General features: G+C 46.5%; 2 protein-coding genes across 2 annotated transcripts; one reads left to right on the forward strand and one right to left on the reverse strand.

Moving 5' to 3' along the window:
- Positions 1 to 38,486: 38,486 nt before the first annotated feature.
- Positions 38,487 to 47,739, reverse strand: MRPL46 (mitochondrial ribosomal protein L46). The gene is made up of 4 exons (XM_027572602.2): positions 47,481 to 47,739; positions 45,781 to 45,970; positions 44,845 to 45,018; positions 38,487 to 38,869 (listed from the first exon to the last, which is right to left on the reverse strand). Exons 1-4 carry the CDS (start codon positions 47,706 to 47,708, stop codon positions 38,622 to 38,624), a joined length of 840 nt encoding a protein of 279 aa, XP_027428403.1. The 5' UTR covers positions 47,709 to 47,739; the 3' UTR covers positions 38,487 to 38,621.
- A 111-nt stretch (positions 47,740 to 47,850) lies between these two features.
- On the forward strand, positions 47,851 to 58,387 carry MRPS11 (mitochondrial ribosomal protein S11). The gene is made up of 6 exons (XM_027572797.2): positions 47,851 to 48,161; positions 48,325 to 48,447; positions 53,790 to 53,888; positions 55,975 to 56,104; positions 57,076 to 57,141; positions 57,839 to 58,387. The coding sequence occupies exons 1-6, from the start codon at positions 48,097 to 48,099 to the stop codon at positions 57,944 to 57,946; spliced, it is 591 nt and encodes a 196-aa protein (XP_027428598.1). The 5' UTR covers positions 47,851 to 48,096; the 3' UTR covers positions 57,947 to 58,387.
- Positions 58,388 to 69,640: the final 11,253 nt, after the last annotated feature.

Genomic DNA, 69,640 nt, shown 5'->3' on the forward strand with positions numbered 1-69,640 from the left:
TATTATCATTTTGTCCCAATATTGACAATCAGTATTCTGTTAGCTGCAAGCGGTAAGAACCCAGCCCACACTGACTTCACGAATCTGCCAGCTCCAGGGGAGAGGGCTCGCTTCAGGCCCAGCTTGGCTGCAAGGGCCTGAACAATGTCACCAGAGCTTGGGTGACTCCATTGCTTCGCCTAGCTCTCTCTGTTCTCCTCCACGGTTGTCTTGATTCTCAGACAGGCTCCCCCTCATGGTCACCAGGGGGCTGGGGCAGCTCTAGACCTCAGACCCTCTCACCTTCACACCCAGCGGAGAGTAGCCCCTGTGCCAGAAAGTCACTGAAAGCTCGCTACCCCTTATGGCTCTGGAGGTGGGGCTGAGTCCCTATGTCCATTGCTACAGCAATCCTGTGACCCGGCTTGTGAGCTTCAACCACCCTGCGGGCCCAGCATGGGCTCAGCGTTTTCAGAAACATTAATATTGAGGATGGGAAGGAGGTGGTTCCCCCAAAGCATAAGAAGTTATCCCCCCAAAAATGAGATCTGATGCTGAGTGAGAAACAACAGATACCCACCTGAGGCATGCCTCTCGAACTTTCCATAGAATCCTGGACTTCCCTCTTAAATAACTCCATTCACACTCTTAAAAACAAAAAATAAATAAACAAAAAAGCCCTCTAGACTAAGTTCCTAGAGCACAGAGACTTCCTTGTATTCCCAATCCCTAGGAAGTACCTGGCGTTCTGTACTTGCTCCGTACTTGTTTGGAGAGGGCACATATGATCAGAAGTGCTCAGTAAGAATGCCTTGCCTATGGCCATTAATCCAAAAGGCTGATGGGACAGTGCTTCCTAGTTGCCTTTGGAGCTCTGAATACAGACTTGAGTGGACCTAGGAACTGCCTGGGCAGTTTCTTCAAACACAAACTTCTGGGCCCCAGTCCCCAAGACTCTGATTCGAGAGGTCTGGGGTGAGTTTGAGATTCCGCATCTCCAGCAAGCTCCCACAAGGTGCTGCTGCCGGCCAGGACTACACTTTGAGGAGCACTGCTCCAGACCTGCAAGGGAGGCCCGGAGCATCAAGGAAAGAGCATTGTTCTGGCTAAGAGCTGGATTACCCTTTGTGATGAAAAACAATATATTCAAGATGGTGCTCCAGTGACGGCTATATTAACTGAGCAATTTCAAATGGTTTTGCTCCATGGGTCTTCTAATGAAAGGACTAGAATTTTCAAAACTATCTGGTAAAAGATTTATTCAATTAAAGTGATTCAATTTTTAAAGGTATCTGTCCCTTCGTGGAGGCAAAGCCATGCTTTTCTAATTAAAAGCTAATTACTGGCTAATATGCTGGTCTCACTGCTTTCAGCAAAATGAAGCAGAGGGAGCTGGAGGGCCTGGAGGCGACGCTAGAAACCCCAAGAGTAAAGAAAGAGGGGCACTTCTCCCCCATCTCCCAGAGGCCCTGCATAATGAATCTTACACTTACTGTCTTCATTCATTCAATAAACATCTTAAGCCTTTTTTTTTTTAAAGAGAGATTTTTAAGTGCCTATGTAACCCACATCATGTCACTCCCCTACTTAAGGCCCTTCAAAGTCTCCCGACTGCACAGGACAGGTACAAAAGCTTTCACATGGCCCATGAGGACTAATCAGGCCCCTCTGCATCTTTCCAGCCTCATCTTGTACCACTTGCTTCTTGTCTTGAGGACCAGCCGCACCAGGCTTCTGTCTTCTGGTTCCTCCAGCGTACCAAGTCTTTTCCTGCCTCAGAGCCCTTCCATATGCTGTTCCTCCACCTGCTGGCCTATGCTGAACTGTCACAGCTTGCATAGACTTTCCCCAATCCCCCCTCCCTTAGTCTATTCTTTTTTTTTTTTTTTAAGATTTTATTTATTCGTTTGAGACACAGAGATACAGAGAGAGAGAGCATGAGCCAGGAGAGAGGCAGAGGGAGAGGGAGAAGCAGGCTCCTCACTGAGCCAGGAGCCCGATGTGGGGCTCGATCCCAGGACCCTGGGATCATGACCTGAGGCGAAGGCAGACGCTTAGCCATCTAAGCCACCCAGGTGCCCACCTCAGTCTATTTTTTTAGAGAATCCATCAATGAAACGGATTTCAGATTCCAGAAACATACCCAAATCCAGGTGAAAATATAGCCCACAGTCAACATGGCATTTTGAATCAGTAGAAAAAAAGACGTGGTTTTCAAGAAGTGATGTTGGGATAAACTGTGTCTCTAGCTGGAGAAGAAAAGTTTGATCTCAACCTTATTTTTTATACCAAAATAAATTCCTGATGAAAGAAAAGTTCAAATGTGCAAAATAAAATCACAAGAGTACAAGAAGAACTTTTACACTCTTGGAGTGAGAAAGACCTTTTTCAAAGTATAATACAAACCTAGAAACTATGAAGAAAAGGTTATTATGCTAACTTCACAAAAATAAAAATTTTCTTTTTGAGAAAGAGTCTTAAGAAAAGTAAAACTGAGGGAAATATTTGCAACATGTATCACAGACAAACAGCCAATTCCCTTAATATATAAAGAACTTCTACAAATCAATAAGAACAATAATCCAATAGGAAAATGTGGACAAGATAAAACAATTAACTGAAATAGAATGAATTTTAAACATATAAAAAGATGTGAAAATTTAAATGAGATACATTTTTACCTATCGGGTTGGCCAAGTTGACAATGCTTAATAGCAGATTGTTGGCAAGGGTAACAAGAAACTAACACTCTCATTCTATGCATGTGACCTTTCTGGAGGCAGTAACCATAATATTTAAAATGTGCAGAGTCATTAATCCAGCAGTTGCAATTCTAGAAAATTATCCTACGGATATGCTTGCACATGTGTGAAATAGCATATATATAAGAGTATTCATTGCAGCATTGTTAAAAATTCAAAACACTGTAAACAAACTAAATCTGATCCTTCAATATCAGACTCGTTAAATAAATCATGAAACAATCCATATAATGAATATTATACAGCCTTTAAAATGAATGACGCAGCTCCCATGAACTGCTGTGGAGCCTTCTCTAAGATATACTATTATGTGGAAGAGCAAGCTATTGAAGAGGGTGTGTACCATGCAAGAATGTGTTTTAAAAATAGAATACTATGCATGCATATACTTATGTATACATTGATTAACTTTGGAAGGAAACACAAGGGGCTGGTAACTGAGGCTGCCTTCCAGGAAGGGAACTAGGCGGAGGTGGGAGGGGGGAGAATTCTTCTTCACTGCATACACTCTGTAACTTTTGAATTTTGTATATACTATGTATCAGAATGAATTTTTGATTAAGAATAAATGAATTAAAAGCCATTTCACAGTAGGAAAGTACCAAAAAGGAAAAAAGCAGAAACAAAATGTTACCAATGATTGTGTGGTGAAACCAGGAGTGCCTTTTACTTTTCTTTGTATTTCTCTATATTTAACCCTATTTCTTTAATGAGCATGTACTGATTTAAAATGGGGGAAAGAATCATTTTTAAAAAGCATTGGCAGAGTCAGTAATCACCATCTTTCCTGTTGAGCCGCATGTGTTCCCAGCTGGATATGGCATGAAATCCCCCAGCCACATCTGTTAATCCTGAGCCATCCTTGTAAAGACCCTCTGAGCCTCTGCATGTGGCTTTGGGGAAACAGGTCATCCCAGCTGCTATTCTGGTCTCACTCCAAGCAGGTTGGGGGCGGGCTCTGTGTGTAAATGACAGCAGAGCTCTACCTCCAAGATCCACTGTGGGCCCCAAAACTTGGAAAGACCACAAAAAAAAAAAAAAAAGCACAGTTACAGTTAATATTTGAACAGTGCCCTGGAGTTTGCCAAAAGCATCTTATATGACATCTTATTTGATTCTCACAACTGCAGTGAAAGACAGCTTGAATTATTTTCCCCTTTGGAAAGCCGGTAGAACCGGTGTTCAGAGAGGGAAAGTGACTGGTCCAGGCTCACACAGCTCTGTGTCCTAGGGTTAGGAGTTCAATACGTGTCTTCTATTCCAAACCAGAAGCTCTTTCCACTTAATTAAGTTGCTGTGGTAAACACTAAATGTGCTTACCAAAATTGATCTCTTTTCCCTGGGCAAACAGCTAGATTACATTTCCCTGCCTTTCTTACAATTAACTGTGTCATTGAATTAAGCATGTCTTCTTATTCTGATGTTCCCACATTTGGAGCCTTAACTGACCCGGGGGACACTGCCCTCTCAGAGTTAGCAGATTTTTAGAGATAGTCAACTCTCCCAAGAGCAGGTCTGTTACCTGAAAACTAAGCAGTCCAAACCCAAACCCCCAATCTCCTGCTTTCTTGGTTCTTAAGACTGCATGACACTATTTCTCTGCCCTAATCACCCTAGGGTCAGGCATCGGACAACTAGAGGCAGCCCCTACACCTTGAGCCCCTAAAATTATCCAAACTGGCCAATCCTAAAGCAGCTTAACCCGCCTCACCCATCCCTCCCCATGAAAAATACAATAAAGGCTTTTCACTCTCCCTCTGCCTCCTAACTGACCCTGCTTCTTCCCTGTGTGGTCCCCATGGGTTTGGCGTGTCCCCTCCTCTTGGTAACTGTGGGTAATAAACTCTTTTCGATGGCAGATAGCTCCTTATCTGTTGGCCTCGCCAATGGAATGTGATCAGCAGTGAAAGACAACACCTTCCAGGGCTGGTCCATAGGAGCCCGCCACTCAAGCCTCTCACTCTGTCTGTCCCTCCCTGACTCCCTCTCCTTCTCGCTCCTTGTCTATGAGCTGGATGTAGAGCATCCCACCCAGCAGAGTACTTTGAGGCCCTAGGGGGATGGTGGGCTATAAAATGAAAGGAGGCTGCATGCTTGAATATACCACATGGGAGGCCACCTGTCAGACACACATCAATACTGTGATCTGAGCAGACACTAAACCTCTATTGTGTTAAGACATTGCAATCTTGAGCTTCTTTGCTACAGCAGTTGGACTATCCTGACGAATTCAGTTGCAAAAACATGTCTTTGGTTGCTTCTACCTCCTACCACATCCCTGCCTCCCGAATTTCTGCCCCCTCACCTCCAATCCCCCAAGGCCTTGGAGTTCCCCAGCTCTGCTCAGATTGCCTAAATCTCCCTAGAAAAGCATCCAATTATATCAAGTATATTCCCCCAAATTCAATTCCACAAATGTTGCCTAAGCACCGGTCATGTGCTGGGCACAGAGCAGGATGTGAGACCAACGTCACAGCCCTACAAGAGGGCTTGGTACCAGCTACTGGAGATCAGGAGGAAGACTGTGCCCCAAGGACATGAGGCTGAAGCAGAGAGTATCTGCCACCTTGTATTACACTCTTTGACTGCTGGGCATACAGTTTTCAACATCAAAAGAAAAGGAGAAGGAGGAAGAAGAAGAGGAAGAGAGAGAATGATACTGCAGTTGACTGAGATTCGAAGAACAAGACGGAGTAGAAGCCAAGGGGGGTTGGGGAGCAACTTGAGAAACTCGGGTCACAGGAAAGGGGAGGTGTAGAGGCTCTAAAAGCATAGGTAAGAACACTGCAGACCAGCAACACCCTGGACACATGCGGTTCTGGAGACGATGCTAGAGATATTTGCTTTCTGTCCCTGAAACCAAGCCTCCCTGAGGAAATTCCTGGAAACATCCAGCAGCTCACCCCTCCCCAGCAACCCTCGCCTAGTTAAGAAGCAACAGTGCCTTCCCCCTGGTCTCTGCCTTGGGCCCGCCAGACTGCTGATGCTCCCCCACCACAGCACCACAGCACTCAGAGGTGCACATTTGCATTTGGCAAAAAGGCAGGGTTTGCTGCGGGGAGCTGGGGATGCAGGAGGTGTAAGATACTGTCCTAATTAGGGAGCATTTGGCTGCAAGGAACAGAAATGCCTCAAATGAGCTCAACTACTAGAGGGTTTTAATGAAGGATTATCAGGAACACTCAAGGAAGTACTGAGAAGGAAGTGAAAGTCATGCTCACAGGAGCTGGAAAATCGTTCCCCCCACCCCTGTGCAGAGCTTCTCCCTCCTTCTATCATGTTTCTGGTGTCATGACTATGTGTCCCATTCTCTATAGAATGGCCTCATCTAGCTACCATGGTTCTGGCTCACCCATAACGCAGGCTTTCCATGGGTATCTGCATGCCAGGCAACTTGATCTCTGACTCCACAGGACTCCCAGCTCAGTGCCCCACAGCTCATCGACTCAGCCCCTCTGAGTCTTGATTTCAAATTCTGGAGAGCAGACCTGATCATATTAAGTCATATGTCCACCCCCTGTCTAGTCAGCTCAGGTCAAGAGAGAGAGACAACATGGAACAAAGTGCTGTCCCTTCCAACGACTAGGAATCCACAAGATGAATAAGTAGATTATAGAGGCAGAGACACAAACTCACTCACATGTGCACTGCAGACTGGCTCTGGCTCTCAAGAACCTCACCATCTCCCGGGAGAGCTTGACCTCAAGTAGACGCTCCTTCAAGGAGATGAGAGGGAGGCATCAGTCCCATTTCCCAGAGAGGAACAAATCCAAAGCAGAAAGTCCCTATGGCAGGTAAGGAATTCAGCTGGAGCCCTACAGGAGCAATCTCCCACATTTTACACAGACCCAAACCTTGTCCCCCAGTGACCAGCCTGACGTTTGGTCCACCTGGGCCTATAACCCCAAATAACCCCTCCATCCTCAACCTATCATCAGAAACTCCTACCGTACTGTTATGTGAGCAGAATGCCAAATTAGAGGCGGCTTTATGACCCAACCAAACAATACCATTCCTGCTCCCTAGGAACATAAATGTCAATACACACCACACTGATCTAAAAGCAGCTAAGATGTCGTGATGCAAAAATACAGAATGTAAAGGAAAAAAAGTTAGTCACAATGGTGGCAGGAGGGCTGAACGAGAAATGCAGAGACCTGGTTGCTTGTCCTGACACTGAAACTAGCTCACCAAGTGAAGGTGGGCAAGCCACTTCCTGGCTTTGTACCTAGATGACGTCTATGGTCTGTCTTCCCACCTTGTTTGGTTGAGGGTCATCTTGGACAGGGTTAGTGGGGTGGTATGTAAAAGGGAAGATGATTCATACCTTCCCCCACTTAGAAAAGATGCCCTGCATGAGGTCAGGTCCCAGAATTGATGAAAAGAGGGAGGGAAGAGGACAGCAAACCAGAAAGAGTTTTCAGGCCAGGTGCCACCTGGGAGAAGGGGCTGTGTCACTCTCATGGGGCAGGTATCTGTGGCTGAACAGGGGACTGGTATCCTGCTGTTGAAAGATATGGTCAGCCATGAAAAGGAAGGAAATCCTGTCATTTGCAACAGCAGGGAGGGCTCTTGAGGGTGTTCTGATAAGTGAAATAAGTCAGACAGAGAAAGACAAATACTGCATAATCTCACTTATATGTGGAATCTTAAAAAACCGAACCCATAGAAACAGAGAGTAGAGTGGTGGTTGCCAAGGGCTACAGAGTAGGGGGAAATGGGGAGATGCTGGTCAAAGGGTACATATTTCCCACTATAAGATGAAGAAGTTCTGGGATCTAACATAGAGCATGGTGACTGTCATCAACAATACTGTATTGTATGCTTGAAAGCTGAAAGAGTAGATCTTAAGTGATGTCACCACTACAACAAAATGATAGTAAGTATGTGAGGCGAAGGATGGATTAACTAATCTTGTGGTGATCAAATCATCACATTGTACACCTTAAACTTACACAGCGTTTTATACCAATTATATCTCAATAAAGGTAGAAAAAAAAGGTCCTGATGTTGCCTCAAATCTTCAGTGGGTGTGGGTACACATAGGGAGGAGCTGTAATAGTAGGGGGCAGATAGCAAGTGAAACATTTGGTGTGCACGGTCTTCTCTACAAGGCCTCCAGGAGGCCTACTGGGGAATCTTCATGGTATCCTGGTGTGAGTTAGGGACATTTCTGTCACTAGGCACAGAAACCCCACCCAAATGGTCTTAAGCCAAAAGAGAATTTAGCATACACGTAACTGAAAAGTTCAGAGGTAAGGCTAGCTTCTGGCACAGCTGGGTACAGGTGCTCAAAGAGCGTCACCAAAACTTGGTTCTTCATCTCCAAGTTCTACTTTCTCTGGATAGGATCTATTCTCAGCAGGGCTCTTCTGACAGAACCATGGATGACTACAGTGGCTCCAACACCACATACTTCTAGGGTCAAGGCCTACAAGAAAGTGAGAGTCCCCTTCCCCAGTCCTGAAACAAATAAAAATCCTAGGGGGCACCTGGGTGGCTCAGTCGTTAAGCGTCTGCCTTCGGCTCAGGTCATGATCCCAGGGTCCTGGGATCAAGCCCCGCATCGGGCTCCCTGCTCCAAGGGGAACCTGCTTCTCCCTCTCCCACTCCCCCTGCTTGTGTTCCCTCTCTTGCTGTCTCTCTCTGTCAAATAAATAAATAAAATCTTTAAAAAAATAAACAAATAAAAATCCCAGAGGTCAATCTCAATGGTAGTTTCCCAAAGCAATCACTGTCAGCAGGCGAATGAAACGCACCCATTATATAAGCCTGAGCCTTATGCACCCATCCTGGGGCTGGGGATGGAGTCTACTCAAAGCAGAAAGAGAGGGAGAAGTAGACCCTCAGATGAAAATGGGAAAGTGCTATTACAAGAAAAATGGGGAATGGATGCTTGAGAAGCAAATAACTTGTGGCCACTACAGCAAACTATCCTAAACTGGACATATTGCCAACAATGCATTTCCACTGCAGATGTAAATCCACACGGAAAAGATCCCATCACAGCTACTTTGGACATATCGTATTCTCCTCCCAAGGGCTGATTCTTATTCATCATTCTAACACCTGAAGTGCATAATATAGGACCCGTCTGGTAAACAGTAATGCTTACTACCTGCTTCTTGAATTGAACTGAGCATCTGCAGTGGACCTTGTCACAATTAGCACTGCATGCAGCCTTTATATAATTTACCAAGCTCTCTTGTATCCATTTATCTAATTTCATCCTCCCAAAAACCCAGTAAAAATGGGCATTATTGGCCTCATTTTATAGATGAGTAAACTGGAGATCAGTGAAGCTAAGCAACTTGTCAACTCTAAGTGACTTGCCCAACTGGTGATTATTGGGGCAGAATCTCAACCCAGGATTCTCAATTTAAAGTACGGGCTCTTTCCTCTCCACGGTGTGGTTGCCCAGTGGGGGGGGGGGGGGCAAGGAAAGGACACAAGCACCAGAGTTTGGGTCCCTGCTAGCCCAGACAGACTCAGATGCAATAAACCACTCTCCCCAACCCCCACCAAGCTAGCCACCAGGGTCTCCTTCCCTCTGGATCTGGAGAAGGTCCTGCTGCCATGTCATGTGGCCTGGGGACAGCAATAAATAGTCAGCTGAACTCTGTGATGCTAGGCGACCTGATTGATCCTCTCTTAGTGCCCCCACCTCCTGCCACCCTTCAGGCCTCTACTGAGACTGGGGCCAGGGCAAGGCTGAGTTATGAACCTCATTTATTGACATATAAAATCCAAAGGTTTGTTTCCTTAAGATTCCGCTGAGCACACATTTTTAAAATATGAGTCCAGCCACTGGAAAACATGCCTCTCCATTTGGTGACTGCCTTTGAAAGACTGGTATGCTTCTGAACATTTGTTTACTTAATATTTACAAATTAAATTTAGAATTTTTACAGCATTGATATTAAATATGTGTCACCTATTTTGAACTGTATATAAACTGCTTATAAGAACTGTATGCATTTCTGAGTATTTACTTAATCTCCTAAATTAACCTTTGAATTTCTGCAAAGTGCCTCACTGAGCATGTCACTTCTTTTTCTCTTAATGTAGTACATAAAAATATGCACAAGGATTGCATTGTTTTTGAGCATTTATCTGCTTAATCAAAATTTGTGTGTTTGTGCATTCATTTAATTAATTGACGGTTTTTAATTTTCAAGAAGGGTAAAGATGGCTAGCCAAATATATGAACTCTGAGCAACCACAAAGTAACTGCTTTTACAGCTTTGGAGAAGCAGTGAAATAAAGGGTAATGCTGGGGAAGGGGAGCAGAGGTCTGAGGGTGGAGAGAAAAAAAGCTAGAAACAGAAGAGAAAATGATGCAGAACTGCTAGACAAAGAGATGTTCCAGATATAAATCATCAATCAGTGTCATGGGCTGAACAGAGTGTTTGTGTCCTCCCAAAATCTACATGTTGAATACCCAATGTGATGGTATTAGGAGGTGAGGCCTTTGGGAGATAATTAGGTTTAGATGAGGTCAGGAGGATAGAGCCACCATGATGGAACTGGTGCCCTTAAAGAGGACAAACAGCCACCAGAGCTTCTTCTTTCCACCCTATGAGGATACAGCGAGAAGGAAGACATCTGCAAGCCAGGAAGAGGGCCCTCCACCAAGAACCAAATCTGCCTGCTCCTTGAACTTGGACTTCCCAGCCTCCAGAACTGTGAGAAATAAATGTCTATTGTTTAAGCTACCCAGTCTATGGTATTTTGTATTTTGTATTTTATAGCCCAAGCTATAATAAGCATGGCTAGGTCCAAGATAGGAAGTATGTAACAAATAATGAGTACCACAGTGAACTCAGACACTATTCACCTCTGACTTCCCCTGTTGCCCTACATATTCAAAAGGACAGGTTCCTGGTTTACTCAATGATCACAAGCTCAAAAGAAAAACTTCTGGTAGAACTTCAAATCATGGAGAATAATTGGCTCTTTCAAGACCTTGGTTATTGAACTCATTAAGAGTTATATTTGAGAAGAATAAGATTAAATTTTCACAATGAGACAGATAAAAAATATGATTTTATTAATAGCAGGTGAGATCTGCTAGAATGAAGTCTGTTTGTTACACTGGGTATGGTTCACTTCCCATCAGCCCCTGACCCTGGAGCCATTTTCTACCTTTTGGGTTCTTCTGATAGACTTCCTAATCCAAGCCTTTGGCCTTTACTGGACTTGTAGAAAGGCCCACCTTGCATTCTGTCCAGGTACATGGGATTATACACCACATTGGACTTGGTGATTTGGATAGTCCCACCCAGCTAATTTGTTTCTCCAATTGCCAGTTGCTCCCTGCCACCACACCTGCACATGCATGCGTGCGCGCACGCACACACACACACACACACACACACACACACACACACACAACCCTAGCAACCTCAGTTCCTTCTCTTCTCCACTCCAGGAGATCCCATCCTGTTTGCACTCAAGGTAGGGCTTGTTGTGATCCAAGGATTTAAGTGACTGAAGGACTATCAACCATGAGCACCAATAGCAAAAGTAGATTTAGCAAGGAAATTCTTAACATTTTTCACCATCATAACACTTGTTTTTTTTTAAGATTTTATTTATTTGAGAGAAAGAATGAGATAGAGAGAGAGAGCATGAGAGGGGGGAGGGTCAGAGGGAGAAGCAGACTCCCCGCCGAGCAGGGAGCCCGACGCGGGACTCGATCCCCGGACTCCAGGATCATGACCTGAGCCGAAGGCAGCTGCTTAACCAACTGAGCCACCCAGGCACCCACCATCATAACACTTGTGAAAGATGTGAAGAACTTAAGCATGATAGATTTTAACAAAAGTCTCAAACCATTTTTCAGGGAAATAAGTAGGATATTATAGTAATTTATAATTATTCCATCAATAATAATTTATTAATCAATTTTAGATCAGAGCTATAAACATGGGCTAAAAGCAGTCTAGCTCACAGAAGTATTTCCCTCAGCCTTCATAACATTTTTTAAATATTGGGGTTTTTTTGCTACCTTGAAAATGAGATGATTTCACACTAAAGGAACAATCATCTGGGCTTCCAGTCAATATGGAGAAGGTCATGAAAGATAATCACTTGAGAAAACATCAGATAAAACCATAAAGTCATATTTTGTAATCCCAACAAAGAGCTAAGGATGCAAAGAAATCTAAATGAATTAAATTCTAAAGAGAGATGAGCCTTTAATAATGAATAGAGACTAGGGGCTGCTTTTATTCTTGGGGACATGCAGAGAAGCAAATCTGCAATAGATAGGGGTACTTTGCTGAATTAAGAGGAAATCGGATTAACTCATGATGACCATAAGGGCTGACATGATGGATTGGATTCTGATTGAGCCCTCATGTAGAGATGCCACCCACTGCCCACCAATTCTCCCCCAGAGGATGTTTATCAAGTACACAGCAGCATGTGGACCTGGGATGGACAGCAGAGCAAAATTCTCCCACAGGATGAAAATGTGAAAGCAGGAAAGGAAATTAGAGAGAGATCTTATAATCATTTAACATTTAGATCCCAAAGAGAAGCCTCATCCCATCCTTAAGGCATTTGAAACCAATGGTGATGAAACCATTATTTTATTGCTGAGAGAAGAAAGGACATCATGTTTCTGGGGATAAATATTACCTACTTCGGTTTCTTCTGTCCTTTTACACAGAACATCTAGTTTGTGATCCAAAATGACAATGAATGCAAAAGAAGGACAACTCTAACCAAGAGGAAAATGGTCAATAGAAGCAGACCTATAGATGACCTAGATAATGAAATTAACAGACAAGAACTCTGAAATGACAATTATAAATATTTTAAGAAATAAGTGTAGAGTATAAACATAATGGGTAAGAAGATGGAGAATTTCATCGGAGAAACAGAAACTCTAAATAAGAATCAAATGGAAATTTCAGATCTAAAAAATATATATATATGAAATGAAGAAATCACTTCATAATTGACTGGATAAAGTAGAGGAAAGGATCAGTACACTCAAAATTAAGTCAGTAAGAAAAATTACAAAACTGAAGCACAAAGAAAAAGAATTTGAAAAACAGAATGCAGCATCAGAGAGCTGTGGGGAAAAGAAACAAAAACAAAATAAACAGTGTATGTAAATGCAATTATCCAAAAGGAAGAGGAAAGAGAGAACTGGAGCAAAAGACGTATTTGAAGCAACAATGACCAGAATTTTCTAAATTTCATGATACATACCAACCCACAGATCCAAGAAGCTCAATGAATCCCAAAGAGAATAAATACAAATAGCACAACTAAGCAAGTTATGGTAAAACCACTGAAAAACAAAGATGAGAGAAAATTTTAAAGCAGCCATAGAAAAGAGGGACATTAAATTTATTTTTTTAATAATTTTTATTGTTATGTTAATCACCATACATTACATCATTAGTTTTTGATGTAGTGTTCCATGATTCATTGTTTGTGCATAACACCCAGTGCTCCACGCAGAATGTGCCCTCTTTAATACCCATCACCAGGCTAACCCATTCCCCCACCCTCCTCCCCTCTGGGGGGGACATTAAATTTAAAGGAATAACCATAAGATTTATAGCAAACATCTCAACAATGTAAACATTGTTTATAGCAAACAATGGATTTTAGACAACAATGGGATGACATTGTTTAGATGCTACAAGAAAAAAATGGTCAATCTATAATTCTATATGCTTTGAAAACATTATGCAAAAATGAAAGCAAAATAAAGACATTTTCAGAAAAACAAAAGAGAATATTCATCACCAGCAGACTGCACTAAAAAAATACTAAAGGAAGCTCTTCAGGCTGAGGAACAGATGGAGGCCCAGATCTTTAGGAAGGAATAAAGAGTACAAAAAAGGATAAATATTGGCAATCATACATATATATATATACATATATGACTATTAAAAGCAAAAAAAAAAATAATATCATTGAATTGTGGGGTTTATATCATGTCCAGATGTGAAATACATGAAAAATAGCAGAAATGGTAGGAGAGGAAGGAAACAGAATCATATTTTCTAAGATTCTCACATTGTTAAATGCAATAATACTGATCAATATTAATTTTATGATTTATTAAATGTGAAAAAAGTATGATTATTGTAATTTCTACAATAGACATTTAAAATAATACAAGAAGGTACAGTTTAAAAGCCAACAGAAGAATAAAATGGAACAATGAAAAATGCTTGATTAATTCAAAAGAAAGCTGGAAATGAGGAACAAATATATAAGACAGAAATTGGACACATAGTAAAAGGGCAAACTTAAAGCTAGACATATCCTTAATTATACTAAATATAAATATATGAAACACTTCAATAGAAAAAATTGTCTAGATAAAGAATCAAATTATGCTATTTGCAAGAGACAAACTTTAAATATAAGGACACAATTTGAAAGAAAAAGGATGAGAAAAGGATTTATATTTACCATATAAATGTTAATCAGAAGAAAGTTGGTGTAGTTGTATTCATATCAGACCAACAGACTTTAAGACAAAGAATATTACTAGAAATAAAAGGAACATGTTATAATGATAATAGTGTCACTTTATCAGGAAGACCCAATAATCATAAATGCATATGCACCTAATAATAGAGCTTCAAAATACATGAAGCAAAAACTCACATAAGTAAAAGGAGAAATAAACAAATCCACAATCACAGATGAAGATTTTAATTAATAGAATAGTAAAAAATTCAAGAAGTATATAGATTTGAAATATTATCAACTACCTTGGCCTAATTAGTATTTATAGAAAACGATATTCAGGGGTGCCTGGGTGGCTCAGTCAGTAGAGCACGCAACTCTTGATTTTGGGGTCAAGAGTTCAAGCCCCACATTGGGTCTAGAGATTACTTAAATAAATAAATATTTTTTAAAAAAAACAAGATTCAATGCTACAGAATATAACTTTTGTTAAATTCACATGGAACAGTCACAAAAATAATCCATATGCTGGGACATAAATCAAGTCTTTATAAATCTCAAAGGGTTAAAATCATACAATATCTGTTCTCTGACCACAGTGGATTAAAATAGAAACCATTAACAAAGCAAAATCTAAAAATCTCTAAATAAGTAGGAATTAGATAACACTTTTCATAACAACAAAAACAACTTCAAGTATCAAAGAGGAAATTTCAAGGAAATGAGAAAATATTTTGAACTGAAAAAACAGCATACTAAAATCTGTGGGATGCAACTAAAGCAATGCTTAGAGGAAAATGTATAGCTTTAAAGGCATCTATTAGGAAAGAATAAAGATGTAAAAAGTAATGGCCAATGATTCTACCACAAGAAGCTAAAAAAATATACTTAACCCAAAGTAGGAGAAAGAAAATAAAAGAGCAAAGAATCAATGAAATCAAAAAAAGAAAATTAACACGGAAGTCCAACAAAGCAAAAATTTGTTGTTATTTAAAATTAATAAAATTGGCTAATGTCTAGTTAGAATTATCAAGGCAAAAGGAGATAAAACACAATATTAATATATGGAATAAAAAGGAGAATATTATGACAGATCCTACAGATATTGAAAAGATAATAGGGGAATATTATGAAGAACTTTATGTTAATAAATTTGATAACTTAGAAGAAGTAAAAAATATCCTTTGAAAAACACCACCTTACGAAACTCATACAAGAAGAAAGAGAAAATCCCATCTTTGTTAGCTGAATTTGTAGTTAAAAACCTTATACAGATCAAACTTCAGACCCAGATGGCTTCACTGATAGATTCCTTTTTTTATTTTATTTTATTTATTTATTTGAGAGAGAGGGAGAGCACAAGCAGAGAGAGGGGCAGAGGGAAAGAAAGAAGCAGGCTCCCCACTGAGCCAAGAGGCCGATGCAGGGGCTTGATGCAGGGCTAGATCCCATGACCCTGAGATCACGACCTGAGTCAAAGGCAGATGCTTAACAAGCTGAGCCACCCAGATGCCCTTTCACTGATAGATTCTACCAAACATTTAAGGAACAAAGTAATAGCACCACCAAGAATGTAAAAAGGCAAGCCACAGACTGGGAGAAAATATTCACAGCACATATATCTGACAAAGGATTTGTATTTAGAACATATAAAGAATAGAGAACAAATGTATATAATATATAATACATATTTTATATATATAATATACATCATACATATATATAAAATATATAAAATAGTAATAAGTCACCCCAATTTAAAAAGAGGAAAAGGAATTGAAAAGGAACTTCACAAAAGAAAACACTGAATGGCCAACAGATATATGTAAAGGCGCTCAATATCATTATTCATCATGAAAATGCAAATTAAAACCATAATGAGGGGGCGGAGCAAGATGGCGGAGGAGTAGGAGACCTAGATTTCGTCTGGTCTCAGGAATTCAGCTGAATAGGGATCAAACCATTCTGAACACCTACGAACTCAACAGGAGATCGAACAGGAGAGTAGCAACAACTCTCTGAACAGAGAAGCGACCACTTACTGGAAGGTAGGACGTGCGGAGAAGTGAATCCGAGGCGATATTCGGGAGGATAGACGGCGGGGGAGGGGCCTCCGCCGGCCGCTTCTGGCAAGTGCTAGAGCCGCGGAGCACAAAATCGGACCTTTTAGAAGTTGGCTCGGCGGAGGGACGTCGCTGCAGTGCCTAAGCGGGGGGTGGAATCCTCCCGGGATAGTGTGGTCTCAGGACCCTTGGGGTCCCAGAGAGACCAGAGGTGCCTGAGTGCGCCAGAGCTCCCAGGTATCAGAGCGGGGAAGCCGGCTGCAGAGACGGAGCAGAGTCGCGGGCTCTCAGCTCGGGGTTGCCATAAACTGTGATCCGCGGCCCAGTTGGGGCACGGCTCCTCCAGCAGGGACCCAACAAGCAGCAGATCCGGGGAGACTCCCCTTCCTTCCCGGGGAGGAGCGGTGCGGGAACACACTGCAGGGATCTGCTGGGTTTGTAGACTCCACACGGGGTCGGGTGCCAGAGATAACAACGCTCGGTCACAGGCCGGGTGAGCATGGAGTGCGGCCGGAGACCGGGGACACGGAAGTGACTGCTTTTCTCTGGGGGCACACTGAGGAGCGGGGCCCCGAGTTCTCAGCTCCTCCGGGTGGAGATTGGGAGGCCACCATTTCTGCCCTGGTCCTCCAAAGCTGTACCGAGAGCTTGTAGGGAACAAAAGCTACTGAGAGCAAACCGGAGCAGCTTCCTTACCCCAGACCGACCAGGGCGGGGCAATTCCGCCTCCGGCAAAGACATTTGGAAACCACAGCAACAGGCCCCTCCCCCAGAAGATCAGCACAAACAGCCAGCAAGCCAAGACCAAGTTGATCGATCAAGGAGAATGGGAGAACTCCAGCGCTAGGGGAATACTGCACATAGATTCATGGCTTTTTTTTTTTTTTTACCATGATTCATTATTTCATCAAAGTTAATTTTTGTTGACTGTTTTTTTTTTATTTTTCTTTTTCCCTTTTTCAACCAACATCTTATCAATCCCTTTTAAAAAAAAAAAAAAAAACAATTTTTATTTTTCATTTTTAGAGTCATATTTTATCCCTTCATAGTAGTTACCCTTATTTTTGGCATATATATATAAGATGTTCTCTCTTTAAAATTTTGAGATACAGTTTCTTCTAACAGATCAAAATATACCCTAAATCACTAGTGTATGCCTTTGTTCTAGTCTCCTGCCTGATCACATTCTCTCCCTTTTTCCTTTTTTTTTTTCTTAAATCTTCTTTCTTTTTTCAAACAACTTATCTTATCAAGTCCTTTTATAAAATCTTTTATAATTTTCATCTTTACAGTCATCTTCCATCCCTTCATTGTATCAACCCTTATTTTGTACATATATGTCTTTCTTCCCTTAAAATTTTAGGAGGCACTTTTTTCTAACAGACCAAAATACGCCCAAAATCTAGTGTGTGGCACTGATCTATGCACTAGCCTGATCATATTTGATCATATTCTGCTTTTTTTGTATTGTTCTGTTTTTGTTTTTATCTTTTTTTCTTTTTTTTTTTTTCTCTTTCTTTTTTTTTTTTTTCTCTTTCTTTTCTCTTTCTTTCCCTTTCTTTTCCCCTGGTCTCAGGTCTTTTCTGATTTGTATACAGTATATTTGCTGGGGACATTGTAAACCTGTTAGCATTTTGTTCTCTCATTCATCTATTCTCCTCTGGAAAAAATGACAAGACGAAAGAAATCACCTCAGCAAAAAGAACAAGAGGTAGTACCGTCAGCCAGGGACCTACTCAATACGGACATTAGTACGATGTCGGACCTAGAGTTCAGAATCATGACTTTAAAGATACTAGCTGGGCTTGAAAAAAGCGTGGAAGTTATTAGAGAAACCCTTTCTGGAGAAATAAAAGAACTAAAATCTAACCAAATCGAAATCAAAAAGGCTATTGATGAGGTGCAATCAAAAATGGGGGCACTAAATGCTAGGATAAATGAGGCAGAAGAGAGAATCAGCGATATAGAAGACCAAATGATGGAAAATAAAGAGGCTGAGAAAAAGAGAGAGAAACAACTACAGGATCACGAGGGCAGAATTCGAGAGATAAGTGATACGATAAGACGAAACAACATTAGAATAATTGGGATCCCAGAAGAAGAGAGAGAGAGAGGGGCAGAAGGTATATTGGACCAAGTAATAGCAGAGAACTTCCCTAATGTGAGGAAGGAAACAGGCATTAAAATCCAGGAGGCACAGAGAACCCCTCTCATAATCAATAATAATAGGTCAACACCCCGACATCTAATAGTAAAACTTACAAGTCTCAGAGACAAAGAGAAAATCCTGAAAGCAGCTCAGGAGAAGAGATGTGTAACCTACAATGGTAGAAACATTAGATTGGCAACAGACCTATCCACAGAGACCTGGCAGGCCAGAAAGGACTGGCAAGATATCTTCAGAGCACTAAACGAGAAAAATATGCAGCCAAGAATACTATATCCAGCTAGGCTATCATTGAAAATAGAAGGAGAGATAAAAAGCTTCCAGAACAAACAAAAACTAATGGAATTTGCAAACACGAAACCAGCCCTCCAAGAAATATTGAGAGGGGTCCTCTAAGCAAAGAGAGAACCTAAAAGCAGCAAAGATCAGAAACGAACACAGACAACAGACAGTTAACAGTCACCTTACAGGTAATACAATGGCACTAAATTCATACCTTTCAATAGTTACCCTGAATGTAAATGGGCTCAATGCCCCAATCAAAAGACACAGGCTATCAGATTGGATTAAAAAACAAGACCCATCAATATGCTGTCTGCAAGAGACTCATTTTAGACCCAAAGACACCCCCAGATTGAAAGTGAGGGGGTGGAAAACCATTTACCATGCTAATGGACACCAAAAGAAAGCTGGGGTGGCAATCCTTATATCAGACAAACTAGATTTTAAAACAAAGACTGTAATAAGATAGGAGGAAGGACACTATATCCTACTTAAAGGGTCTATCCAACAAGAAGATCTAACAATTGTAAATATCTATGCCCCGAACATGGGAGCAGCCAATTATATAAGGCAATTAATAACAAAAGCAAAGAAACACATTGACAACAATACAATAATAGTGGGGGACTTTAACACCCCCCTGACTGAAATGGACAGATCATCTAAGCAAAAGATCAACAAGGAAATAAAGACTTTAAATGACACACTGGACCAAATGGACTTCACAGACATATTCAGAACATTCCATCCCAAAGCAACGGAATACACATTCTTCTCTAGTGCCCATGGAACATTCTCCAGAATTGATCACATCCTAGGTCACAAATCAGGTCTCAATCGGTACCAAAAGATTGGGATCATTCCCTGCATATTTTCAGACCACAATGCTTTGAAACTAGAGCTCAACCACAAGATGAAAGTCGGAAAGAACTCAAATACATGGAGGCTAAAGAGGATCCTACTAAAGAATGAATGGGTCAACCAGGAAATTAAAGAAGAATTAAAAAAATTCATGGAAACCAATGAAAATGAAAACACAACTGTTCAAAATCTTTGGGATACAGCAAAGGCAGTCCTGAGAGGAAAGTATATAGCAATACAAGCCTTTCTCAAGAAACAAGAAAGGTCTCAAATACACAACCTAACCCTACACCTGAAGGAGCTGGAGAAAGAACAGCAAATAAAGCCTAAACCCAGCAGGAGAAGAGAAATCATAAAGATCAGAGCAGAAATCAATGAACTAGAAACCAGAAGAACAGTAGAACAGATCAACGAAACTAGGAGCTGGTTCTTTGAAAGAATTAACAAGATTGATAAACCCCTGGCCAGACTGATCAAAAAGAAAAGAGAAATGACCCAAATCAACAAAATCATGAATGAAAGAGGAGAGATCACAACCAATACCAAAGAAATACAAACAATGATAAGAACATATTATGAGCAACTCTATGCCAGCAAATTAGATAACCTGGAAGAAATGGGTGCATTCCTAGAGATGTATCAACTACCAAAATTGAACCAGGAAGAAAGAGAAAACCTGAACAGACCTATAACCACTAAGGAAATTGAAACAGTCATCAAAAATCTCCCAAGAAACAAAAGCCCAGGGCCAGATGGCTTCCCAGGGGAATTCTATCAGACATTTCAAGAAGAATTAATACCTATTCTCCTGAAACTGTTCCAGAAAATAGAAATGGAAGGGAAACTTCCAAACTCATTTTATGAGGCCAGCATTACCTTGATCCCAAAACCAGACAAAGACCCCATCAAAAAAGAGAATTACAGACCAATATCCTTGATGAACATGGATGCAAAAATTCTCACCGAAATACTAGCCAATAGGATCCAACAGTACATTAAAAGGATTATTCACCATGACCAGGTGGGATTTATTCCTGGGCTGCAAGGCTGGTTCAACATCCGCAAATCAATCAACGTGATACAATACATTAACAAAAGAAAGAACAAGAATCATATGATCCTCTCAATAGATGCAGAAAAAGCATTTGACAAAGTACAGCATCCTTTCTTGATCAAAACTCTTCAGAGTATAGGGATAGAGGGTACATACCTCAATATCATAAAAGCCATCTATGAAAAACCTACAGCGAATATCATTCTCAATGGGGAAAGGCTGAGAGCTTTTCCCCTAAGGTCAGGAACGCGGCAGGGATGTCCACTCTCACCACTGCTATTCAACATAGTATTAGAAGTCCTAGCCACAGCAATCAGACAACAAAAAGAAATCAAAGGCATCCAAATCGGCAAAGAGGAAGTCAAACTCTCACTCTTTGCAGATGATATGATACTGTATGTGGAAAACCCAAAAGACTCCACCCCAAAACTGCTAGAACTCATACAGGAATTCAGTAAAGTAGCAGGATATAAAATCAATGCACAGAAATCAGTGGCATTCCTATACACCAACAACAAGACCGAAGAGAGACAAATCAAGGAGTCGATCCCATTTACAATTGCACCCAAAACCATTAGATACCTAGGAATAAATCTAACCAAAGAGGCAAAGGATCTGTACTCAGAAAACTATAAAATACTCATGAAAGAAATTGAAGAAGACACAAAGAAATGGAAAAACGTTCCATGCTCATGGATTGGGAGAATCAGCATTGTGAAGATGTCAATGCTACCTAGAGCAATCTACACATTCAATGCAATCCCCATCAAAATACCATCCACTTTTTTCAAAGAAATGGAACAAATAATCCTAAAATTTGTATGGAACCAGAAGAGACCCAGAATAGCCAGAGGAATACTAAAAAAGAAAAGCAAAGCTGGCGGCATCACAATTCCGGACTTCCAGCTCTATCACAAAGCTGTCATCATCAAGACAGTATGGTACTGGCACAAAAACAGACACATAGATCAATGGAACAGAATCGAGAGCCCAGAAATGGACCCTCAACTCTATGGTCAACTTATTTTTGACAAAGCAGGAAAGAATGTCCAATGGCAAAAAGACAGTCTCTTCAACAAATGGTGTTGGGAAAATTGGACAGCCACATGCAGAAGAATGAAACTGGACCATTTCCTTACACCACACACAAAAATAGACTCAAAATGGTTGAAAGACCTAAACGTGAGACAGGAGTCCATCCAAATCCTAAAGGAGAACACAGGTAGCAACCTTTTCGACCTTAGCCGCAGCAACTTCTTCCTAGAAACATCGCCAAAGGCACGGGAAGCCAGGGCAAAAATGAACTCTTGGGATTTCATCAAGATAAAAAGCTTTTGCACAGCAAAAGAAACAGTCCACAAAACCAAAAGACAACCGACAGAATGGGAGAAAATATTTGCAAATGACATGTCAGATAAAGGGCTAGTATCCAAAATCTATAAAGAACTTATCAAACTCAACACCCAAAGAACAAATAATCCAATCAAGAAATGGGCAGAAGACATGAACAGACATTTTTCCAAAGAAGACATCCAAATGGCCAACAGGCACATGAAAAAGTGCTCAACATCGCTCAGCATCAGGGAAATCCAAATCAAAACCTCAATGAGATACCACCTCACACCCGTCAGAATGGCTAAAATTAACAAGTCAGGGAACGACAGATGTTGGCGGGGATGTGGAGAAAGGGGAACCCTCCTACACTGTTGGTGGGAATGCAAGCTGGTGCAACCACTCTGGAAAACAGTATGGAGGTTCCTCAAACAGTTGAAATTAGAGCTACCGTTCGATCCAGCAATTGCACTACTGGGTATTTACCAAAAAGATACAAATGTAGGGACCCGAAGGGGTACGTGTACCCCAATGTTTATAGCAGCAATGTCCACAATAGCCAAACTGTGGAAAGAGCCAAGATGCCCATCGACAGATGAATGGATAAAGAAGAAGTGGTATATATACACAATGGAATATTATGCAGCCATCAAAAGGAATGAGATCTTGCCATTTGCAACGACGTGGATGGAACCGGAGGGTGTTATGCTGAGTGAAATAAGTCAATCAGAGAAAGACATGTATCACATGACCTCACTGATATGAGGAATTCTTAATCTCAGGAAACAAACTGAGTGTTACTGGAGTGGTTGGGGGTGGGAGGGATGGGGTGGCTGGGTGATAGACATTGGGGAGGGTATGTGCTACGGTGAGCGCTGTGAATTGTGCAAGACTGTTGAATCACAGATCTGTACTTCTGAAACAAATAACACAACATATTTTAAGAAAAAAGAAAAAGAAGAAGATAACAGGAGAGGAAGAAAAGGGGAGTAAGTCAGAGGGGGAGACGAACCATGAGAGATGATGGACTCTGAAAAACAAACTGAGGGTTCTAGAGGGGAGGGGGGTAGGGGGATGGGTTAGCCTGGTGATGGGTATTAAAGAGGGCACGTTCTGCATGGAGCACTGGGTGTTATGAACAAACAATGAATCATGGAACACTGCATCAAAAACTAATGATGTAATATATGGTGATTAACATAACAATAAAAAAATTAAAATAAATTAAAAAAAAATAAAACCATAATGAGGTACCACTGTATACCCGCAGGAACAGCCAAAAGTGCTAGTGAGGATGTGGAGCCACTAGAAATCTCATACATTGCTGATGAGAATGTAAATTGACAAAACCTATATGGAAAACTGTCCATTTCTAATAAAGCTTCATGACCTATTTTATGTCCTAGCAATACCTCTCCTATGTTTCATATATATATATATATAGTCATGTACATATTCATATATATATGAAGCATATGACCAGAAAAAAGACTTACACATGAAGGTTCATAAACAGCTGTATTCACAATAGCCAAGAAGTAAAAATAATCTGCATATCCCTCAATAAGAGCATAAATAAATAAAATATGGTATTTGGTACTACCCAGCAATAAACGGAATGAACTACTGATAATGTGCAAGATGGACAATCTCAGAAGTATTATATTGAGAGGCCTGACAAAAAAGAATTCATACTGTAATATTTCATTCATAGGAAGTTCAAGATCAGACAAAACTACTTTATGGATATAGAAGTCAGTGGTCCCCTTTGGTGGGAAATAGGCAGCTACTGGTGGAAAGGAGCACAAGGAAATTTTCTGAGAGGTGGAAATGTTCCCTATCTTTATATGGATGGTGGTTACATATGTAAAATGTATACATATGTAAGAACTCATTAAAATGTGTGCATTTTAGGGAAAAAGATAGTCTCTTCAACAAATGGTGTTGGGAAAACTATACAGCCACATGAAAAAGAAGAACTGGACCACTTTCTTACACCATACGCAAAAATAAATTCAAAACGGATTAAAGACCTAAAGGTGAGACCTGTAACTCAACACCAAAAAAGCCCCCACAAATAATCCAATTAAAAACTGGGCAGAAGACGTGAGCAGACATTTCTCCAAAGAAAACAACCAGATGGCCAACATACACATGAAAAGATACTCAACATCACTCATCATCAGAGAAATGCAAATCAAAACCACAATGAGCTATCACCTCACACCTGTCAGAATGGCTAGAATTAAAAAAAAAAAAAAAAAAAAAACAAGAAATAACAAGTGTTGGCAAGGATGTGGAGAAAGGGGACTGTTGCTGGGAATGCAAACCCGTGCTGCCACTATGGAAGACAGTATGGAGGGTCCTCAAAAGATTAAAAATAGAACTACCCTATGATCCAGGAATCAAGCTACTGGGTATTTACCCAAAAAATACAAAAACATTAATTCAAAGAGATACATGCACCCCTATGTTTATTGCAACATTATTTACAATAGCCAAAATAAGGAAGCAGCCCAAGTGTCCAACTTCTTCCCAATTCCAAGTGTCCAACAATTGATGAATGGATAAGGAAGATGTGGTATATATATGTGTGTATATACACACACACACACACACACACACACACACACACACACACAACGGAAATTATTCAGCCATAAAGAGGAATGAAATCTTGTCATTTGTGACATGGATGGAGCTAGAGCATATAATGCTATGCAAAATAGGTCACTCAGAAAAAGACAAATACCTTATGATTTCACTCATATGTGGAATTTATGAGCAAAGAAAAAAAGAGAGAGAGTGACAAACCAAGAAACAGACTCTTACTAGAGAACAAACTGCTGGTTACCAGAGGGGAGGTGGGGGGGGGAATGGCTGTAATAGGGGATGGGGATAAAAGAGTACGCTATTCATGATGGAAAAAATTACATTAAATTAAATTTAAATTTAAAACTACAGCATTCATCATAAAAAATTGTGCATTTTATTGTACATAAATTATGTCTCAAAAACAAAACCCCACATACATCTCATTTCTTTTGAAAGCATGAGACAATCTGGCAACACAGAGCCCACATTTGGCCACAGTTGGCTGAGGGAGTGCACATGCCACTTGACCACAGACCCCACCACTCTCTATTGCTCACCCCCAACCCATCCCACTCATTTCTGCTACCTGCCTGGGCCCAGATCCAACCACTTTAGCACATGGGTCAGGATGGGAGCCCCGATGAGGGGACCACAGCAACCGCCCACACAGACCACCAGCTATGAGACTAATCAAACTCTGGTTGTTTTCTGCCTGGCATTTGGAAGTAGGTCTCCTTCCTTCATACTGAGCCAACAATTCAACAGGGGCAGGAAGCCTCCAAAGAGAGATCCTGAACTTCTGAATAATAAAGACTGCTCAAGCAATTAATTGGAGAAATTAAAGAAATGTGACAGTATTTGCATTCCAACCTGGTGAAGCAGTTCATATTGATTACATTTTTTAATCATTTAAGCAAATCATGTACAAACTCTATTTTAACAGTAATGTGCACTCCCTGTTGCCCAGTTCAACCTCCAGATACAGAGCTCGGTCTTTGTCTCATGGCTGTGCTGGGGAGGAACTGTGGGCAGGAAGCTGACAGTGGTGGGCCCGGGGATTACGTCCACAAGCCAGGGTCACTGGGCCTACTGGCCTGGCACCTCTTGCTTGCAAGCTTGTGATATTCGAGTGATTTGCCTACTGGTCAGGCCCAGTCTTGACCTTCAGAATGAATATTGGCCAAATCAGGGGGACAGGGTTAATGGGCCCGTGGGAGGTCTGCGAGGAGCATGATGGAAGGGGCCAGGGCTAACAGATTCAGAGGAGGACTCATGAGGCAGTGCCTATTTACCAGCCAGTATGAAAACTTGTAGTATTTATTAAGCAGCCTTATCATACCAGTGGTACTGGGCCAGAGCTCCCACCAACTCTTGAGAGCCAAATGCGGGCAACTTCTTCCCAATTCCTCAGTGACACGACAGTGGTGGCCACAAAACTGGCCACAGTGGGAATGTTTACACCGTGGAGATTGGCAAGAACTACAAAACAGCACTCCCGCCCCACTGCCCACCACCTCCAAACACCTGTTTGCCTGCACACTGGCGGAAATGACTAAATATCCCCACAAGTATGTCCTACTTATATTCCCATTTTGCAGGTAAGGAACTGAGATGCAGAGAAGTCAAATGACTTGCCCAAGGCCACCTAGCTATTGGCCACTCAGCTATTAAGTGACAGAGCTGAGCTCAAACTTCACCATTTAGGGGCGCCTGGGTGCTCAGTCAGATAAGCATCTGACTCTTGATTTCAGCTCAGGTCATGATCTCAGGGTCATGAGATAGAGCCCTGTGTCGGGCTCCATACTGGTTGTGGAGTCTGCTTAAGATTCTCTGTCCCTCTCCCTCTCCCTTCTCCCACCCTCCCTCTCCAAAAAAAAAAAACCCCAAAAAAACGAAAACAAAAAACTCGACCATTTAGAGCCAGAGTCCATACGCCTCACCTCTATATGACACTGCCCTTCTTCACTTCTTCCTCCCTCAAAAGCTTCAGTGGGCTATGGCCTCTCTGTCAGCCATGAAAGCAGAGAGCCCAAATTACAAGCTATAGAAAATCTGGCTTCCATTCCTCACAGGCAGAGAAGGCCCAGGCCTTCAGAAGCACACTCCATTACTCGGGCCACACTTTTTTTTTTTTTTTTTAAGATTTTATTTATTTATTTGACAGAGAGAGAGAGAGAGTGAGAGAGGGAACACAAGCAGGGGTAGTGGGAGAGGGAGAAGCAGGCTTCCCACTGAGCAGGGAGCCCAACTCGGGGCTTGATCCCAGGACTGTGGGATCATGACCTGAGCCGAGGGCAGACGTTTCACGACTGAGCCACCCAGTCGCCCCTGGGGCCACACTTCTTAAGGAGGACAAGAAATGTTTGCATCTAACTGGGAAAAATTCCTCTCCCCCCCACCCCAACCCCAGAAATGTGCCTAATGATGCCTTCTAAAATGCAAGGTTGAGTTTTCATTACACAAACAGGTGGACCATCCATATGCAGTGTTATTGGTAATGAATGGGTATCCACATCCCTGCTGGAGCTACAGCTGCCCCGTCCTGCCTTCCTCACTCAGGTACTGGGTGCAGAAACCCATCCAGACCCCTTGGACAATCCTGGCCTGGCCCTGGGCACGACGATGTCGTCCAGCCCTGCATGAGGACCTGAGAAGGTTTCTGGGAGATTCTGGCCAGCGGCGCCAAGACCAGATGGCCAGAGAGATTACTACAATTTGATTTCCACAAAACCCATAAACTTGGATGAGCTAATGTTCCTTCATATGCATTATCTTGTAATCCCAGGGAAAGCTGTGCAGAGCATACAGCCTGGCTCTCTCTACCTCCACTGGCCCTGGTGTGCTGGGTAATCCTTGCTCTCCTGGGAGGGGGTCATAAAGGCCAAGGAGCCCTGCCAGGGGGCTGGGGAAAGATTCACCATGGCCCTGCTGGCTCCTCAGAGCCTGGAATTTGAGGTCAAGAGGGGAGGACCTCAGGTTCTCAGAGCCTTCCAGAAGGAACCGGATGTCATGCTGAGGCCAGGTAGACTCCACATGGTGTCTAGACAAAAGCCCCAGGCTGGGAATCAGGATTCCCTGGGTCTCTCCCCTTTACCTCTGGCTCTGCGTGAGACCTAAGACAAGAGACCCCCTTCTCTGGGCCTCATTACCCTAAACGTAAAGGAATTCACCTGCTCTGCCCCCTGCTATGTGAGGATCTGGCCAGCACCACCTCCTTGTAGCATGTCAGGAGCTGCGGCTGCCCAGATAGGATCACTTGAGGCCACCCTGAGGCAGGTGACCACCCTATTGACTGTGCCCAGTACCCAGGGGTGTCCCTCCTGGCTCACAAGGACTTGGATTTAAGTCCCAGCTCGGCCACTTTACTTCCCCAGCTCTTGGCTCCCCTTGTCTGTCCATCAGGAATACTGATACAGCCCTGCCTTCCTCAGGCATGTTGTAAAGTTCACATACATGTAGGACACTGGACAACGGAGGATGTGGCGTAACCATCTGCTCAAAGTAAAAATATGTTAAAATGAATCAAATACCTGTGAAAATGTTTGGATGTTGGCATTATGCTTTTTTCCCCTGGCTGTCTTCCCTTTCAAATTTTACCTCCCCTGAGTTCCCACAAGCTCTTCATAATTCTGCCTAATCGTTATGAGCTCATGCTAACATGTGAATGCCTTAGTTGGTGACTTCTGCCCCACCATTATCATTGCATATTTGCATTGGCCTTCGGTGCCTTAACTCAATTTGCAACAGGCAGTTGGCCACTCAGAGGCACAGGCATGCAGGGAGGCTCTGCGGAAGGGCACCTTGGGCTTTCTGAAGCTGCGGGCAGCACAGCTTTTGGCCTGGAGGGTCTGGGGCTGTGTAGGCATTTGTGTGTAGAGCCTCCCTGTGGACAACATATGTACTGCCTGGGACCCACCCTGATCACCAGCACCTCATCACCGGCCCATGACAGCCCCCATCAGCATTGGGAATCCAGCCTCCTAACATCGCAGATGAGAAAGCTGAGGTTCGCCCCGGGACAGGGCATATGACTTGTTCAAGATCAGACTGTTCCTTAGACATCCTGTAGACAGGATTAAGTGATGGGTAACAGTTGCTTACAATTCCACAGGCAAGAATGCCGAAACAAAGAACAGCTTGCCCCAGCCAGTTTCTGAACTAAGAATTTAGATTGGGGGGCCAGTGCTCAGAGCACAGGTGCACCCAAACTATTAGGGAAAGAGAGATCTCCATTCTCTCCTATTTATCTCAGGCACTGAGAGTCTCCGTGTTTCTGAAATGATATCTAGCCTACTGATGCAAAACCTGGTTACACATTAGGCTCCAGGAAAGTTTCCATGACTCAGTCAAGGGCTGTCCACACTCTACTCTCCAAATGGGCTCTGGCTGGGATGACCTGGATCCCATGAGGCTGGGCTCACTGCTGTCATCTGTGACCCATCCAGAGAGGGCTGAAGATGCCCTTGAGCCACGTAGTTCAAGAATACCACAAGCTCCAACCCAAAAATATCCCGGAACAGGGAGGAGGGGCCACCATACTCATTTATTCAACAAATACCCAACACCTACTCCGTGCCAGGATTTGATCCAACAAAGATCCGAGCACAGTTGGAAGAAAACCTGTTGGTCAGGGAAGAGAATATCCTCAAGTGTGAGTGTCAGCAGAACAGCAAGTCGGGTCCAGTTAGGGGAAAAGTCACCCAAGCCAGGTAGGTAGGAAGAGGGAATTTAATCCAGGAAACTATTTACACAGGTGTTTGGAAAGACTGAACAAGAATGGGACAATGAAACAACCCAGAGATGAGCAAGAGTAGAGGCCACCACCACCTCCGGAATGGAAGGACCAAGGAAAGAGGTGGTGCTACCCGGAACATTGACTGTCCTGCAGGAATTGGAATCGAGAAAAAGGCTGCTGGTGGGACTTGGGATCACAGAGGGGATAGTGCCACCTAGGCAAAGAATGAGGGGAAACACGTGGCCCTTCCTCCACCCTCGCATCTCTAACCAGTACCTCTTACTGGCCAAACCCAGCTGTAACCCAATGGCAAGGAAGCTTGGAAGATGCAATTTTCAGAGGTCAGCACCTGCCTCGATGTGTGCGTGCATACACATGCGCACACACACGCTCTAGAGCACAGCGGGGGAAGGGTGAGGAGCGGATCTGACAGCAACAGGCAAATGACCCGAACAGCATGTGAGGTGAATATTCAAGTCTGTGTGTGATGTGAATGCTCAAGAGCGCGCATGTGCATTATCAGTTTCAAAGGTGCGTGTGTATAGAATGTGCATGTGCATCTTTTAGTGTGACTGCTCAAGGGTGTGTGTGGATCAGACAGATTTCGAGGATGTGTATAAACCTGTGATAGGAGCCAGCATCCAAGGGTTTGTGTGTGATGTGAGCGTTCAAGGGTACGTGTATGTGTGATGAGAATATTTAAAGCTCTTGGCGGGGGGGGTGTGCTGAGAATGTTCAAGGAGGTGTGTGTGTGCTGTGAATGCTCAAAGCTGTGTGACATGATGTTCAAGGGTGTGTGTGTGTGGCTGTGTGAGAGACTGGTGAGAAGTGGGGATAGGAGAAAGGAAGTGTACAGAAATGTTCTTTATGGACGTGGGAGAAAATGTGGCCATGTGTCTTTGTCGGGGACAGAGATGTATACAAAACTTGTCATTGTCATCTATGCACACAAAATGCCTAGGAGGAGGGTGTTCGGAGAAGGATGTGTATGAGGTGGGACTATAAGAAACATCATTTTTTTTTTTTTTTAGGAAACATAATTTTCCATCCAAATGAGTGTCCCCTGCTCCCAAGCATTCACCTTTTTAAAAGTTAAATTCTTATTTTATTGATGCAGCTGCGGCTCAGGGAAGTTTTTGGACCTGCTTTCAGCCAGTTTGTGTGCCATATATAAAATCCATAATCATTGCTACAATCACCCCATATTCTTACTGGGTGAGGCTAGAATTTCCCAACTTAATCACTCCCATCTCTGGCTTAAGAACTTTTCCAAAACCCAAATCTCTCTCCTTAAAAAAAAAAAAAAATTGCTAATTTGTCACCCTTAAGGCCAAGTCTCTTCAGGGTATGTGAGTTAAAACATACGCTTCATGGGCGCCTGGGTGGCTCAGTCATTAAGCGTCTGCCTTGGGCTCAGGTCATGATCCCAGGGTCCTGGGATCGAGCCCGGCATCGGGCTCCCTGCTCAGTGGGAAGCCCGCTTCTCCCTCTCCCACTCCCCCTGCTTATGTTCCTGCTCTCACTATCTCTGTCTCTGTCAAACAAATAAATAAAATCTTTAAAAAAAACCAAACATACGCTTCATTGCCTGATAATTAGCCACTGCAGATGAGAGTGTGCAGGGAACGACAGAAACAACTGGGAACCAGATAAATACCATAGAATCACATCATAAAAACCTTTGACTCTTAAGAATTCAAACTACTGTTCAGGGATTTTTAAAGGTGAGACTAATAATGTGTAAACAGTACAGGCATTTCCACTCACTGTAAATGAGCCTCCTGCTCCCACGGACTCCTGCTCTGGAGTGAGCCTGAGATGGGTAAGGCAACTCCATCTTGGATCCTGAACGCCTATCTTTGTGTGAGCATCTCGTGATAACTGAATGTGGGTCTGAATGTGTTCTTCCAAACTGCCCCAATATGGGCTTTTCCTCGGAGTACATACACCTGCAATTTCCCCTTGGTGACAGGTACGGGAGTCCTAGTATGTTATATAACCTAGCCCCTAAACCGAAGCCACCCATTAATCCTGTGTTCAACCAAATAAACCATGATTGGTTCCATCATGGGAGGAAACACCAGAGAAGTCTTTCTAAAGGATAGTTCAGTAGTCACTTTGTACATGATTTGTACACTGGCTTTAGAATCCAGCCCCTGGGAAGATGGGGCTTCACTGTAATAAGAGATCATGGAACCCGTTCTCTTGGTTGGCAGGCTGGAAGGATGGAAGTCATCCTTCAGATAACACAACTCTTAAACATCTTCAAGATATTGTAAAATAATTCCCACACGTATTGCACTCCAGCCTCACAGGACTTTTCAGGCCTCTGTGGGCATAGGCTCCCTACTCCTTCCACTCCCCCAGCTCACTTCTCCTTGCTCTTCAGGCCTCAGCTTGGCCATGTGTGTCCGGGGGGCCTTCCCTGAGCCCCAGACCAGGCCGGGTGCATAGTACTAGTGTTTCCATGGCCCCCTCCCCCTTGCTGGTTGATGGGTCTGTTTCCTGCCCCCATCCTCGGCCCTAAACCATTGAGAGGACTTTGGTCAGGAGTATTTTGATCAACATTTTACCCCCAGAGCTTGGCAGTCAAACCACCTCCTCCACAAATATTTGCTGAATGGTCACTGGAATGTTTCAGGAATTCACTTTGATGTTTAATAAACCTAAATGTCAAGGAATTCGACTCATGTTGTAGTCTCCCAAAATCTCTCCTGCTGTGTGCAAAGCTTACTGCCTCTAATCCAAAGGAGACTGACCAACTTCCCTTGTAGAAGTAACATGCACACTTGAGAACCATGACTCTTGTCATTCTCCAAGTTCAGTGGCTTCAACCGGGAACTCGATGATACAAAGACAACTGTCTAGGCAGCATTGGGCAGTGGGTGGCTTTGAGTTCAATCTTGGCTCCAACACACATTAGCTATGAGGCATTCATCCCTTCACCTCCCCAAGCTGCTGACCAAAACGTGGGGAGAATAAAAGCTGCCATGTAGGGCTGACAGGAGAATCAAGTGAGGCAGAGGATGTGAACACGCATCTGTGTTGGCCGGTGGCACGTTGGCTTCAGGCTACCCCTTGACCCCAGGGGACATGGCACTGGGGGTTCTGCAGATCCTGGGCAAGGAGCCTCTCTCCAAGGCGGTGGCCTAAGGCCAGGTGCTGTTGAGATTGCAAGGGACAAAGTGGTTGTCAAGCAAATTCTGCCACCTTGTGGTACTCATGCATAAGATCCAACCCCACCTGGATCCTGAAGCCCCGCCTTACCCCTCTCCACCCCCACCCTGCTTCTTAGTGGGGGGGGGGGGGGGCGGGCCTCTCTCTTCTCAGCCCTGTCTATCCCAAGGCTTCCTGACCTGGAGGTGTCCTCCCAAACCCTGTAGTCCCAGGATGTTCCCAGTTTTGTCTATCAGTAGACCAGTCTACTCCATGGTCCATGAACTGTATCAGGGCCATTTTCCCCCTGCTGGGCCAAAGGAGAACCCCAACAGGGATTCTCTCCGCCCACCTCAGTCCCTTCTTCAGCCACCCAGCAGCTACTCAGTGCCTGGGCATCTGATTCTTCAGCAATTAATGGTGTGTCTGTACTTGCAAATCTTCTCAACAAAACCTGCTGCTGGCTCCTCTGGCCCGTTTGAGGAGGACTTGGGTCAGGGTAGCTGGGGTGTGTTTGTGGGTGTGTGTGTGTGTGTACGTACGTACATGCACACGGACCTATTCCTTGCTCTGGACTAGTAATGTCGTGTGTGCGCGCGTGCGCGTGTGCGCGCGCGCCCTCCCTGGCCATCTATAACCCAGCTCACAGGGCGCCCCCACGGCCAGGCCCTCAGCTGCTGCACTGCTTCAGCTGCCTGGGCCTCTCCCCAAGCCTGTCTGTTCTGGATACCTCTCCTGGAAGCAAGAAGAGCAACTCCGCTCTTCCCTTCCCCTGGGCCTAGGCACTGACATTCCAAGGTAGGTGGGAGGTGATTGATGCCTGCAGGGACTGGCTATCATCCAGGCTTCCAAGAAATACAGCAGAGAAGTGGGGGAACGGAGGCTGCCCTCAGATTTTAGGCAAACAGCCTTTATCTTGCTGTGTGTGCTTGCAGCTTAGTGATCTGTGAGCTCTTAATAATTAGGTCACTGATCTTTTCGCTGTGCTTTTCCCCCTGCTGGGGTAATAAACGGGCCCGCGAGTCCATTCTGTTGTTAGTGCTCCACTGGCCAGCACCTAACGATGGCTCTGGATTGCCTGGCCCGGGGTGGGACAGGGCTGGCATGCCCAACCAGCTGGATGTGGTTATGGGACTGACCTGCCACCCACCCATTTCAAAATCGGCTGCTGGAATCCATTAATCTCCAATTCCCCGTGTTCCTTTCCAAATAGGTCAGAAATGTTTGGTTGCCACAAGGTATCACCTGGAAAAGGTGAGAATGGGAGTTGCAAAAGCTAAAGATGGTACAGGTGGGTTTGGGAGAATTCAGGAGCCTGAATATGTTGGGTGGGGCAACATTAGCTTAGTGTTCACAACAAGGCATGTGCAGTGCAAAGTATTCTCACATACATGATCACATTACCTGAGAAAGAGGATCACCTTCCTCTTACAGATGAGAAAGGTAAAGTCAAGAAAACTTAAGGATCTGAGTTCAAATGCTGATCCCATGGCTTACTAGCGAGTCACCCTAAGCAAGTTAACTAAGCTCTCTATGTTCTCACCTATGAACTAGGGCTGATGATGCCTGCCCTACTGGTTTAGATAGAAACGTATGCTGTAGGTACGGCCCTAGTACCCTTTCTCTGCTTGGCCAATAGTGACAGTACAAGTAACTTGTGTAAAAGGAGACTTCAAGATGGAGCAAGCAAGCCTAGTTGAGAGACTGTCTTATTTTTTTAAAGATTTTATTTATTTGAGAGAGAGAGAGCTTGCATGCGTGGGGCTGGGGGCGGGGGGAGATGGCAGCAGGAGGAGCAAAGGGAGAGGGAAAAGCAGACTGCGTGCTGAGTGCGGAGCACCACGTGGGGCTCCATCTCACAACCCTGAGATCGTGACCTGAGCCAAAAGCAAGAGTCAGAGGCTCAACCGACTGCCCAGAGAATGTCTTTTAAAATAGGGTCGGGGGCACCTGGGTGGCTCAGTTGGTTAAGCGACTGCCTTAAGCTCAGGTAATTCTGGAGTCCCGGGATCGAGTCCCACATCAGGCTCCCTGCTGAGCAGGGAGTCTGCTTCTCCCTCTGACCCTCCCCCCTCTCATGCTCTCTCTCTTTCATTCTCTCTCTCAAATAAATAAATTTAAACTAAAATAAAATTAAAATAAAATAAAATAAAATAAAATAGGGTCAGGAGGCCACAAGGGTGGAGGAACTTAGGCCTGTCCTCATAACCTCATGGAGGGGGTGGTGGGGTGGGGACTAGGAACTTCTGGCCAGCTACAAGCCTTCAGCCTGGACTTCCCTTACTCACCACCCCTAAATCATTTCCATTCTTCACCTTGGAAAGAGCCAATTCAATCCCTCATTTGCATTAACCTAGTTTCAATCCGTTTTGCAGAGGACCTGAATGAGAGCTTTACTTGTGACTTTTGGCCTTTTTCACTCCATTCCTTCCTTGTCTTCCTCAGGATGCACAGTAAGGTTTTTGCCTGAGACCGGGTATCCCAAATGGCAGAACTAATTGCCCAAATAAAACACCTGTTGGCTTAAATTTTCAGTGAATTCCTTCTAGGTTGACACTTGCCCAAGGTCATAAAACAAATTCAAACCCAGGTTTCCTGACTCCCAAGTTCAGGGCTCAGGGGGAAGGAGGCTGGTTCACTTAAGTATTTTTTTTTAAAGTGTGGCCACTGAAGCAGGCTCTGCCCTAGGATTTGGAAGTTCAGTTAGGTGTAGGAGCCAGACAACTCATTGTCCTATGAAGTGCTAGGTCTAGAAGCACGTACATGGTGCAGAAAAGGCACAGCAGGAGGTTCTCCTGAGATGAAATTGCCAGGAAAACGAGTTCGTAAGAGTGGTAATATTTTCTCCATACTACTGGCAAAGGTAAAAAATAGAAGTGACTGGAAATCACTTGGGAAGACAAAGACCAGAAGGGAGCTAAACTTTTAAAGGAGGCTTCTAGTTAGCTGGGTAGTCTGTTTTACGTGTCTTTTACACACACACACACACACACACACACACACACACACACTGGCATTTTCTTCTGAGGGTGAACAAGCATACCTCAAACCGGAGGTCGTAATCCCCACCTCTCACACCTTACTCTTTCTTCCTCCCACCGTTTTCTTGGAAGGTGCCCATCCCCTGAAACACAGAGAACATCACCTCTTGGTTCCCTGGTGATGTCCCCAAAGGATACACTAGAAACAATTTTTTGGTCATGTCTGGCAGCCAGTGGAAGATTTGGGCTGGCATTCAGCATATACAGTCATTTCGACCATAATGCCAAAAAAGCTTGCATTCTGTAAAATCACACTCCAAAAATAACAAGCCTTCTGGGAAAAGGGGGCTAGGGCAGACCACACAGAAACAATGGGATTTTTGTGGCCAGAGCACAAATAAAACAGGACCAAGCCCAGTGACGCTACTGCAGTTAAGCTCCCACTGGCCACGTGCACTGGTCCCTTGCACCTCTACTCCTGGGGCTCATGCTTCTTCCTGACACACAGAGACTAGTTCCATCAAAATAAAAAATGTGACCCAGAAAGGGACCTTCTTTATCAATTCTGTAAAACAAAGGGGAGGGTGGTGCCTTCCCAGCATTTCTGTCCACTCCATTTCCCTAGACAGCCTAACACAGGGGAGACACTAATAGGGACTTTTGAAGCTACTAAACCAGCCACTAGTCATAATAAAGGGAGGTACTTCCATAAAATTTGCGGCTTTTTTCTTAAGGTAATTCAATCCTGTCCCTGATCACTTCAAAATATTAATGTTCTGGGGAAAATGTTATATGACCTAATCTAATTTTTGGTTATTCTGACGCCATTTCTCTATTTACCAATTGTATATGTTATTTCCCATTAAAGAAACAACTTTATACCAAAAGAGAGCATCTTAAAAACAGTCGTTAATTCTGGTACCAATTCCAATGTGTGAGTTCTTCCCACACACAAAGCAATTCTCAGATGCTAGCTGGGTGTCCCACAATTCAGCTCAATTCTGACACCATCTACCTGGAGAGAGCATCAGATCCAACAGGTTAAGGCTCAGTCCTACAAGATACCCCCACCCCCGCCCTGCTCCCCCAACCCATCAGATGCCAATCACCTGTCCAGGCATCTGTGCTTCTGAACAACAGGTTCAATCAGACGCTCCAAGGACCACCCCCAACTTGGGTTCAATTACTTTGCTAGAATGGCTCACAGAACTCAAGAGAAACACGTTACTTACTAGAATACTAGTTTATTATAAAAGGACGTAACTCAGGAACAGCCAGATGGAAGAGGTGCACAGGGCAAGGTAAGGGGGGAAGGGTGCAGACCTTCCATGCTGTCTTGGAGCGCGCCCCAAATCCCCAAGGGGTCACCAACCCAGGAAGCTCTCTGTCCACCCATCCTTTTATATTTTTATGAAGGCTTCATTTCATAGGCAAGACTGATTCCATCATTGGCCATGGGTGACTGAACCCAATCTCTAGCCCCTCTCCCCTCCCAGGTCAGGGGGTTGGACTGCAAGTTCCAACCCTCTAGTCACATGGTTGGCTTCCCTGGCAACCAGCCCCAATCCTTAGGTTACCAAGGGGCTTTCTAAAACTCTCCTCCTAAACATAATGAAAGACACCTTGATTGCTCTCAGCACAGGAAATTCCACAGGTTTTAGGAGTTTTGTGCAAAGAATGGGTACAGAGACCAAGTATGTATTTCTTACTATAAATCACAGTATCAGTCTTGAATATAGTCTCCACCTCACTCTGGTGATTCCTTCCCTTCTAGACTGGAGGTCCCTGAGGTGAATATGCAGCATAGTTCACGTCTACAACTCACCCCAAAACCCAGAAAGAGAAAAGCACCCCTGGTCCTATGTCTGCCCTCACCTAGCACCCACGTTTCACTCCTGGGGCAGCACGACTGCCTGTGAAATCAGCAAGCCTCAGCTCGGGGACATCTCCCCTCTGCAATGAGGTGGTTCAGGGCAAGAAGGACATATCAGGACTAGGCACCTCAAGTTTGATCACAGAAAGCAACTTCCCCGACCCTGAGTGAGAACACAAGGCTACATCAGAAGCAGAAACAGAAATCCCATTTCACCAGCTTACGTCATGCAGGCCAACTGTCTGAGGAAACCAGGAAGCTGGGATCCAAGATGTAGCCTGGCTATTGGAACCACTATCCTGCGCAGACGGAGGCATGCCTGAGACCCGCCCTCCCTTCCACTCACTTAGCAAATGTTCACTGAGTGCCTTCCACGTGCCAGGCACTGGGACCAGTGATGACTCAAGCAACACAGGGGGGTTCAAGAGCCCCAGCCCAGAAGCAAGAGATCAGCCTTCTCCTCCTGTACCATCAGTGACGTCAGACTCTTAGCTGAGTCCCATCTAGCCATGATTTCCCCATTTGTAAAATGCAGGGGACAATCGGACCCTGCTTATTTCACACAACTGTTTCAAAACCCATAGGAGTTTTAAAGTGCTTAAATAGTGCTTAAAAATTAAAAAAGAATGAAGGGAAAAAAAAACAAGAAAGAGAAGAAAAGAGGGAACCTGAGTGGCTCAGATGGTTAAGCATCTGCCTTCGGCTCAGGTCATGGTCCCAGGGTCCTGGGATCAAGCCCCACATCGGGCTCCCTGCTCAGCGGGGAACCTGCTTCTCCCTCTGCCTCTGCAATCCCCCCACTCCTGCATGCGCACGTGCTCTCTCTTTCTCTCTCTCATAAAAATAAAATCTAAAAAAAAAAGAGAAGAAAAAAAGGAAGAAATTTTCCTAGGCTAGGCAGATACACTTTCCTATCAAATACAAAGTGAGGAAAACACAAAATGGCTAATGGCTAAGGAACTGCACAGAAAAGGTTTCTTTGCATGAGCCTAGAAGTTTTCACAGAACTCAGGGTTTTTAGAAGGTCAATTCATTTCCTTCGGTTCTCTCTTTCTGGGTCCAGGAAGCTAACTGATTCACTATGAAGTAATGCAACACTCAACTCTCAGCCTGGAAACAAGGGAAATCACCCTAAGAGACAGCTCTCTCTGCACAGGGAAAAGCCAGTCGTCCTCAAAGGACAAATCAGCTGAGACCCACACAATGATAAACTCGTTTATTTCTCTGAATTTAGTTGGCTGCATGCTGTTCCCTGCACAGACGGGACAAGCACATAATGTCCTCGAGGTCCCGACCACAGGCCTGGTCGAGGATCGTCCACTGGCAGCACCGCCCATCAGAGGTCCAAGAGAAATCTCCTAACCTGGGCCAGGTACTTCGGTTTCAAATAGTCACCCAGCTCCTCCTTACAGACCCAGACATGATGGCCCTTCTTCCCGGTCTGGGAGAAGTCTCCAGTTAATAGCGCTTTGAAGAAGAACACTCTGGCCCCGAGGCTACTCTCTGTCCGCAGAGCTTGAGGGAACTTGAACTTGTAGTGGCCACAGGGGGCATTTCCCAGGAACTTGGCTTCCAGGTTGTTTTCTGAGGGGAAGACGGGAACATTTGGAAGAGGATGCACCCACCTGTTGACTCGGGTTCCCCAAATCACCGGGGGTCTCCGAGAGCCATTTCCAGCGCGAGGCAAAGCAATCCCTGAGAGCGAGGACGAGGGTCATTCCTGCAGAGCCTGTCCCCCTCTCCATCCACGGGCTCACGGGCTCCAGATTCACTGGGTCCATCCCATGTGCCAAGCTACTGCCCTCAGACTGAAGTCAGCGATGCCGTTCAGAGACCACTACCTGCAGTCAGAGCACCAAGCTTCCAGACTCGGCCCAGCCACCGTCTGCTGATGAAGGACCAAGACACTCAGTATCTGCAAAGCAAAGCTCATTAGCCTTTCAAAGGGAGTGTCACTTGAAAAGCATAAAAAGGACCCAATTTGACTTCTGTGGGGTGAAAACACGGTAACCCAAAGTTAAAAGACAAAGACACATGGCTGGATATTATCTAGAATCTGTAACAAAGGGTTAACTGCAACCGAGCCATTTCAAAGGAAAGGGGAAAGGACAGAGTGACAGCATTTGGAGAGCCGGCTAGCTAAACAGGAAAAATAAACCTGGATTCTACCAACCTCAGTCCTCACATCAAAAATGATACCACACGGATCAAAGATTTAACAACAGAAATTTCACTTTCATAAAAAGACTGTGTATTCTGGGTGGTGGTTTCATGGATGTTTAATCTTTTCTGAATTTTTCTGTATTTTCAAATTTTTCATTAAAGAAAAAAAAAAAACCGAAAGAGTACTAGAAAAAAACGTGGGACACTTTCCATATAATTTTTGAGAGGGAAAGCCCTCACCAAGACACAAGATTTTAAAAATCCATAGAAGAAAAAACTATTTATTTACATAAAACTAAATCCTTCTACAAGGAAAAACGAAGCATAAGAGTCAAAGGCAAAATGGCACGCTAAGAAAAATATTTTCAACACACTCCACAAAGGAAGGATGTCTTCAAGTACAAGAAGTACCGAGGAAAAAACCAACAAATCTACAAGAAAAGAGAACTAAGCATATGAACAAGGAGTTCACAGAAAAATAAATACCACTGACCTATAACCTCATTAAGAGGTGTTCAATCTTATTAACAACTGAAGAAATATAAATTCAAACAACAACATGTCATTACTGAAGTCCCAAAACTTGGAGCTGTCCACCGCCTGTCAAGGACAAGAGAAAAATGGGCACTCTCACACCATCGGGAGGGGGAGAGATTAGTGTGAACCACTGTCTTTGGCAAGAGTTACCAATTTTAGGGCACCTGGGTGGCTCAGTTGGTTAAGCAACGGCCTTCGGCTCAGGTCATGATCCTGGAGTCCCGGGATCGAGTCCCGCATCGGGCTCCCTGCTCAGCAGAGAGTCTGCTTCTCCCTCTGACCCTCCCCCACTCTCATGAGCTCTCTCTCTCTCATTCTCTCTCTCAAATAAATAAAATCTTAAAAAAAAAATCCTTTAAAAAAAAAGTTACCAATTTTAATTATGTGTACCCATTCATCCAGTGACTCTGCTTCTAGAACTTGGATCCTCCCAGATACATTTCTCTGCCCACATGCACAAAGATGACTATGCAAGGACGCTCATTACAGCTTACTTGTAAAAGCAACAGACTGGTAAAGTGAATGCAGCACACGTGTATTATGAAATCGTATGCTGGGGTTAGAAAGAGTTAAGGTATGGCTTCACATGCTGATAGACAAAGATGCTTAAAAGCTGCATAGAAGAGAAATGAAGGTATATAACCATTCTCCTACTATGTGGGGGAGAAAAATCAGATGAAGTATGTATGTACTTGCAATTTCTAAAAGGATATACCAAAAAAATTAAATAAATAAAAAATAAACGGATACACCAAAAACTGTTAACAGGGGATGTCTCTGAAACAGGAAAATTACTTCTCACCCTGTATTACATTTACTAGACACTGTTTTGATAATTTTCTTTTCACCATATATAACGAATTGCTTCTCTCAATACTAAAAAAACAAAAAACAAACCACTATTGGCTCAGAGGAGGAAGTGATATATCATGTGAGCTCACCTACAACACAAAATGCCAACGGGGGTATCTGTGAGTGGTGGAATTACACTGGCTTTATACTTTATACTTTCCTGAATTTTCTACTTGTTTCACTGAATATATACTTATTTTTCTATAATCTGGAAAAACGGGTTAAAAATACAGTCAAATCAAGAAGAAAAAATAGTTCATTACAAACTGGGCAAAGAACCACAAAGAAATGCAAGTAGCCAGTAAACACATGAAAATATGGTCAATCTCACTAACAATCAGGAAAATGCTAATCCAAAAGAGATCATTTTATACTAACAAGATAGGCAAAAATTGAAGAGACAAGTCCATGTGTTGGTGGGGTCTAGACCAACGGGTATGTACATTCCGCAGGACAACTGGGCAGTACCCGTGGAAAACTTCAATGCGTCCATCCTTGGCCATTAATTCCACCTTGAGGAATTCCATCTTGCAGAAGGACTTGGGAGTGAGGTGCCAGCGGGGAGGAAATAAATGGACTCTTTTACGTGTAGGTATATACATATGCGCACGCGCACACACACACAATTTTTACATTTCTTGGCCATTTTCATTATTTTCTATTATTTGCCATTTTAATAACTTTGCAATAAATCAACATGTTTTCTTTGTTATGCACCTGTTTAACGGCGGTACGTCGTTCGTAGGTTTCCTCTCACATCTATTTATTACAGCAGGAACGTTACAAGGAGGACAGTGAGTTCCCAGGTGGAAGTCCTTTCCACGTGGCACGGGAGGGAGAGCAGAGCATCCATCATGTATGTGTGAGGGAAGCTGAGCATCCGAACAGTGATCGCGGTGAGAAACCCACATGCCACCTCCTCAGGGGCAGCTGAGGCCATGGGAGAACCGCGAAGATCCCCACCCACTCCATTCTGTCTCGCTCCCGCTCTCGCAGGCCACATGGGGCCCTCGTGAGGAAGGAGCAAGGGGGCACTCCCTGCCGCTGCTTCGTTAGCAGGTGCTTGTGCTGGTGACAGGGCCAAGAGAGCACTGTTGATACTGTCAAATCTACATGCTCAATAAACACTCAGCGGGCATCTACTGTGAGCCAGGCTGAGAGCTGGGATGATGGGGATGATACTGTCCTCCGTACCTTTAAGGGAGTCAGAATTCTAGCTGGGGGGGAGAAATGTGTCAATTCACAGATTACCGGGCAATGCAGTAAGTGAAAGAGCGTATTCTCCACTAGAATGTAAGCTCCCACAGAACAGGGGTAGTGTCCTGTTCATCACGGTGACCCCACTGCCTGGACGGTGTCCAGCAAATGGGAGGCTCGGAGTAAATGTTTGCTGCATGAAGTGAATAAAGGCACACACATAAAGGTTACGGGAACCTAGAGGGAGGAGTAGCTCTGTCTACCTGGAGGCTTGGAGAAGGTTCCAGCACAAAAGGTATAATGTACAAGCTCAGTCTTCAAAACTGAGTAGTCAGACCAAGGAGGAGTAAACTGTTCCAGTCAGAGGCCAGCACGCCACAGAAGAGATGCATGAATGACCACATTATTGGAGGAACGAAGAAGGTCTGCTAGGTTGGAACTCAGACTATACATCAATATGTGGTCAGATGGAAGACTGGCAAGCTCAGGACCAGAGCAAATGGATTTGTAGGCCATGCTTGAAAGTCTGAACTTTTATGGGAAACCTTCTAGGCAGAGAAGTGTTTGAAAGGTCATTCTGGAAGCACTGAGGAGCATGACATGAAAGCAAAGGGGAACTTATTTAGCATCCACTTCAAAGGTCCAGCGCCATGGTTCTCAACCACTGTGACTTCACTCCCCGGGTAATATCTGGCAATGTCTAGGGACATTTTTGGTTGTTACACTAGGGGGAGTGGGGGTGGGCTAGCGCTACTGGCATCTAGTGGGCAGAGGCCAGAGATGCTGCCAACCATCCCACAATGCTCAGAACAGCGCCCACAAAGAATCCCCTGGCCCCAAATGTTAACAGTGCCAAGGATGAGAAAACCTGATCTGGTGAGAAGCAAAAAGGGTGACAGCTACCACTGTGGGAATAAAGAAAGAAATACTGAGAACAGACCAGGCAGGACTTGAGAACTTCAGGACCTCAGAATGAGGTCAAAGCGAACTCCGAGGTCTAGTTGGGTAAATGCATTAAGTGTCAGGCCAGTAAGCAAGGCCGCAAAGATAAGAGGTGCAGGCTGAGAGCAGGAGGATGTCAATTTTGAAAGTACACACTAAATTTTTAAATCTCAGCAAGGACAAGGAGAGCACAGGGATGGTGCCTGCCAGCCTGCGTCCCCCGGGGGTGTTTTAGCAGACCCTGAGATGTGTGTTGAATTGAATGCGTGCCCCTCAAGCCAACCATTTTAAGATAAGCAAATAAGCCTCTAGGCACTTTCCAGGTGGTGGCCCCTGTGCTGGGCCCTGGGGCAGAACCTAAATCACAGCAGAAACAGCTTTATCAGGGATAACAGACTGTCAAATACTGAGTCACCAAGACATCTTTCTCAAAATGACACAAGACTGCCAAAAAATGAAAAATGTCCTCATTTGCAAAGAGACACTCAAAATTCAAAAGTCAATTTTAGAAGGCAGTGGACTACCCAGACAGAGACATTCTGAGAGACCGAGTATTTCTTCAGGATCTGAAGTATGGGCTAAAGAGAGAATCCTGAGTGAAAGGCCACATTCCAGATATGAAAGAACTAAACACACTTCATGTCTTTTAAGTTCTCAGCACAATGATGTTGCTTAAAAGAAAAAAAAATGGTAACTCTATGCAGAGCAGATCAGGAAAAGATCCATCCTCTGAAGAGGTGAAATAAAATCCACTTCCTCAAATAATCCATATATTAAATTAATCAAAACCGTGGGAAAAGATAAAGCCAAACAGCAAATCATGATGATTTTTATGAACAATAAATAATGAAGCTTTCAGTGGTGTAAAAACTGAAAAACATTTGACTGTAAATACTGATGACTGGAATCCTGTCTGAACTGTTCCACTCGTGTTCCAAACAGAGACAGAAATGCCACTAAAGAGAAGGTGAGTAGGACCCACGATGGCTACCCATGACAATAAAATATCTTACAACCATGGGCTCAAGGGAAGATGTGGGCCAATTAAACCCGAGAAGGTACTAGAATTATCTATTCCTGTGGAATATGCCAACTGTGGAAACCTGGAAATGAACGTTTTGTACTTTGCTGGGGAGACAACAAGGTTTACTGAGCAGAAATTGAAGCTCTCCATTTTTCAGGTACGAGAGCAGTTGTTAAATTTGCTGAATGAGGAAACCACGAAGAAGCACCCCGACACAACACCGGCCTGTTCAAAGAGAGGCACGAGACGAGGAAGGACCTACAACCAAACTCTGGAGCTCCGCAGAGGAGGTAAAGGCCAAAGAAGAGGACCTACTCAGCTAACCCAACAGTTTTACCAACCTCCCCAGGCTTGGAGCTAAGACCAAGCAGAGTCTTTATGAAGGAGCCATTGACTAAAACTTCCAGATCAAATCCTGTTGTCAGACCTCATGCTTTCCCTTCAGAAGAAGCAGCCACTGTGGTGGATATTCTTTAGCGAGTGAAAAAGTAGATTTTAGGAGGAAAAAAGTTCAACCCGCACAAGGGATGGAAAAAAATATGGAGTTCAATAAAGCAAACACTTTTTACAAGTGAAAGAAAGAATTGTTTCTTCTACCATCAATAAGACCAACATGCCATATTATAAGGAAAGAAAGAAAAGAAAAGAGAGTTTTAAAATCTCAGTGGGACAAAGTCTCTCACCTGATCTAAAATTCTTTCTAGGTGAAATTTTTATAGATTTCAAAGTTCCCGTTAACGACACACTTCCAATCCTTCCAGCCATCCTCACAAGTCAGTCTGCAAATCCCACAACTGAGTGTGAAGGGAGTCTTGTGAGCTTCAGATAGAGGCAGAGAACTCACCTGAGAGCGCGGCCAGGGTTCGCTCCGCTGTTCCCCGGAGAGTTTCCCCGGGCTGCCACTCTGCCTGGGGAAGCATCCAAACATCCTGGTCTCCAAGCTTCTCTTTGACCAAGAGAACAAGGTTCCTGTCTAGCTTCCGATGCAGTGAAGTTCTGTCATTCTTTTTATCGGCTTCTGTGAAGAAAAGGGGATCAGAGAAGACAAAAAGACTGTGATCTGCCAGAACCAAGGAGAAGAGAGTTTTTACAGTCTTCCTTTAAGGTAGAGCTATAACCTTTACCCTCGTATAATCAAATCATGACCCTGACCCATCTCTCTAATTCAGACCCCTTTCAGGGTAGAGTCTCACAATCTTAAGAAAACTACAGTGTAAGAAGAAGAGAAAACCAAAAGCTGAACTTCTCCTTTGAAGAGCACAACGCAAGGTACTTTGAGCCGTTGGAAAAGAAGCTATACGCACACTACTTCAAACACTACCACTTCACTGGCTTTGACACTATTACTGACTTAACTTGGCCCTGCTTTCTCTGTTCTTCAGTTTCCATCTGTGAAACAAAGGTAAGAGAACTCAATCCTCTGCTTTAGGAGAGATTTCAGATGAAACCCAGGAAACCCTAGCGGGAAAGGCTTAATTTCCCCCCACTCTCACTCCCAAACTCGGAGGTAAACTCAAATAACATTCATGAAGTTTAACTGAGAGAGAATAAGTTATCACAACACCCTTAGCTCCCACTCAAAACTAACATCGGCCTTTAAAAATTATATTAGGTTGGAAATGAGGAACAGGGAAAAGAATTTATTTTTCTCCCACCTGAAAGAAGTTTTGCAATCATCTGCTACTTAAAATACAAAGCAGGGGCTAAGCAAATGTCCTCTGTCTGGGAACCTAAATATCCCCTTTTCCTTATTTCTTGCTGGCCTGAAAAGACCACAAACCTGTTATGCGAGCTCCAGGTTTAAACTGTAGAAATTTCTGCTCCCATACATCTTCCAAATCCTGCACCAGCAATATATTCTGTTCATCTTCTTCTTCATCAGACAAGTCAGCTTTCTTCTTTGCCAGTCGTTGGGCTTCATCCAAAGCACGAAGCTCATGGTCTGAATACATACTTCTCTCTACCTCAATCTGGGAAAATAAAAAGGACAAAAAACAAAACAAAACAAAAAACAAGCAGAATAGAAAACAAGGCTATAGCACACTTGACATACTCAGAAGTTTACCACCCAGCATAACCAGACATACAATCAAAACACCACAGAAAAAAAAGAAAGAAGGGGCGCCTGGGTGGCTCAGTCGTCAGGTGTCTGCCTTCGGCTCAGGTCATGATCCCAGGGTCCTGGGATCGAGCCCCACGTCGGGCTCCCTGCTCAGCGGGAAGCCTGCTTCTCCCTCTCCCACTCCCCCTGCTTGTGTTCCCTCTCTCGCTGTGTCTCTCTCTGTCAAATAAATAAATAAAATCTTAAAAAAAAAAAAAAGAAGAAGAAGAAGAAGAAGAAAAAAAAAGTCACCTGCACTTTGGGCTTGAGTCACATTTGCTAAAATGTTAGAATGTGATTGGAGGTCAAGCTGCTACAAAGAACAGAGGACTGGGAGAGGCACTGCCTGCCCATTTAACCACACTCCAGTCCTGTCAGTCCTTGATCTCACCATGGACTTCCCTGCCTCGGGAGTTTACAGATATTGTTCCTTCTTCCTAGAATGTTTCCCCTCATGCTCTTCTCCTAGGAGATTCCTACTCATCCTTCAGATTTCAATTTAAATATCACTTTCTTAGGGAGATATTCCTTGACACTCCCCATAAAATCAAATTAGATGTCCCCGTTAAGACTTCTTACAGTACCCTGGGTCTTCCTTTATAACACTTAGCAGGGTCTGCAGTTATACAGTCATATGATTATTTGGTTATTGACTAGCCCACCTCCACTAGACTGAACACTCTGAGAACCAGAGGCATGTCTGTCTTACTCATCTCTAGCACTTAGCACATTGTCTATACAAAACACGTGATAAACGATTATCTATAAAATAAGCTATTTACAGAATAAGTTTATAAACCAAGTAAAAAGTACCAAGCAAAGTTTAGAGCTCCCAGTAGCCAACACAAAAAACATCTCAGATTCTAGGGAAACAGCAACCTTCAATCACTACCTGTTGGGATTTGAGCCCCTCACGGCCACTACACTGAATATTTGCCCGTTTCCTCACTTGCCACTCCCACAGACAGACTTTATCACTGTCATCTTATAGATGTGCCCACTACCTTCTCCTAAAACACCACATCACAGACTCTCTCCTCTCTAAATTATCGACTACCTACGATAGGGACTAAGTCGTCTTGTTCACCACCGCATACCTAGTGTGTTCAATGAAAAAGAAAAGCAACTCTAAAGGGTTGCCTAACGTGACAACAAAGACAGCCAATGAAAACAAACTTATTGAACGCCTTCTATGTACCAAACCAACCCAGTAAGGTGGACACCGATGCTCAGGTCGAGTACGCTGAAGTTCAGAGAGGTGAAGTGACTTGCCCGAGGTCACTCAGACCGGTGCCGGAGTCGGGATCGAACCGTGGCCCACGTGCTTCTGTTGGTTCCCCAACAGGACCTCGAAGCGGCTAGCCGCCCCTCAATCCTACCTGTTGTAGTAGAGCCGCCATCTCTTCCTGCAATGGAGTCAGCGGCTTCGAGACCAGCGGTGGCCGCTGCAGGCACACCGCGCCCAAAAGGCGCCATGGAGACCCGCTGCTCGAGGGTGCAGCCGCAAGGGCCAGGCTGCGAAAACCCAGGCTACCGGCCCAGAGCCCCTCAAACCGCCGCCAGCCCTTCGCCACCCCAAACAGAGTCTGCCTTACGCACGCCGCCATTCTTCTACCCTCCCACAATGTACCGCGGCCCCCTGCGGGCTCCTGGGCCAATCCCATGCTCCCACAAGGCAGCGCGGGAGCGGCAAGACGGAAAGAGTTCTGTCCGGTGACCAATTAGAACGAACCATTCCAATATGGAGGGGTGGGCGAAGATCTCATGTTAGAAGATTAGGGGAAAGGGAAGAAATTTCCAGTTGACACTCGAAACGATAGTTATTGTAGAGCGTTTAAATGGGAATAAAAATCTTTAGTGGACCTTATGAAGAGGAATGAGATGACTTTCCTTCTACGCCGTCCCCCACAAGCGCTCGTGGTGCGGGGCGCCGCTGCAGCTGAGCCAGGTTCCGCGGTCGCCGCGGACGGAAGCTGACGGGGGTCAATCCAAGTCATGCAGGTTGTACGGAAGACGGGGTCTTGGCTCTTGCGGCGGTGGGCTTGGCCACCGACGCCCAGGTAAGAATGATCACGCGCGCGCGCACGCACACACACACACACACACACACACACACACACACACACACACACGACTGCGCTCCTGCCTGTGTCCCTGAGCCCTGAGCCGCCTGGACTGCAGTGGCCTTTAAGCCTGACCTCACCGAGCTTTTCTTCTCCGCAGGGTCGTGGCTGTGGCTCCAGCCTCCACCATCCACACCGGCGCCCAGCAGCTGCAAGACGCGGCGGCCAGTCAGGAGGTTGAGGAGAAGGCGGCGGCTCCGGCTTCGAGCCGCAGCAGCTTCAGGTGAGGGCCACTTAAGCCCAGCCCTCGGGACACCGGCACGGCCGTCCAGGGCCCGAGAACCAGTGAATTCCCAACTCTGCCACTTGACATCTTTGGGACCTTATGCAAATTAGTACCTGAGCCCCAGCTTTCTCGTCTACAAATGGAAAGGATGCCGAGAGAGTTTGCGAGGATCAAATGAGATGAACCTTGGCACAAAGTGGGCGCTCTATGAACAGTTTGATGAATGAATGAGTGAATGTTGGAGGTGTATAGTAAATATCACTTTTTCCCTCTGAGAGGGGTATCACGGCAGACTAACAACCTTCCCTGGGCCTCGGATGCAAAATGGGAGTTGGGGGGCAGGGGGCGCTACGCTGTGGTGTCGATTATTGAGTTGGAGCAGGGTGGATTTTGTGCTCAGCCCTAGGGACTGGCCCCTTGCTTTCCATCGGTGCCACCACCCCTATGTGCATTCACATCCATTTAACAAATGTTTACTGAAAACCTGCTGGGCGCCAGGCACTAGTGCTAGGTACTGGGAATACAAATACAAAAGATCATTCTTCCCCCACGAGTAGGTCACAGGCTACGGGGGAGGACAGACATGCAAGCATTTTCAGCATAATCTGGTCAGTAGTGTGCTGGAGGTAAGACCTGGTTGCTTGGAAGTATGAAGGAATGAGTGTCTTACTCCTGAGGAAATCAGGCAAGACTGCTAGGAAGATAGTGTGGAGCTGAGAACTGAACTGAATGAGAGTTCAGCTGGACAACATGAAAGAGATGATTTTAGGCAAAGCTAATATTCTGTGTAAAGGCATGCAGTATGAAAGCATATGGTATATTCAGCTGTGTGTGTGATGGCAGATGAGGCCAGCAAGAGAAGGAATCAGAAAGCTGAGGGTCTTATCTGTAACAGTGCGACTTTCACACTCTTCCCACTGTAGACAGTGGGGAGCTCCTGAAGGAATTTAAGCCAAGATCCTGTTGGAGTCATTCAACAACGTCAGGCCCTGTTTTAAGGCATTAGGGACACATCAGTGACCAAACACCCAAAACACCCTGCCCCCGTAGAACTTAAATTCTAGCGGATAGGGGGCAGTAAATAGAAAACACATAAAACATGCGGGTATGACAGATGGTGAGGGAGTGTCTAGTGTTTGGGAGGAATAGCAAGGAGGTGAGTGTGGAGTGAGGAGTAAAACAGGAGATGGGGGGAAGGGGATGAGTGGTGCAGCAGACACGCGGGGCTGCTCTGTTCCAGCCTGTAGAACTTCGTGAGGACTTCAGCTTTGACTCAGAGTGAGATGGGAAGCCGCTGGAGAATTTTGAATAGAGGGTTGAAATGACGTTGCTTCATTTTAAAGAGTCCCTTTGGCTGCCGTGTCAATATTGAACTGTAGAGAAGTAAGGATGGAAGCTGGGAGACGTCTTCTAAGAGGTTAGAAGATTTCTGAAATAATCCAGGCAGGAAATGATGGTGGCCTGGACCAGGATGACAGCTTTTGGAGTAAGACATACAGAAAGTGGGGCCAACAGGATGTGTTCATGTAAGGTGTGAGAAAAGGAGAGGAAGGAAGGAACACTAAAATGTTCGGCCTAAGCAGCTGGAAAGGTGGAGTCATCATTTCTTAAGATGGGGGAGGCTGCAGGAGGTTGGCTTTGCTTAAAATTAACATCCAATGGAGATACAGTGTAGGCTTTTAGAAATGGGGTTCAGGGGACTGATCGGGGCTAGAGACACATATTTGGAAGATTCATCATATCGATGATGTTTAAAACCACAAGACTGTACAAGATCATCAAGAGAGTAAATGGAGATAAAGAGAAGAGGTCCAAGGACTGACCCCTAGAGCCCTCTAACGTTTAGAAATTTAGGAGATGAGGAAAAATCGGCAAAAAAACAAAGACGGAAACTCCTGAGAGGTAGTAATAAAACATAGAGGGATTTTTTTTTTTTTTAATGTAGTTCAAAGCTGGAGAGATCAGCTGTGTCAGATGTTGTTATGATAAGTCACTGTGCTGTTGACAGAACTGCTCATTGGATTTAACATGGTGAGTTGGTTGGTGACCTTGCCTAGAGCATTTTTGGTGGAATAATAGGGCTAAAGTCTGATTGGAGTGAGTTCAAGGAGAATAGAAGACAGAAAGAAACGTCAAGTGTAGTCAGTTCTTTGAGAGGGAGTAGAGAAATGGGCAATAGCTCAGGAAGGCTTTGAGATAAAGAGGTTTTTGTTTGTTTTTAGGTTGGGGAAATGACAGCATGTTTTGCTGATGGGATGATACGGGGTAGAAACATTGCTGGAATGATGTCCTTGACAAGTGGAGCATCATAAGAGGAGAGAAGGCAAAGATTGTGGGCACAGATGTCTGGTAGTGGAAGCTGGGAGAAACTCTGATTGCTTGTATTTCTCTACGGAGGTCATCAGCTGGCCGTGAGGAGACAGGAGGGAGGTGGAGGCTTCAGTAGACAAAGGAAGGTATAAAGTAGTCATCCAGGAGAGTGGAAGGATAATTGAATTGGGGACATGCATCCAGTGCCGAGGGCCCACTTGATGTTAGAAGTCATCAAAATAAAGCAGTAGTTCTCAACTGGGGCAATTTGGCCTCCAAGAGGACTTTCAACAAGATCTGCAGGCATCTGGGGGTTGTTACAACTCAGGACAGTGGAGGGACAACTAGGGTCGAGGCCAAGGATGCTGCTGAACACCCCACAACACACAGGCCAGCCCCTCACCACCAAGAATTATCGTGCCCAAAATGTCAGTAGTGCTGAAGTTGAGAAACCACGCTAGATAGAGAGCCCAGTCACCATTGGTGTGGACTTTTCTCTAGCCAGCTGTGCAGAGGCATGCCCAGGCTCAGAGTGGCTGGAGAGATGGATTCAGCCAGAGCTGGGGTGTGCCAGGAAGGTATGATGAAGTAAGAGGAGGCGGAGGGCTGAGGGGGTATGCAAGGGAGCGATGATAGTGATTTGGTCATGAAACTTACTGGAGGCCGGGAGAGAAGAGAAGGCCTGGGGGTGGTGAGGGAAAGTGAACCAGGGGGAGAATCGGAGCGCTTAGAAGGCTTCCTGGAGTGGGGGTCGCATGGGTGTGCCTGGAGGTGCTGCTTGAAACCAAGGTCATGATGAGGTTGCAGACATGGCAATGACAAAAGCCAGGTATGACCACAGGAGGAAGTAGCCAGGCTAGGATAGAGGACCCAGGATCACTGCAGAAAAGGAGGCAAGAAACAGAAGCCATACAGTTGGAAGGATCTTACGGAAGCCATGCGTATAATTATGACAGGAGTGGTGAGCCAGGACTATCAACACTGCATTTTTCTACATTTATTTGCATTTTTAAAAAATCATCTCTAGCCACAATTAGAAAGTGGGTTGCAGACCGCGAGGCCAGGCTTTCTTTATCTGGAAATGGAACTACAGCGGACCCGGCCCAGGTCCCAGCGTCTGGCGCACTATCAGGGTCCGTTTGGGGTGGTTGCCCTCCCTCCCATACCTGAGCTGCTTGCGGTGGAAGTCAGCCCTCCCTTCCAGACCTTCAGCGGGAGAGAGCAGAGGCTGTTTTCAGTCCTCAGCCCTTCCGAAGAGACACCATGTGTCCTGGCCCCTCCGTTTTCCTGATTGTGAGCACGGGTATGAAGAGGCAGCAGACCAGTGGGCGGAGGGCTTTGTCTTTCCTTTGTCTGAGCTTCCCCCTGGTGAACCACTCGTTCGTTTGTACATTGGACCTGGTCAGTTTAGAGGCCTGATCTTGTCTGTGCCTTTAATTAAATGGTTCAAGGTCCAAATCCTCCCGAGTTCAGAACCCTTGCTGTACATGAAGGCATTAACTAGCATGGTCAGACTTTAGTCGGCTTAGTTTTTGGACCGCCCCCCCCTCCCTGGGTCAGTAGGGGAAATGATCCCCGGGGAAATGACGATGTCCTCTCAGAGCCTCGTCTACTTTCCATTTTGGTTTGTAGGTTGAAAAGCCGGCAGCCTGCTGAGGGGCCGAATCATCTCCAGACCAGGCCTAGCAGGGAGGAACACACTTGTAACTCTTGAAGACCATTGTGTTATTTTCTGTTTTGTTTTTTAAAAAATATCTCTAGGAAAGCAGGTGGGGCTTGGTGGCAGGATGGCTCTCTTCTAATAGAGTATTTTCTAAACCGCAGTCCATTGAATTTCAAGAGGCATGAGAAGGTATAAACACGGGTCTGGTGCGTGTAGGCAGGACGCAACAGCAGGCTTACTCACGTCTGGAATGCTGAAGGACAACTGTGTGTTTGAATAAAAGGAAGGACAGCGTGGCAGACTGGGCTTTGAATTGAGGCAGGTCTCGTAGGCCCAAAGCCTGGCTTCCCTTGCTGACCCTGTTCTCCTATTTGCATCTCAGTTTCTCCACCTGCACACAAAGAGTACTGACCTAGAGGTAGCCAGAGGACAGATTACACCGAGATAGAGAAAGATCTTGAACTCAGCACAATGCCTAGATCAATGTTCTCAACCCCGGGTTCGCATCTGGTTCACCGGGGATAGATTAGGAATAGATTCTCAGGCCCCATCCAGAAGTGAGGGGTGGGGATTAAGCATCAGAATCACGAGATTCTGCCATTCAGCCAGCACGGAATGCTACTGGTCTAGGCTAGAGGTTGGCAAACTGGGTGCTACCCAAATCTGGCCAGGTGCCTGGTTTTTTGTAAATACCGTTTTACTGAAGCATAGTCACACGTGTTAACTTACTGTTGTCTATGGCCGTTTTTGCACTCAAGAGGCAAAGCTGAGTAGTGGAACAGAGACTCCGTGGCCAGCAAACCCTAAAGTATTTACTGTCTGGCCCTTTACGGAAAAGTCTTGCTGACTTCTATCATGGGGGATACTGGATTTTTTTTTTATAGTAATGATACTGTAAGTATTATTAAAATTATTTTGTCCTTTTTTATAAAAGAGTCAGGATACATCTGAAACCAGAAATAGAGATTTGACTTTCTTTCTTTTTCTTTCTTTTCTTTCTTTCTTTCTTTCTTTCTTTCTTTCTTTCTTTTTCTTTCTTTTTCTTTTTCTTTCTTTCTTTTTCTTTCTTTCGCAGAGTGTCCCAGAGAGAATTGAAAATACTGATCTGAATGTACTAGAAGGGACACAGGAAGATAGGGAGAGTGGATTAGATCCTCTTTTTCTCCTAGTGGAAAGTCACTAGGTGTGTCCAGAGTTGACACTCGAGAAAAGACCGCCTCGGCCCAGTGTTCGTGGGTACAGCAGTAGCACCAGACCGACTGGGGGCAGCTACCCCAGGAACTGGTCCGGGGTGCAGGGCTGCTGGTTTTCATTGACTTAAAACAAAAAAAATTGGGATTTACCTAAAGTGTTTCTTTAATTACAGCATTTACCCTCCAGTTCCAGGACAGGAGAGCCCTCTGAGGTGGGCAGGAAAGAAATTCGAGGAGATCCCAATCGCACACATTAAAGCGTCCTACAACAAGTAAGTGGAAGGAGCACCTGGGCAGATCTTGGGGTGGGGGGCTTCTTTCTCCTTCATGGGGGAGAGCAAGCCCAGGGGCCTGCGTTCCACACAGTATTGTTGATACAGGGGTCCCCTGGCGCCCCTCCTCCTTGTTTTGGGAAACCACCTCTGTCTTTATAAAGTTTCTTCAGATTTCATGAAAATGTCTCTGCCTGCCTTAGGACTAGTATTTCCTAGTTCTGCTCACAAGTTGGAGAGAGTGTTTATTAGGGTGCATGTGTTACGTGTTACTGGGTACTGGGGAACAGAGGATGGATGAGATATACAGAAGAGAGGTGGCTTAAGAGTCTATGATTTATTGACAAACTAACCAAAATATAAATCTGTAAGTATTGTCCCTTTGAAGCACTCACCTTGGGCCACTGTGCACTGACCTCCAACCTCATAAGGCTACACAGAGTCGTGATTCAGTGCGTGACTTCCAGATGAGTGTCGGGGCCTTCCCAGGTGCATGTTGGCAACAGAAACCTTGCTGACCTCAGGGACAGCTTTGCAGGCCGGCCCCCACTGGGAGATGGGCTCATTGCTTAGTCACAGGCTGCCCAGGAAGCGATTCAGAGAACTGTACAAGGGACTGTCGGTGGTCAGGGATGGCGTGTGGAGCACAGCTGAGATGCCAGAGGATTCATCCAGCATTCATGTGACAAGCTCGAAGTGAGAGCAGCTGGGTTTCTTTTTCTCCCCTTCTCAGGCCAATAAGGACATAGGTTAGCGCTCTCTGTATAAGCACCTCTGCTGAAGTTGTGTCAGGGACAAGCAGTTCTCCTGCGCTTCTGTTCAGCACAGAAAACCCGGGGAGCCCTGCCAGGGGGAGAGGGCAGTGGTAGCCAGGCCAACAAGCAGATGGTCCGGACCCGGGTCCGCCCACCAGCCTCCCTGGCACGGCTCCTCTACCTCCCTCTTGACCAGAGTCCTCAGGGAGCTCCTCAGACCAAAAGATTCAGAGATGTTGGCCAAGGGGAAATAAAAAGCATGTCTAAGTATTTCTTGAAGTCAGAGATGACTAGAAAAGTTTCACTTAAAAAAAGTTTTGTGATCATGGAACAGAGTGTCATTAGCATTAAAATGATCCAGTATGGGAATATTGCTCACTTTTTTAGGTATAATAATGGTTTTATGGGATTTTTTTTAAGTCATTATCTTTTAGAAATATATACTGAAATATTTACTGATGAAATGATGGGTCTGGGATTTGCTTCAAAATAACCCATTGTGGGGGAAGAAGGGAGTAGAAACAAGAGTTTATAGACAAGACTAAATTGGATAGGAGTTAATTCCTGAAGCTGGGCGGTGGGTCCATGGGTGTTCATATACTCTTCTGTTCACTTTTGGGTATATTTGAAACTTTCCCTAACGAAAGCCTTTTTTTTTTTTTAATTACCTGATGTGAAACACCTAACTTCTTAGAAAAAAAGCCCAACAAGGGTATCACATCTTAGATATTTCTTCTGGATGACATTTAACCACCCCGGATTCTGCAGCTTGTCTTAGTCAGACTCCTAAAACAAAATACCACAAACGGGGGAGCTTAAACAACGGACGTGGATTCCTCAGAGTTCTGGAGGTCCAGGAGCAGGGAGCCAGCGTTGGGGGGTTCTGGTGAGACTTCCTCTGAGTCTCAGGTGGCCGGTTTTGCATTGTGTCCTCTCATGATGGAAGGAGCGAGGGAGCTTTCTGGGGCCCCATTCATGAGGGCTCCACCTCCACCCTGATGACTTCCTCACCTCCCAGAGACCCCCTCCTCCAAATACCATCAGGTTTTGGGTTAAGATTTCAACATGAATTTTGGGGGGAAACAAGCATGCAGTCCATACAGAGCAGTCCTTAGATGATATGACGTGTCTGTTTTTGATGAGGTTTAGGGGGTGATTCTGGCCTTTCTTGACACCTCCTGTAGGAGTTCGAAAAGCATTCATCGGAGAAGCTCAAAGGGGAAGCAGCTGAGTGCCTTTTTATTTCTCACGTGGGCTTGCAAGGGCCTGGCTTTAGTGCTGTTACTTCCCTGACCAGTCATTATGTCCTGCGTGCCTCCCTGCTTCCCCAGCACACAGATCCAGGTGGTCTCTGCCACTCACCAGCCCCTTGCCCGCACTTCCTGTGGCACGGAGGGGTTCCGGAATGCCAAGAAGGGCACAGGCATCGCCGCACAAACAGCAGGCATAGCCGCTGCCATGGTAAGTGTGTGTTCTTTCTGGCTCCTTCTGTGGTGTGTCCCGGTTTCCGCATGGCTGACTGCTGTGAGGAAGCTTCTTCTCAAAGCAGTGGTGTCCCACAACTCTTGTTCGATGCCCCAACCTTGGTGGCAATCTGAAGAGGTCTGTCTGTTTCTCTCATGCAATACCAATTTCATTGTGAGCTGTTGCAGACCTTTCTAGAAGCAAATTGGCAGTATGCTCCTATTAGTATATTTATTGACCATGTACTGTACGCCAGACACTTTACATTCATTACCTTAAATCCTCAGAAGACGCTCAGTATTAGCCCTGTTTTTGAGAGCCAGTGAGGATCCAGAGCGCTGCTTGCTTTGAGTCATTGGTCTGGGGCCCCGGCCGATGCAAGCTCTACCATAGCGCTGGCCTTACAGGGGTTCACGTTCTGCCAAACAGGAAGTATTTCCTGAGGAAAAACCTTGGCCTTCAAACAAAGCTTGATGCCCCAAAATATTATTTGCTGTGTATTAATGATCATCAAATTACAATACAGATTTTATACACTTGAAATGTCAGTGTTCATAGTGGCTTCTGCATGGTAGGTTGAGTGACTTCCGTGTGTTTTCCAGACTTTCTATAATGAATAACTGCTTTTATAATCAAGAAAGAAAATTTTAAGTGATAACACTTAAAATGTTCAATGATTTAAAATGATAACGCTTTTTAAGTGGGTTATTTAAGCGAGGCCTTAAAATTCTGCCTTTACTGAGAAAAATGTGAGCCATGTTCGGAAATCTCCATCAGGTGGCAGTGCTGCCCCGGGTTAACAGGGATCACAGTTGGCTGTAAATCCAGAATCAGACATGTTCGGTGCTCTCTGCTCGGGTTGGCCTAGCACCGTGACCATCTGTCCTTTACTGCCGTTCCTGTTTTCTGCCCGTTTACATCGGTGGGTGCCTTCTCCCCGGAGCGCTAACCCCTGCTCTCCTCTCCAGAAAGCTGCAGGCAAGGGCGTGACCCACGTCCGAGTGGTGGTGAAGGGCCTGGGCCCAGGGCGCTTGGTAAGTGGCTGGGAGGCTCTGCAGCGTGTGTGCTTCCTTCGTGAGAGAAACGGGGCTTGAGCACAGTCAGGAGAGTAGACAAACCCTCTCCTGGATTTCCAGGACGGCTTAAGTTTCTTTCTGGTCTTCTAACCTACTGTGCTTCTCAATAGCAAACCCAGGTCACTGAGCTTAATTCATCAGACACGTACGGAGCACCTGCTGTGTGCCAGGCACTGGGCATAGGAAGGTGCTCCGTGGGGGACTGTCACAAGCGGCCCCCCAGCACAGACTGGTGGGTGCAGCAGTAAAGCTCGTACCCAGAATGCTGGGAGCCCACTGGGTATATCCCCAAAGAGGTGACATCTGTACTAACTTTTCAAGAAGAGCAAGGCATTAGCCAGGTGTGTGAGGAGGGAGGGGACATTCCAGGCACAGGACACTACAAAAGGGTAGTGCTTGAGGTGGGTTGGGGTTTACAGGTAGTCTTGGTTTTCAGATCGTAAAGCCCAAGGTGGGAAGTGGCAGGTGCTCCTAAAGAAATGGACAGCAGCGAGGACGCGGTGAAGGGGTTTTGTTGGGAGTCCTGGGGAGAGAACAGAGTCAGGATTGTAGGGATCAAAGCCCCCACCCCGTCCGTCTCCAAGCCCTGTGTGGATGTGCTGGGTCATCGTGTCTGGGACCATGGCATTTCTGCTGTTCCTTCTGCTCCTTTCAGTCTGCCATCAAGGGACTGACCATGGGCGGCGTGGAAGTGATCTCAATCACAGACAACACCCCCATCCCGCACAACGGCTGCCGCCCCAGGAAGGCTCGGAGGCTGTGACGAAAGGAAGCGTGTCCCTGAACCTGGCAAGTCCCACCTCCAGCTAGACCTCGTAGAAGACACACTGTCCAAGCTCTCCCCAGAGCAGGGCTTGCTGGAGACCCCCTTGCGTGGCGGCCTCGCTTGTCCCTTCGACTGGAGACCAGGGTGCAGAAGGGACTCGAGAGGAGCCCCAGGGCAGCTGCGGCGCAGACTCCACCACCCGGAAGCGCTGCTCTGCAGAGCTAGACGCACCACTGCCGCCTGTCCTAATGTGTGAGCTTTGGCTTGCGGAGTTGCGGGCAGTGATCCCTGTGGCCTTCCGAGAGTGAGAGCGCCGGGCGCCTGGGTGCCGCAGTCTGTTGAGCGTCTACCTTCCGCTCGGGTTGTGGTCTCGGGGTCCTGGGTTCGAGCCCCGCGTCGAGCTCCCTGCTCGGCGGGGAGCCTGCTTCTCCCTCTCACTCTGCTGCCGCTCCCCCTGCTCGTGCACTCTCTCCCTCTAATAAATAAATAAAATCTTTTAAAAAAAAATGAAAGTGAGGAGGTGACTGTGAATGGGGAGGGGAGACCTCAGGCGGAGAGGGAAACGTACGCACGAGCCACTGCTTACCCGGCAGCCTCCTCCCTGCTCCCAGATGTTTCCTTTTGGGCCCCAAATGGAGAGCTGCTTGCCTCCTCCCTCTGGAGTATTCTGGTGGTAGAAATCCCACCGATAACGGGCGTATTTAAAGTTAGCGCCAGCGGTGTGGGAGGACTGCCTGAGCTCCCCCCCGGTGACGTCTCCTGCGCACGCACTGGGGCTTTCAGCAGTCCCAGCGCCCGAGATGGCCCAAGATCCAGGGACCCCGAAGGGAGGAGGGAGAGGGGTATGAGACGGGATTCTCTCGAAAACTGGCTGGATGGAGGGATGCGCAGGAGCAGTGGACGGTGGGGAGCCCCAGTCCGGACTAGCTGCTCAGGGATTGCCTCTGAGCTCCCGGACACCACACGGGAGCCCACGGCGAGGGGTCTAGAGACCCGACAGAAGGGACCCCGCCTCCCTGGGCACAGAGAGGGCCATGGTGGAGAGCATCACAGACAGGAAGGAGCAAGGCGTGTCCTCAGGAGCGCGGTTCCTCCCACGTGAGCAGGGACCGGGGATGGGCCGGCTGAGCACAGAGAGGCAGTGCGATCGGCCTGGACTCCAGCGACTTCATCCACAGGTGTCCTCTTACGAAAGTGACTGTGTTACAGAAGGTCGGGGGGGCGGGGGGGCAGAGACCACAGCTTGGGCATGAATTTAAAAGGAAAAATGTCTCCCTACCGCTTTCTCTTCTGTGCTCAGCAGGATCTGTGAAGGTTCACTTGTGACCCTTGACTAAAGAAACACAACTAGAGGCCTGTCGGGTTAAGGCCATTGCCGGAAGGAGTTCTGCCATCCCACCGTCAAACTACCCGTAAACATGATTCATGAAAAAACATGAGCGCTCGCTCCTATAGCTCCTGAGAACCGCTCTGGGATTTGATACGGGTTAGCCTTTATTCGGGTGGACAGAGGACGGTCGGACAGTTTTATCAGGCAGGGCCCAAGCAAAAAGGTTAATGAGGGCTCTTTACATAGGTGTGGGCAGGCTTGAAGGAATAAACACCCCGGAGCACTCAAGGACTAGCCAGAGCAGGAAGCCGTGTGTTCCCCCCACCCCACCCCAGCAGCGGGCAGGGGCAGGAACAGGAGGAACGCAGCCTCTGCCAAACCCTGGCCTGGCCGAGAAAGGAAGGAAATGCCCTCACTGCTCCCCCCACCCCGATCACCTGCAGGCATCCCGGTGGCTGAACCCAACCAGAAGCAAGAAGGGAGGGGAGCAGGCTGGTGTGGTCCTAGAGGGTCGGCCTCCTAGGCCACAGAATGGTGGCCTCGGTCATTCCTGAAACCCTCCATACACTGTCATGTTAGAAAACGTTCTTTTATAGGAGGGCTTTGAAATGGAAGGGAGTGCTCAAGCACGGACAGGACACTTGGGAGCCGTACAAGATCAATGGCCTTGGGCCCAGAATCAGGTGCTCGGCACCACCTCCAGATCCCACGGTCAAGGTGTGCTGGAGAACGCGCGCTGCCTTATCATGAGCTCTCGGTGCTGTGTCCAGGCTCCGAGGGGCCAGTGAAGCCGTACTCTCTGAAACTATTACCTCTTCGTTGGTCTTGGCCTCTCCTCCGGAAGACTAAAGCGCAGTCACAGAAGCCTGACCGATTAAGGCAGTCATCATTGACTTAAAATGCTGGCCGCCCCGCCCCCTGCTGCCATAGTCCTGAGAACAGGTGGGCCGTGTGCTCGCACCTCCCTGGGGCAGAGAAGAGGCAGAGCTGGGCAGTGTGGCCCGAGTTTGCACAGAGCGTTGGCATCAGCTTGTGTGACACACTCCCTCCCTCCCTGGCATCAGGGCCTCGGATCATTTCCACGAGTGCATCCTCAGCTTTGCTCCTACCGGCTCAGAGCTGGTGGCCCAGGACTGGAAGCCTCTACACAGGCAAAAGGACAAATACGACTTCTTTCCTTTCCGCATAGATGCAATGTTTTCCCTTCTTTGAGCCAAGGTCATCACCTGACACCGAGATGTACCGTCACCACCAAAATAAGCCTGCCTAACACTAGAGTCCCTGGATGCTGGCAGAGTATCACTGCGCTTGAGGGGGAAGCCATTCTCCAGTCGCCTCCGCCTTGCGACCTCACTCTGATGTGTCCATTCAAAAAAATGCATGTATACCTTCCCCCTGGGCTCCTTTATCCTTTCTCTCAATTCCTTTCTCCCAGTACTGGATAGACACATTGCTTTTAAATCTCAGTAGTACCAGCGCCAAGTGATCGAGAGCAGTCACTGCCAAGGCAGAAATTGTCCACTCAACCGAATTAAGCAAACATAGGTTGTTTTGCACAAACAGGTCGGGCACGGCCGTGACTGTCCTGTATGCAGCTCACAGTCTAAGGAAGCTAGACAGACATGGGGCCGAATTAGTCAGAAGTTCCAGAAAAGCACGAATGGCCCCCTCAGCTTAAGGGATGCTAGGGAAGGCTTTCTGGAGATGGCAGGCAAAAGAAGCAGCTGGATCAGCAGGCGCCCTTAGGATCGGAAGCTGGCAAAGCATCAAGACCCAGGTGACGAGCTAGGGGTTATCGGATTATGGGGTATGGCTTGGTTGGCATGGAGGGTCCTGGGGTTCAGACTGGATAGGAAGACAAATAGAGGGAAAAGCTGACCAAAGGATGAGAGAAGAGAAAGGGGTCAAACATGAAGAATAAAGAGCAGGTTCGGCAGATGTGGAAAAGGGGAGGTGGGCGTGTAGAAGTTTCTAGACAAGAAGGAACCTGAGTGTTAGGGACTTTCAAGCTCGCTCCTTTACAGGTGATGAAGATAGGTATGTAGGCGTCTAAAACTGAGTGGGAATAAGAATCCCAGAGGTTTAAGGCAAGAAACTCTGAGCTGTGGGAAAGAAAGCTGTCAGCAGTCTTACTGCTGAAGCCACAAAGGGAAGTTGGGGAAGGGGACAGAGAAGAAGGCTGTGAGGCTGAAGGGCCCAAACAAAGCGGAGTGGCCCAGAGAAGAGGACGGCATGACCCCAACCCACGGCCACCACGTGTGTGTGGTGCAGAGTTGGGGGAACCGAGCTCTAGGGGCCGGGGGGGGGCTAGAATCCCAGGGTGGACGCAGGCTGCGGGCTGGGGCGGTGGTGCCCGACTGCGAAGGGGGTACACACACAAGGGCCCGGTAGTGCCTGAAGGGGGCAGCGACAGACACCTGCCGTAGCCCCGTCGGCACAGGAACCTGGGTCCCTGGTCCCCACAGGAACCTGCTCTGCTTCTAACCTGCTTTTGTAAGGAACACAAAGATCAGAAACCATGAAAACATGCTCAGTCTTGGGGCTGGGTGGCTCAGTCAGGTAAGCGTCTGCCTTCGGCTCAGGTCATGATCTCAGGGTCCTGGGATCCAGCCCCACATGGGGCTCCCCCTGCTCAGCGCAGAGCCTGCTTCTCCCTCTCCCTCTGCCTGCCGCTCCCCCTGCTTGTGCTCTCACTCTCGGTCTCACTCTCTCTGCCAAATAAATAAAATCTTTTTTAAAAAAAGATGCTGTCTTACTAGTAACCAGGAAATGGGAATTAAGATGCATGACCGTCATTCCCCAAATGATGCGAATCAAAGCCATGGTGGGGGTGAGACTGCCCAGGAAAACAGTAGAGAAGGAGGAAGACAAGAGGCCAAGTTATAAATGCTGGAGGAGGAGGAGGCTGCAAAGGAGGCGGCGGTGGTGTCTCGGAAGCCGAGGGACAAAGTGCCGGCTGTGGCTAAGAGTTCTAGCAAGATGAGGACCGGGCAAGGCCACCTGCATCTGGCAACTCGGAGTTCACCACCTGGCAAAGGGAGAGCGGCTGGGAGAGAGTGGGAGGTGAGGAAGGAGGCCGAGCGAGTCTTCCTTCCGGTAAAGGCTGTGTCATGGCGACAGGGAACGTGCCAGGACACCCGCACTGTCACCTGAGATGTGGTGGACCGGGACTCAGGGTGTGGAGGCGCCCTGGCCTCAGGGAGGAGAGGGAGGTGGCTTAGATCTGGGGAGACGCAGCCCTCAGCAAGGGGGCAGGAAGCCAGGCCTCAGCGGGGAGACTCCGGGTGACAGGCGTGTGGCTGGAAGCTGGGGACAGCAGGGGGTTCGACTGGCCCCCAACAGCAGAAACAGAACATCCTTGCAAGCAGCACTCAGGGGACCTTGCTTCCCCTCCACATTGCATACAGTTGTTTGCAAAGAAAAGGGCCGTTCCTCTCTGAGCTCTGATCGCAGGGAAGAGAAATAGCGAGAGCCTCTTCAGAGGGAGGTTCGGCAGTGTCTGTCACCACGGCAGACAACGGAGCTCTGGCTGCAGAATTCCCCTCTAGGAATTTATCCTGCGGGGCAGCGCTTCCAGAGAACTCCTTGCACCATAGAAATGCTCCATCTCCCCACTGCTGCCTCATTAGCCACCAGCCTCGAGGGGCTCTGGAGCCCTGAGATGTGGCTAGCATGACTGAGGAGCTGAAGTTTAAGTTTTCTTCCATTCAAGCTAATTGAAACGTGGCTAGTAACACGTTCCTGGTGGCTACATATTATTGGACAGTGCAGCTGAGAGCCGCTTCAGGTGTGGAGCAAGTATGCAAAGATGTATGTTTCCTGTGGCCCTGTGAGTAATGGCCAAAGACTGCAACCTCAATGTCCATCGACAGCGGGCCAGCTAAAGACATTAGTGCATCCATGTAATGGAATGTCAGCCCTGAAACAGACCAACAGGTACTGCTAAGTGAAAAAGAAAGGGGTTGTGGGGGGACAATGTGCATAGTACAGCCATTAATTTTTGTACAAAGGACAAGATACGTGTCCGTAAATATATATGCATTGAGTACCTGAAAAGACATACCTCCGAATGGTAGCATCTCTGCGGGGAGGGAAACAGTAACTGGGAAAGAGGCGGAGAGAAGACTTCACTTTTTACCTTTTCCATCCTTACAGTAGGGTGCCATGTACACATTGGTGCTTATTCAGATGAATGAATGAACCAACTAAAATAAAATAAAAATAGAAATGAAGGACTGGTTTGTTTTAAAAAATGTATAGAAGCTGCAGAGTTGGACATTCTATAAATTATCTGCTAAAGTATGCACGTAACATTTGTTTTTAAAGATTTTATTTATTTATTTGACACAGAGAGAGACACAGCGAGAGAGGGAACACAAGCAGGGGGAGTGGGAGAGGGAGAAGCAGGCTTCCTGCGGAGCAGGGAGCCCGATGCGGGGCTCGATCCCAGGACCCTGGGATCATGACCTGAACCAAAGGCAGACGCTTTAACGACTGAGCCACCCAGGCACCCCTGCACGTAACATTTTTAATAGATATTTTAAAAGACCCTGTAAATGCCCCCCCCCACCCCCAATCCTGCTGGTGGTCTGGTATTTGGGGGAAGACATCTGACTTGGCTCGGAAATTTGTTCCAGTAATTAATGTGGCTTCTCCCCTCTGCCTGCCCGGGTTCAAATTAAATTGTGCACATGCTCTGCGATTTAGCATAACAAGCCTTGCCGGAGAAGCTGGCCTCCGTGTCTTTATTGCTTGGCTGGAAGGAGGGGGCAGACAGAGCGCTGTGCTCTGTTTCCATAGTGCCCCGAGGCCGCTTAACCACCTTGGATTTGCGTAATCCCCTTGAGCGGAAACAAAATGTCAACTAAGGGGCAACAGAGTGTCCAGGGGGCCCTGGCCAGCAGAACAAATGTCGACGAGACCCAGTTGAGCAAAGACTCCGCACACAGGCTGCCAGGTCACACTCCCCTTCCCCCATCAGACGTCAGTTTCCCCCTCAGGTCAAAGAGGGGGTTGAGCGGGATGCGGCTCTGGCCTCCCAGGAGCCTGCGGGCCTTGTATGGCTGGGAGGAAGGCCCAGGTCCTGAGACACGGGTGACCGCGTTGGGGGAGAGCCTCAGGGGTATCCCAGAAATGCAATGGGCTCTTCTCCCCCAGCCCTGTGCCTTCCCCAGGGCTCCTCCGGCCGCCCATCCCTTCTAGCCTGCTGAGGGGGGACGAGCTTGGTCTTTGGAGACCAGCTCTGCATCCGTCTGAAACCTCTGCTTCTCCCCGTCTAAGGGCCGGTAGGGCATTTGCTAAGATGAGCGGGTACTGAGCTCTGCACAGCGGGTGCTCGCGCGGGGGGGGGGGGGGGGGGGGGCAGCGGGGGGGGGGGCGCGGCCTCCTCCCCTCACACTGCTCCCTCAGGCTCCGCGGGCTGTGGGGACCGGCCGGGAACACAGTGGTGAATGCAGGTGCGGGCCCATCTTGCCGCCACCATCAGCATTCCTTTTCCAAAAGCTTTTTTTTTCCCTGTGATTTTAATCAGAAAATGTTCTGTAGGAGCCAATCACCTGTCCTCCTACCTCCTTAAACCCACTCACCTGTAGATGAAGCCAGATTGTTAAAAAATGTGCAGCCAAAAATTAAATTAAAAAGCCAAATGACTCAAGAGTCTATCCCTCCGGGGTCTCGCTTCCCTCCCTCCTTCCCCGAAAATCTATCAACACTCAGATACAATATGCGTGAAACCTGGTCGCTGCCCTAAGCCGCTTAGAGCCTCGCGGGAGAGACAAATTCTGGAAAAGTCCATTGCAATACCAGCGGTACTACCACAGAACAGGGGCACCCGTGTGTGTCTTCGGGGCGCAGGAGGCAAACTGCTATTTCTGGGTGGAAGAGAGCCGAGAAGCACCAAGGCTGCTGATGGTCTCACAGCAGGGGCCTGGGGGACGGCAGGTGCGCCCTGGGTGGGCCCTGCATGGACGGGCAGAAGGGGTCCCCTTCTTGGGCTCTGCTTCCCGGGCCCCCTGAAGATGGAGCTCTCCAGCCCCTGAGCCCTGTGAGCCAAGGACAAAGCTGCTTCCGGCAGAGGACCATCAGGGGATCCTGACAGCCCGTCCCTGGGAGCAGGCACTTTTTTTTTTTTTTTTTTGGTCCTGTCGGGATCGGGATAATTGGAGCATTAACGGAAATGCATTTCTCACCTATTTTCTGTCTGATTGAAAAGTACTTTGCAGTCATTTAGAGCCCTCACACCCCCTATAATCAGAGCTCACATCGCTCTGACGGAGGCAGGAAACTGGGTCACCACGTGGGCCCAGGGCCTCCCAGGACACAACCAGCGGAGTGCAGGCCCACCCCCCTCACAGGCCCCCCAAGGACATAGCCGGGTCTGCGCAGCCCCCTCGGTGAGGGACAAGTTTCAGGAACAGGCTGAACTTGGATGGAGTCTGACAGAATCTGGGTTTATTTGCCTCTCATCACTGCCTCAAATCAACGATGTCAGGCCTCCCTTTCTACACCGCTGAACCTCCAGCCCAGGAAGACACCATGGCTTTGTGGTTACTTTTTTTAAAAGTTTTTTTTGGGCGCCTGGGTGGCTCAGTCGTTAAGCGTCTGCCTTCGGCTCAGGTCATGGTCCCAGGGTCCTGGGATCGAGCCCCGCATCGGGCTCCCTGCTCCGCGGGAAGCCTGCCTCTCCCTCTCCCACTCCCCCTGCTTGTGTTCCCTCTCTCGCTGTGTCTCTCTCTGTCAAATAAATAAATAAAATCTTAATAAATAAATAAATATAAGGTTTTTTTGGATTTTTTTTTTTTTTTTAGGTAACATATAGTGTAATATTACTGTCAGGTGTACAATATAGTGATTCAACACTCCCATCCATCACCCGGTGCTCATCACTGACAAGTGCCCTCCTTCATCCCCATCCCCTATTGACTTGTAAGAATAAGTCCCATTTGGTTAGTTAGCACTCTCTTTCAGGGATCCAAAGTCCAGCCAAACCCATAACAAAACTTCAATCTGGCTGTCCTGCACTTCTCCCTGCCCGTCTGCAGCCTCTCTCAAGCACGGCAGGAAGGCGGGGGGATAGGATGGGGCTCCTTCCCAGTGCCCACTGAGCCACAGGAACCTTGGGGATGCCCCACTGACCCCCCACCGGACGCCAGCAGCATGGCTTACCCAACCCTGACTCTGCCCCTGCCCTCCTCCACCAGCCTCCCTCCTCCCAGCTCCTCCTGGCAGGAAGCAGAAGCAGGTACCACCACCGTCTGTCCACGGATATTCTACCCGAGCTCCCGGAGACGCTGTAAATACTTCGCTCCCAAGAACTCTCCTGTAGAACCCGGCCTGAGAGGTGGCTTGGAGCAAGTTCACGCCTTTCCTGCAGCCGGGCACTCTCCTCTTCCGATGGGCACCCCGAACTCTGCCAGCCCTCCCCCCATCACTTGACCTCAAAGCCCAAAGCATTCCCGGCCCTATATAAGGTCTCACCAAGTAGACTGGGAAGGAAGAAGAGACCATCCCCACCCCACAGCTTTGGCCGGGGAGATGTTGGAGTTTCTCCAGCTCTGTAGGTGTTGAGGCGGTTGTGGTGGGGACAGCAGTGCCCCCACCCTGGGGTCAAGGAGAGGCAGGGGTCTGAGGTCACTCACACCCACACTCGCTCTGAAAGCCCAGCCTTCCTGAGGGGACAGGGGCAGCAGCTCCCCGGAGGGTCTGCAGGGATGTTCTGCGCCCTTCCGACAGCATAGTAAACACCTAATTTCCCGTAACAAATCCTTTTTAACCAAAAACAGCCAGCGTAGTTTCTGTTTCCTGTTAACTGTACACCTTTCCAAATTTCCAGTCTCTTCCTTTGCCTGGATGGGGTGGCAGTCGCTGGATCTGTTTTGATACCTTTTATTACATCCCGCATGGATGCGACTAGTCCTCATCCTTGACTGTGCTCGCGAATCCCCAGAAGACCCTTGTTAAAATGCAGGTGTCTGATTCTGTGGGTCTTGGATAAGACCCAAGAATCTGCATTTCTTTATTTTTTTTTTTTTTTTTGGACAGAGACACAGAGAGAGAGAGGGAACACAAGCAGGGGGAGTGGGAGAGGGAGAAGCAGGCCTCCCGCGGAGCAGGGAGCCCTATTCAGGGCTGGATCCCAGGACCCTGGGATCATGACCTGAGCCGAAGGCAGACGCTTAACGACTGAGCCACCCAGGCGCCCCAAGAATCTGCATTTCTAACAAGTTCCTGGTAGTGCCTTTGCACTAACGCTACTACAGGCCTGCTGAGTACTTAGCATCTACTGCCCTCGGCTGTGGGCCTTTAGCTGCAAAACCAAGGTGGCAGGAAGTGGCCCCTTTACCATACTGCACAAGCGGGGCTGGGCCAGGTGAGTGGGGGGCACAAAGGTGAGTTAGATGCACTCGGGGCCCTCTAGGATCACAGCGAGTGGCTCGCACTGCGCACAGAGCCTGGTGGGCAAGGGGGACAGAGCTGCCTGCCTCCCCCACACCTTGTGAATGAAGAAGTCTCACTTCCCAGACATAGGTCAGCAGTGCTTCCTGGTTGGACTCGGGTTTTGGGGACCAGCACTGTAGAAGCACAGGGGAGCAAGGCAGACACTCTGGCTGGGGCTGGGACGGGGAGTAGGCTGTGGCTCTGAGCTGGGTCTTGGCACCAGTGACAGCGTGGAGGGCATCACTGGGGAGGAGGCAAGGAACAGCAGAATCACTACTGAGAGGCAGGGAGAGGGGGCTGGCCAGCCACACGCTCTGGAAACAGCCCTGAGACAGGGTGGGATGCAGTGGGGGCAGGGGCAGGCCGGGAATGCTGAGAGGAAGCACTGAAGGGGGGCTGAGGCCACGCTGGGAAAGCCGTACAAAGGAGTCTGGGGTGCGCCTAAGGCTCCTGAGCAGAGCTCTGTCAGAGGCAGGACAACGTCCCCGAGCAGAGGGAGGTGGTGGCCTGAGGAGCCAGGACGCAGGATAAAAAGGGTCTGAGTTCACATGTCCTCCCACTGGCCCAGGTTACACGAACCCGGCTGCGTAGGCCTCATTATTTCTATTTTATGAACAGTCTATTCATTCAGGTGGCTTTCATGTTTCTTCAAAAGTTAGAGCACTCAATGGAACAACAGAAAAGGACATGTTGTCCATTTAGATGGCCTCGTAAACATGTGCCTCCGAGGGGCAGGCGGAAAACACTGAGCACAGCACTCAATAAACATGGGTTGCGTGTGTCAGGTGAATGAGCGTGTGAGGCCAGAGCAAGACGCCTGGGTGCGGGGTGTCCTGGAGAAGTCCAGGTTGCCCCGATCAAGGCTGTGCAGCCTATCCCTTTGGGACCATCCTCTCTGTTCCTGCATCCAGAGCCCCGAGTCAGCAAAGTGGCGACTGATCACTAGGAAATTGCAGATCTTCTCCCTGAAAGGTCTAACAGATATCTTGACCTAACATGGCCAACATAAAACCCTTTCCCTCTCCCTGTCTTACCCAAGGCAGCTAATGGAACCGCTTGCCCAGTTCGGGCTGAGAAACTTTTGGACACATCCTTGATTCCTGCTCCTTACGCCTGTGCCAAATTCCTCAGCTGGTCAGTAGGCCTCACCTCCAAATTAGATCCCGTTCTGACTCCTCACCGTGTCCGATAACCCCCTAGTCTTGCCTGGTCTGCTGCCTGGCCTCCCTGTGTGCTGTCCTGACATGCCTTACCTCAGACCGACCCATGTCCCACCCAGCAGCCAGGGGGGGTCTTTTTAAAACGTAAACCAGGGGATGTCACTCGTTTGGTGCTTTTCTTGTTTAGCTTCTGCTTGTTGGCAGGAATGTAACTCCACAAAGGCGGGGGCTTGTGGATTTGGGGGGCCCAGTGTGGAAGAGAGATCAGGCACGTAATGAGTGCTCAGCAAATGGCGGGGCGGGGCTCACCTCCAGCCTCAGTTACTCAGGGCTGCCCCCACCAGCTCCACACTGCAGAGGAACACTCCCCAGCTGCAGAAAAATACCATAAGAGTGTTGGAGGGCATTATGTAAAGTGATTTTTACAATGGTTTTCTAGAACGTTTCTGGAGAAACATTCCAAAACGATAAGTAGAAGGGCTCTGGATTACCAATAAGGTGAATGGCTAAAATGATATGTAGGGGTTGATTCTAGAGTGTTACCCGGAATTCAAAACATTAGCCAGTGTCTGGTTCTGAAGAGCCCCCCACAGCAGTGTTTCCAAAATGTGGCAAAAGAATTTAGAAATGAAGGTGGGAGATATTTTTCTTTTTTCTTTTATTAGGTACTTAATAAGTATTTACCGAATGAATCAACTGCTTGTGCAAGAAGAAAAAGAAGGTATGCCCAAATGTTGTTCTAAGCTTTGCGGTGTGAGACGGACT

Source organism: Zalophus californianus, chromosome 6, assembly GCF_009762305.2.
Source record: "Zalophus californianus isolate mZalCal1 chromosome 6, mZalCal1.pri.v2, whole genome shotgun sequence".
Taxonomy (NCBI): Eukaryota; Metazoa; Chordata; class Mammalia; order Carnivora; family Otariidae; genus Zalophus; species Zalophus californianus.

Excerpts from the sequence above, each read along its gene's own strand:
- MRPL46 (XM_027572602.2), bottom strand. The coding sequence starts at position 47,708 with ATGGCGGCGTGCGTAAGGCAGACTCTGTTTGGGGTGGCGAAGGGCTGG. Across the intron at positions 45,971-47,480 it reads TGGCGGCTCTACTACAACAG|ATTGAGGTAGAGAGAAGTAT; the intron begins GTAGGATTGAGG and ends TTATTTTCCCAG. Across the intron at positions 45,019-45,780 it reads ACCTGGAGCTCGCATAACAG|AAGCCGATAAAAAGAATGAC; the intron begins GTTTGTGGTCTT and ends TTTTCTTCACAG.
- MRPS11 (XM_027572797.2), top strand. The coding sequence starts at position 48,097 with ATGCAGGTTGTACGGAAGACGGGGTCTTGGCTCTTGCGGCGGTGGGCT. Across the intron at positions 48,162-48,324 it reads GCTTGGCCACCGACGCCCAG|GGTCGTGGCTGTGGCTCCAG; the intron begins GTAAGAATGATC and ends TCTTCTCCGCAG. Across the intron at positions 53,889-55,974 it reads ATTAAAGCGTCCTACAACAA|CACACAGATCCAGGTGGTCT; the intron begins GTAAGTGGAAGG and ends CTGCTTCCCCAG.